The 71834-nt window shown below is 42.6% G+C and overlaps 1 protein-coding gene across 3 annotated transcripts; it reads left to right on the top strand.

Annotated features, from left to right (window-relative positions):
- Window positions 1–11863: 11863 nt before the first annotated feature.
- MORC4 (MORC family CW-type zinc finger 4) lies at window positions 11864–64208 on the top strand. 3 transcript variants are annotated; one of them, XM_045996497.1, is made up of 17 exons: window positions 11864–12207; window positions 12326–12398; window positions 18124–18256; window positions 23068–23285; window positions 23929–24076; window positions 26372–26504; window positions 26815–26943; window positions 31033–31152; window positions 32557–32657; window positions 42311–42409; window positions 45639–45767; window positions 48031–48099; window positions 48488–48539; window positions 49918–50093; window positions 61693–62386; window positions 62672–62955; window positions 63263–64208. In XM_045996497.1, the coding sequence occupies exons 1-17, from the start codon at window positions 12106–12108 to the stop codon at window positions 63414–63416; spliced, it is 2814 nt and encodes a 937-aa protein (XP_045852453.1). In that variant the 5' UTR covers window positions 11864–12105; the 3' UTR covers window positions 63417–64208. The 3 variants fall into 3 exon arrangements, with proteins under 3 accessions (XP_045852453.1, XP_045852454.1, XP_045852455.1); XM_045996498.1 differs by having other exon boundaries at window positions 62672–62917; window positions 63263–63462; XM_045996499.1 differs by lacking the exon at window positions 12326–12398.
- Window positions 64209–71834: the final 7626 nt, after the last annotated feature.

Here is a 71834-nt window from a genome sequence, read left to right as displayed (position 1 = left end):
GTTAAGCCCTCTGCCTTCGGCTCAGGTCATGATCTCACAGAGTCCTGGGATCGAGCCCTGCATCGGGCTCTCTGCTCAGCAGGGAGCCTACTTCCTCCTCTCTCTCTCTCTGCCTGCCTCTCTGACTACTTGTGATCTGTCTGTCAAATAAATAAATAAATAAAATTTACTGGATTTCTTAAAATGTCATGAGTAGTTCATGCCCATTGTAATAAGAATAACAAAAGTGTATAAGGAAATAATCTCATTTTTTCTGATTTCATCCACTTGGAAAAACCAGTATTAATCTGATGTGTCTCCTTACACACTTTTCTCTATGCTTATATAGTAATGTGCACACACACACACACACACACACACACCAAAAGACAGTTCCTCCTCCCTTTATGTTCTTTATAAAACTGGAGTGTTACTTTACACACAAAAGAATCTGGTCACAGAATTGCCTTGAGTGTTTGTTTTTTTAAAAATGCAGATTCCTGGGCCTCACCCTAGGCTAATTAGTTGGTGAGTTCTATAATCAGAAGAGCTTGATAAACGTTGCTCTCTGTATTATTCTACAGCTTGCTTTTATCTCTTAACAATACAATACAGGGCGCCTGGGTGGCTCAGTGGATTAAGCCCCTGCCTTCGGCTCAGGTCATGATCTCAGGGTCCTGGGATCGAGTCCCACATCAGGCTCTCTGTTCGGCAGGGACCCTGCTTCCTCCTCTCTCTCTGCCTACCTCTCTGCCTCCTTGTGATCTCTCTCTGTCAAATAAATAAATAAAATCTTTTTAAAAAAAAAGATTCTCTAAAACAATACAATACAACATGGTCATCCTTTCGGGTTAATGCCTATACATCGAAGTCACGATCTTTCATAGATGTAAAGAAAGATGAACAGATTTGATTATAAAAAGAAGCCAATTTTTTTGTTTTGCAAAAGACAATGTAGGCAATGTTAAATGATAAAAGACAGATGACGAAAAAAGAAATGCAGCACATATAACTGAGCATTAATATTCCTGATATACAAAGAGGTCTTACAAATCAAGAATTTTTTCTAAAGGGCACTGTTGTGGTAAGAAGTGGACTCAAAGATGGAGTGAGTAAGCAGGATGTTAATTAAGAAGTAAGCTTTGGGGGTGCCTGGGTGGCTCAGTGGGTTAAAGCCTCTGCCTTTGGCTCAGGTCATGATCCCAGGGTTCTGGGATGGAGCCCCGCATTGGGCTCTCTGCTCAGCAGGGAGCCTACTTCCCTCTCTCTCTCTCTCTGCCTGCCTCTCTGCCTACTTGTGATCTCTGTCTGTCAAATAAATAAATAAAATCTTTTAAAAAAATAAAAGAAGTAAGCTTTGGGGGCCCCTGGGTGGCTCAGTGGGTTAAAGCCTCTGCCTTTGGCCCAGATCATGATCTCAGGGTCCTAGGATCGAGCCCCACATTGGGCTCTCTGCTCAGTGGGGAGCCTGCTTCCTTCTCTCTCTCTGCCTGCCTCTTGGCCTACTTGTGATCTCTGTCTGTCAAATAAATAAATAAAATCTTTAAAAAGAAGTAAGCTTTGGATCAGTGGCTATGGAAGGGAGAGGAACGAAGCAGGAGTGGGTAGAGGGAGAAGTAGGGTTGTGATGCAGGCCCAAAGACCGTCTCAGCCCTGAAGAGTTACCCCTCATCACTTCCGTTCAAGGCCATCATGAGTTGAGCTGTAGTGTGTCTGTCACTCACTTTTAGCTTATACCCATGCACCATGGCAATCCACCCATGAACAAAGCTCGAGCTTTTCCCTCCATTGTCATCTGATCTTCAAGGATGGTCCCATATACTGTAAGTGTGAGCAGAGGAAGAGATGCCAGTGAGATAGTGGTGGAGAACATGGAGATCTAGTCTGCCCACTCATGTAGCTACTTGTGTCCTCTGGCCTACTTGTGCTGGCTTTATCACTTCCTTCTGAGAGCTTACTGTTAGGCCCAGTTGACCTTCAGATTTGGTGGGTCTAACAGAACCCAGTTCATGAGGAGTGGTTGTGGCCACATGCTCACTTGGTGTCCCATGACCAGCTTATTCCAATTCTACCAGTACCCAGTAGCCTGCTGGGAGTTGTTTGTCAAAGGCATATAATTCTCTAGAAATGTCACAGCTCTGTTCTGAACCTGGCATTGTGAGTACCCCATGGGCTTTGCCATGAACGCCACCTGGCATCTTTTTCCCACCACTGCTGCCTTTGATACTATAGGGTACTCTGGTCATATGGCCAAAACAGTAGGGCTTTTTGCACTATGGTGTAGACCTGTTACAGAGCTCTTCCTGGCCTTGAGTTCCACTCAAAGGTGTCAGTCTTCACATCATCTAATATGTGGGTCAGAGCAGAATTTCCACGGGAGGAATATATGGTCTGCATGGCCAGATGTTGTGCTACTAGACGTTGTGCTGCCCTTCCTTGTGCTGGGAGGTTCAAAGTGCGATCATGTGTCCTTTACCTCAGGTAGGATTACTCATTGTGCCCATAACCGATGGACACCTAAGAAATTTATTGTTATGCCAAGCCCCTAAAACTTCATAGGGTTTATCTCCTATGTTGTGAGTGCTTCTCTATCACCAAGGCCACCAAGATATAAGACACATTTTGCTCATCCAGGCTAATTAGCATTGTTTCTTTCACATAATGAATCATTGCGGTGTTCTGGAGGGCGTTGGAATCTCTTCAGACGGAAGGCAAGAGAGTTAATATAGACCTATAACAAAATTACAAATGTATGTTGTTGCTTTTTCCATATGACTTTGATCTTTTTTTCTAAATGGTATAGAAAAGAAGACATTCACCAACTTAATGGTAGTATACCATTTGCATGGGACTATATTTACATATTCTAGCAAATATTTCACATCTAACCCAGTGGCAGAGTTAGGATGCTACTTGGTTGAGTTTAGAACAGTCTGTTGTTTTCTAAGATCTGTCCATTTTTTTCCCAAGGGTTAGATTACTGAACTAAACATAGATATGACAAGACCTAACAGCCGTGCACGTGTAGATGTTACAAATGATATTAATTTCCATACCTCCCTGCTAAATGTGATATTATTTTCCCCAATTTTCCATTACAGAAGAATTTTAAACTTACACAAAGTTGAAAGTACTATACAGCTAATACCCATGTAGACACTAATTAGATTCTACATTTTACATTTTATTACATTTGGTTTATCCACTATTTATCTATTTTTTAATCTTTCCATCTCTCAAATTTTTCATATGCATTTCAAAGTAAGTCACAGACATCAGAACACTTCCCTTGAAAAAATTCAGCATATATATTAATGTTTGTTTACACTTCTTATTTTAGGTAAAATTTTCATATAACGAGAGGCACAAATCTTATGTACACCATTTGATAGCTTTTGACAAGTGCATATAACCCATGTATCATACCATTTATACACCTACCACCCCTCAAACATACACACATTTGGGACCAGCCCCACCTGGGTGAGCTAGTAAGCTACTCAGCTAGTCCTTTGTGCATAAATTAGACAAGTGCCTTCTTCTCTCTGAACCCCTCATACCCAGGGACTGCATCGCCTTGACTCATAGCTGGAGACTGGCCATGTGACATGCTAGCAGCAAGAGCACCTTCTCCGAGAGTCAGCCTGGGCTGAGCTAAGAGCACACTCCTGCCTCATCAGAGGGCACCTCCACCCCCACCAGGGGTTTTCCCATCCCATCCTTCCAGGGAGCTGAAGTTTCCCTCTCATTCTCCCTGAGGTCTCTGGGATTCTTGCCATGTGGGAGCCTGGAGGCAGCCGGCCTATGTTTGTCAGGAGGGGAACACGGAAATCACCGAGCACACGTGCTCTCTGCTGACCAAGGTGTCTAGGGAAGGTCCGATCAGGCTCCTGGTAAGACTCCAGGAAGAGAAAGAAGGAGAAAGTCAACGAAGTCCAGAAGGGAGAGCGGCTTTCTGTAAGAAGGCCTTGTGCCTGTCATGAGCTGTGGGAAAGCAGTCTTGTCCACTAACTGGGGGAAGGGACTAAGCCACATGGAGGCGTGGGGGCACTGGGAGGGAGGCAGGGGGCTCATTCCACACTTTGTCCTTGTCATCTCTCTCATACTGACAGGTACGCCAGGTGAGTGCTGACTCCTCTCAGTGAGCCTTTTATGGAGTCCTCTGCCTGGCTGGAGAGGGAAGTCCTTTGGTAATCCACACCCTGGGCCCTTGGGCCTGAGCGCCCCCCCCCTTTGCCCTCTGGGATTCTCCCACAGAGCTCCTTCTGGCCCCTGGTCTGTCCAGTCCAGGCCCTCAGCCAGCCCTGCCTTGCCCCCAGCCCCCTCCTTCCCTGGTGAGGGCTCCACAGCTTAACTACTTCCCCTTGCTATAAAACTGCCTGGCTAATTTAGCCCTCTGGCCTTGATCTTCCAGGTGGGGAGTATATCTCTCCCCCTCCCCCTGCCCTTCATTTTCTTTCTTTCTTTTCTGGAATCTGCCTTCCCTGAGTCTTCACAACTGGAACTGAAATCAGAGCTGTAGAACACACCAAGCCAGTGGTGTAATGAAACTAAATCTCTGCAAAATGCTTATTCATGTTGTATTCCAAATGCTGTTTTGTGTGCCGAAGCTTTTCCAGTAGCCACTGGAGAAACAAGTACTAAATGTAAATCAAGTTAGACCAGCCACAGGTCCCATTCTAAATGACCGGTCAAAAAGGGAAATCCAAACAGTAAAGTGGAAAGGGAGTTCCTTTGAACGAAGAAACTGGGCTTCACATATTCTCTCCATCAAAATGGTTTTATCTTTCTTTTTATCTTCTGTGTGGCAAGGAAGAAGTAACCAGAGAATGGGAAGGTTGTAAAAGCAAACTAAGTTAGGCTAGATTACAAAGTCTGGGTCAGTGATTCTCAAACTTCTACTTTAATGAAAATCACCTATAGTGGGCTGGGCTGGGCCTGTTGAACTTGCATCCTTAACGGGTTCCCTGTTGGTACGGCTGCTGTTACTCCGAGGACCGCACTTTGAGAACCACTGCTTAAGAGGCTGTGCTGAGTAGGCTTAAAGGTCAGGAGTCTCTGGTCCTGGGGGGACCTGTCCAGAGGCAGGGACTGTGCCATGTGACTTGGAGGAGTTTCTAGGTTGATGCGGCCAGGCCTTGGGCAGAGCTCAGCAACCTACTCCTGGACACCCTTGGTGGCTGAAGAGTATGAGTTACAGCTGGAACATCCTGTCAAAGGCTCTGTGTCTGCAGAAGTCCTCTAACACCTGCTGTCCTGCCTTTCTCTTCCTGGGCCGTGGAGGGAACTGACACACCAATAAACCCCAAGACATGTGGCCCATTACAAGCTGTGCTGTAGAGCAGGGGTGGCTCCCAAACTGAGCATGCGTCAGAGTCACTGGGAGAGGAGGGTACTTGGTAAACCTTCACTGCTGGGCGACGGTTCCAGCACTTCTTATCAGTAGGTCTGGGATAGTGGTGGCTGAGAATGTGTGTTTCCAGCAAGTCCCCAGGTGACACTGACTGACACCTCTCGGCCAAAGGGACAAAAAGGCATCCGTGTTCTTGTGCCTGAGGCAGAGAGGCCTTGGCCATGGAGAGAGATGCAGACCAAGGATCAGCCTGAACAGAGACTGGGGATTTATTTGGGCATTAGACTGAAAGTTCTGAGTGACTTGATTTTTTTTGAGTTAGGGATGAGTGAGAAAAATATGAAATTATTTACACCATTTGTACATTCTACCTATTTTTGGAGCTAATTATTGGATGATGTTGTTTAGGTGCAGCTATTTCACCAAAGGGAAGAGGGAAGAGAACGAACATTTATGAGTTATGTTAAGCTTTGCACTAGGCCTTTTTCATATGTTTCCTTATTTGCTTCTCGTAACAACCATATGAAAAGACGTTGATAAAAAGAAGACATTCCTGTTTTTCCAGAGGAGGAAACTGAGGCTCATCTGAAGAGCTTGGGTGACCTGTCTAAGGTCACACAGCTTAAAGAGTTGGGCTCAGGTCCCAGCTCTGGCTGCGTAGCCTTTTCAGTGGCTCTGCTCATGAATGCATAAAGGACACATCCTTACTCAAAGACCAGAGGCAAGGAGGAGACAGTGGGATGTTAAACTGGGTGTAGCTTAAGAGAATGGGAGGTAGTGGTGAGAGCCGAGGGGGTGGGTTGATGGAATCAGAGAACCCCAGAGCTGGAAGGCATCCTTAGCACCCATGTGACAGATGAGAAAACTGGAGCCCTAGGAACATGGCCTGTGACTCTTCCCCACGGTCACAGCCCCGTTCAGTGGAGTCAGGACAGGAACCTGTCCTTCTGCCTCTCGACCCTCTACCCCATCTTGCTGGCCTCCCACACTGATGCTTCTTAGGCTCCCTCCCCAGCACATCCTTCCAGGAACTTGGGGCAAGTGACCTTAGGGACTGAGTCACAGAGGCTAGGAGAAGCCTCTCCTCTCCCAGGAGCACCCTGCCTGGTAACAAGTACATGTGTGTGTCATACAAATCGAGCTACCTGTTCCAGGAGAATTAGCCAGGAGGAAATGCAAGGTGCCTTTCTAGTTCTCCCAGGGCTCCTTCATTTGCCTGCAACAACAGCTAGGGGAACTCAGCCTGGACTAGGCAGAAATAAAAAAGATCCAGGAGGGGTGCCTGGTTGGCTCAGTCATGAAGCATCTGCCTTTGGCTCAGGTCATGATCCGGGGCCCTGGGATCGAGTTAGGCTCCTTGCTCAGTGGGGAGCCTGCTTCTCCCTCTGCCTGCTGCTCCCCCCTGCTCGTGCTCGCTCTCTCTCTCTGAAAAATAAATAAATAAAATCTTTTAAAAATAAAAAAAAGATCAAGTAGATGGCTCAGGGCTTTAGACCATACGCCCTGGATTCGGGCGAGGCTGGCCCTGGATGGGGGTGAGACAGACAGGGGCAGGCTGGAGGTTGTCAGAGGGCCCCACCATACCTTGCTTGAGCATTTCCCTGCTCCTCATTTTGAGGCAAGACGCAGGGTTCCACAGCCGCCACCCATGCTCGGGCCCCTGACAGCATCTGTTCGCTGGAGTGCTCCCTTACAATGTGCCAGCTGCTGCTGCAGGCCTGTTGGGTGGCCAAGTATGTGGAACCTCGTGTTATGGCCTTTTTACTGCCCTGTGGAGCCACAGTGATGCGGTTTGTATGGATTCATTTGCTGCTTTTGTTTCTTGCTGTGCAGCGGCAGCAAGGCCCTGAGGGGGCCCAATCCCAAACTTCCAGAAGCTCCCTTGGCCACTGAAGACCATCCCTCTGTCTTGCAGAGCTGGGGAGGGGCTGAGAGGCAGCCTCTGACCCCACCTGCCAGTCAGGAGGCCAGACTCTTGGGAGGACACAACGGTTTTGTTTAAACATCAAATCCCCCAAGTAGTATACATACCAGTTCTTAGTGCAGCATTCCCAATGGCCATAGCAAACGGGAGACATGGACTGCACAGCTTAGAAGAAAGCAGTAAGGGGCGCCTGGGTGGCTCAGTCAGTTAAATGTCTGCCTTTGGCTCAGGTCATGATCCCAGGGTCCTGGGAATCCCTGCTCAACAGGAAGTCTGCTTCTCCCTCTGCCCCTCCCCCCTGGCTTGTGCTCTCACTGGCTTGCTCACTCTCTCTCAAACAAATAAATAAAATTTTTAAAAAGAAAGAAAGCAGTAAATGGGCATTTTTAGTAGTTCCAAGTCTTGAATCAAATAAAAGTGAGGGGCATATGAGGTTTTAAGAAACGGTAGTGGGTCACTTGACACGGAAAATTCTGAATGCTCCTTCTGGGTATAAGGGTTCTGGTCCGATCCTCACCAGAATGACCTTTATTGTCCCTGTCTATCTGTTCTGTCCCCCATGCTATATTCTATTTCATAACTGCACTTCTGGCTCCTCCTCCAAGCCTGCTGCTAATTACATTAATTGCACCCACCTGACTTCTTCTTTTTTTCTTTTTAAGATTTTATTTATTTATTTGAGAGAGAGCAATAGTGAGAGAGATCACAGAGGGATAGAGAGAAGTAGGCTCCCTGTGGAGCAGAGAGCTCCATGCTGGGCTCAATCCCAGGACCCTGGGATCATGACCTGAGCCATCAACCAGTTGAGCCACCCAGGTGCCTACCCACCTGGCTTCTGATGGTTGCTCTCAGCCAAGGCTCTCCATCGTGTCAGAGCTGCTCTGGAGAGCCTGGCTCCATAGTGTACATGCATGTACATACATGGTGTATCCTGCAGCCTTCGTTTGAGTTTTCCAGGCCTGATTAGTATATCCACTCGAGGACGCTTGCCTCTGATTCCTTTTATCCCTTCTTCCACGACTGCCCCAGCAATGCTGACCTGCCAACCTCACTTAGCATAGATCCTCACTCCTCCTGTACTTCTAGGAGCTACCCCAGCAGTGAGTTTGTATCATTTCTTGTGGTCCTTGTCAGGGTGTTAAATCCTATACTACAGGAGAGTGTTCCCACATTGAGAAACTCACTTGTATCCAACATTATAGTCTAGCTCCGTCAATCAGGCGAATCCAATTCCATGGGAGTTTTTCCAGCTCCTGCCAATCCATGCTAGCTAGATTTTGTGGCTTCCTGGGGGCATAGTCACTTTCCTCTCTCATCAGGCCTTGTTAGGCAAGCTCAGGTACTTCATTATAGGCCCAGTGGCCAGGAGGGAAAGTGAGTGCACACTTTACCTTGTGGAGGAGAAATTCTTCATCATCTCCAAGCAAGAGGTAAGGAGGTTATCAGTAGGGAAGTCAGATGAGTTCTGTAGGCAAATCTGGGGATTCAAGGTTTTGGTGGCATCCATCTAGATAGCCCCAAACCATGTGTCAGGGTCCTGTTCTTTCCCAGGAAACATTCTGAATTTGGCATTAGCAAACCTGTCTCAAGGGGGAGTTTAAGCTTCTTGAGAGCTCAATAACCACCGCATTCTACTGGTCTTAGAGCTACTATTTCCCCTCTATTGCTCAAACAGTCGGTATATATCACACCAGAGCCTATGTTCCCTTCTACGGATATACCATTCCAGCTCACCACCTCGTGAAGATCTTAACAATAATAGGACTGCCACCTTGTGGCAGGGGACTATCTGTGATGTGGTCCTAATTGCCAATTGGGCTGTGAGTGACCCAGCTCCCAAGTCACATCTACGTGCCAATTTCTTAGCTAAGTCTCTGTGTCAAGCATCATCATTTGAGTTCCCCAAGAAATGGACTGCAAGATAGATTGTAGCATGCAGGATGCTTCCTTAATAAGAGGTGTCGTTCGGGGGAAAAACAAGAAAGGAAAAGAGGTGTCTTTTGGATTAGCAGCTGTGGAAGGAAGCTGGGAAGGGCAGAGGGGGAGTGGAGGGGCGTTGCAGGCCCACCAGCAGCCTCAGGCAACCACACAGAGAGATCTAGAGTTAGAAAGACCCTTCGGAATCTTCCCAAGTCTGACTGACATGGTCAAGGCTTTCCTACTCCTTTTTTGGTCCAACACTGCGGCCGCCTCAGAAAACTTGGTGAGCTTGAGTGAAGCAAGTCTCTGTACCTGGGTAATCCCGGAAGGGACTAACAGCTCTAGTCAGCTTGCTAACAGTATTCTCAGCAGCTCAGCCCCAAAGTCCTTTATCGAAATGGGAGATGGGCCAGCGTATCACAGCATCCACCACAGGCACCAGCTTCTTCATCCTAAAAATTGTCAATGAAAAGGAAAGAATTGGACATTGATCCTCCTTCCTACAGTGATTATATTTCAGAGCAACCAACCAAACAGCCTAAGTTCCCAAGAACTTAGGGGATTAGATAATCATGGTTTTGCAACCCCAATAAAATTTTTTTTTCAGACAACGAACATTGATGAGACCATAAAGTGAAAGGCTGATGGGGAACTTTATAGCAGAATATTAAGGCTGCCTCCACCTGAACCCACTGATCAATCTGAATATCATTAAGTGTTGGATCATATGTACTTCCTGATGTGATGCAATAGGAAGCCTGTAGCACCATCTACAAGTATTCCTGCTTTCAGAAAACCTTCGTAATAGAATCTAATGAAGGCTTTAGAGCCAACTCATGATTTCTAGTTAAGTTACACTTATTGCTCTAACAAGAAGAGCAAGCTGAATGGTAATTATGAAGAAGCAAACAGACAAATGAGAACATAGGGATTTAACAATACAAGGGACTGGGTTTCTTCAGCGACTCAAAAGCATGAAGTAAAAGAGGGGAGACTGTTTTAAATTAAAGCAAGTTCAAGACAAATACCCCGTGCAGTGTGTGCATCTTGTTTGGATCTAGGTTTAAGTAAACCAAATGTAAAAAGGCATAGCTTTGAGACAGTTCAGGAGATTAGAATATGTACTGGAGGACATCAAAAATTGTTATGAATTTTGTTTAGGGTGAAAATGGCATCGTGGTTATGTTTTTTAGAAAAGTGTCCATATTTTTAGAGGACATGGACATATGTAGGGTAAAATGCTATGATGCTTGAGATTTGCTCTAAAATGCTTACAAAAATGAAAAAAAAAGAAGAAAAGAATATATAAAGCAGATCTGGCAAGGTCGATAATTTTTGAATCTGAGTAATAAGTATATGGGGATTTGTTATATCATTTTCTGTACTTTTGTGTATTTAAAAAAAATTAGGATACCAAAAAAAGGGACAAATGCAAAGAACCCAATGGAAGGAAAATGATGCTCAAAGAATATAAACAGGCACTTACAGAAAAGGAGATTCAAATGTACAACAAACATTTCAGCTTCACTGGTAGTTGGGGAAATGCAAATTAAAACAATAAAGAGATCCTATCTTTTATTCAGAAGATCCTCAAGAAGTTAAAAGAGTAGGACTAGATATCTAGCGCTATAAGCATGGCAAAATAGCTGACTTGCTGAGGGCAAATTGCTTCTATCTTACAATATTTATTAAGAGTAAACTATGCATATACTATTAGACAGCAATATTCTGTAGAAATTATAGTACCAGAAATTAATGATCTATACATGAGCATGCCTGAGGCAGCACTTTCTGTGTTGTCAAAAAAAAAAAGTTGAGAACAACCTGAGTTGTCTTAGAAGGATGGTCAAATAAATTGTTTCTTCCATACCAGAAAATGTTGTATTTTTTAAAATTAATTTTTTTCTATAATCAAAGAGTATAGGTGTAATAGCACAAAAATTGGAAAATACAAATAAGAAAAATAAGAAACAAATGTATAGTTCCAGACCTGGAGATATCCTGGAATACATCATGTCAAGTGTTTCTCATTGTGTGTGTGTATATGCATGCATATGTATTATGTATGTGTGAATATATCACGTTACACATATTGTAACTTCTTGTTTCTTTAATTCCTTCATGAATATTTTCCACATCAATAAATATTCATCTACAAACATGGCCTTTAAGATCTGCATAGTATTCCATTTCATGGATACTCCATAACTTAACCAATCCCGCATTAGGGGGCATGTAAGTGCGTTCCAGTGTTTTCTTTCATAAACAGCCTCATGTACACCAGTAAAACTTTGAAGATGATTTCCCAATTGCCTTCCAGAAAGTTCTGGGTACTTCTGGAGACACTGGAGTCAGCATAGTCAGAATGCTTTCCCATCACGCAAGACTGCTATCTTCCCAGATAGCAAAACTGTAGTCTTTCGAACTTGTAAGACTTGTTTTATCCTGCCCGTTAGTCATGCAGCCATACTGAGACTCCGTTCCAGAAATCCCTACACCCTCTCCCTCCTCTAGCCTCATTCCCGCCCCTCCCCACACACCCGCCCCCCCCGCCCCCCCCCCGCGCTTTCCCGCTCGGCGGCCTGGCCTATGGCAAACACCAAGAATTAATTAGGGGCGGGGATCAAGGAGCGGCTGTCAGGAGGTCGCCATATTTCTGTACGGCCCTGAGGCCGCCCGGGCAGGCAGTCGGTGGGTCGGGAGAGGTGCTGACAGGGCGGGGCCGCCGCTCTGCTCTGCCGGCCTCACCCCTCCCGCCCGGGACAGGTGGCTGGAGCGCGCCCCGCCCCCGCCAGCTGCGGGTGGGAGCGAGGGAGGGCCAGCCCCGGAGTGCCGCCGCCAGCTGCGAGGGAGAGCGAGCGAGGGCCAGTCCGGGACGGCCGGGCGAGGAGTCCGGCGGCAGCAAGCGAGTATCGTGGCGGCCAAAAAAATGCTCCTGTATCGAGGGGCCCCCGCTGGCCCTGGCACGCCGGGCAGCGGGCTGGCTCGGCCCGGCGGCGGCCCACAGGCCTTTGGGATCCGCCTAAGCACGGTAGGTCGGGGGCCCGAGGGGGCGGACGCGCGCGCGGGCTCCGGGGCTGTGGGGGGCGCGCGGGGAGGGCCTGGCAGGCCGAGGCCTCACGCGGGACGGGACCTTCTCTCGCCCCCAGATGAGCCCCCGCTACCTCCAGAGCAACTCCAGCAGCCACACGCGACCCTTCAGTGCCATCGCGGAGCTGCTAGGTGAGTGGCGAGGGCGGGCTTGGCTGCGATCGCCCAAGGCAGTGGTGCCAACGTGGTGCCGCGGACGCGAGAGGAATGCGCCGAGCCTCGCGGGCGGGCCGGGGCTGGGGTGGGGGCGTCGGGACCGGCCCCGGCTCCGCAGGCGGAGGAGGGGGACTGCTCTCCCGCCAAGGGGGATGAGGTCCCGCGGACAAAGCTGAGGAAACAAGTTGTGTCCGAAGAGTTAGGACGCCCATGTGGTTTTTCTCTCTGGATCGTGATGTTCTGGGCACTTTAGGATAGCTGAGTTAATAATCAAAAGGAGATGCATAAAAATATCGGGGCCCGAGGCAGCTGGGCTCCGCAGGGACTGGCGACCGAAGGAGGGCGCCAAGTTAGCAGAGGGGCATTATGGAGGACCCGGAAGGGTCCTCAGGAAAGGTCTGGAAAACGGAGTTCTTAACTTTTGGGACCAGAGAGTCTGGGAATGATGGGACATCTTTTAAGAGATGACACGAGTGCATTTGGCTCCCTGCGACCGCGGAGGGCTGGGTCCGTGGTCCACGAGCGCCCTCACACCGCTGGAATGAATACTGAGCACTTAACCTCTCCCTCCACCGATGTTTGCTTTTAAAGCGTTTTCAGTTGATCCCTTGAAGCCAAGTACACCAGCTTTTGCAGTAGTGTGCTAAATACTGTGTGGAAAGCAAAGAAGAAAGGCATTCCCGGACAAAATGCAACACAGAGAGCACATTGTAAATGTTTCGGACATGGAAAGAAGGGAGAGACGGTTACAGGACGAGGTAGCAGCAAACAAAATCTTGAAGAGTGGTTTCCAAGCTCGCCAGATGAGCCCCAGCCCCGACTGAAGCAATTCAGTGTGAGTTGCCTGGAGCACGAAGTCAGCGGGCAGCAGGAGGGTCAGAAGAGTTATTGGGAAGGGTGATAGAGAACTTTGATGATTAGATTGACTATTACAAGAATGCTTACATCGTGTATGACTGTTCTTTTGAAGGTGCAAGAAAGAAAAAAGTGACTTCGACACACTTTGAGTCCTAGAGAACAAGGACTGTATCTTTAAGGGTTTGCACCATCCTTTGAGAGAAACTCTGCAGGGTGGAACCAGACCTCTGTATGGGTAACTCACCAAAAAGAAAAAAAAAAGAGGGAAAAATAACAATTTACTTAGGGGGAAATGGGAGAAGTTTTGTGTTACTGCCTCACAGCTGCACTGTGCATACTAAACTTTAGAGGCAACTTGAAGTGTCCTCTGTTTGTAATTTTGACTATATTATTTTTGTCCCAAGCATTAAAGCCTTAAGCTGGGCCCAAGGTGACTCCTATGAGTGCAAGTGTGTGTATTATTTATGTAGACAGACATGCCTACACACATGCATAGAGAAACACAGATTTTAAAAACAAATCACAGCTATTTGTGGTAATATTAACAGTAGGAAGAAAAGGAGAGCAAAGGGTTAACTGGTAACCCACAGTTTTCATTTTAGGTTTTTCCTCGATTTTTTTTTCTCCTCCATTTACACAATAATTTTGTAGTGAATCATTCATTCAGTGAGTATTTATGGAGCGTTCACTGTGGGCAAGCCCACCATGGTAGGAATAAAAATGAAAACAACATAGACTCGCTTTTCTAGTTGGGGGGAGAAAAAACTCGTACAGAAGGTTTATGCTTTGTATAACAGCAAAATGAAAAGTGGTATATCAGCAAAGATTTACATATTGAGTGCTGTGGGAGTTCAGAGGAAGGAGGGATGACTTCCAGCTTACCAGGAAGAGGAGGGTTAGGAAAGGCTTTGTAGAGGAGGTGACATTTGAGCTGAGATTTGAAGGATTGGGACATGTGGATGCGGGTGTGGGGAGGGGAGGGCATTCCAGGCAAAAGAAACAACTGCATGAACAAAGGCATGAAGAGTGGAGTCGAAGAGTTTCATTAGGGTGTGGAGTTTACAAAATAGTTACAACTGTAGGTCCTTAGAGAGTTTATAAAGTGCCATCACAAGTACATTTTTAACTTTACCCTTTGAGGTATTATTGTATAGCATTATTATAATTAATATTACTATTGTCATTATTATTCTCATCCTGCAGATCAAGATATGGAGGCTCAAGGAATTTAACTGACTTTTCCAAGATTACATGTTTAGTAAGTGGCAGGTCTAGGGCTCAGGCATGGGTCTTTTTAATCCCAAGTACCAAGTAGGTCTTGAGGTTAGAAAGGCAGCCTGGGACCAGGATGTGACTAGGAGGCCCAGTTATTTGGTCTTTTAGTCTGAAGTTTTCTGAGCGGGGAAAAGTCCTGATCAGAGCTGGGCTTCAAGAGAGTTAATCTTGTAGCTGTGTAAAAGATGGATTGGAAAAAAGAGACAGCCATGATTTTGAAAGACTGGTTCAGAGGTTAATTGATAATCCAGATGAGAGGGAATAAATTCTGTAAACTAAGAAAGTGACGGAGTAGAAAAAGCTGGATGTGAGAGAGCTTAGGGATGCATAGGGTAAGAGAGAGTGAGGGATAAAAAATGATTTTTGAATTTCAAACTTCTGGTCATTTGAATGCTAGCACGGGGGGGGGTGGGGTGAGGGACAGACAGGAGGAAAGATTGGCTTGTGTTGGAAGGTGATGATGTAATTTTAGACAAGAATGCTTTTAGTTACCTGCAGGATGTCTTTGGGGCAGCAGCTTGGCCCTGGCAGCCTTGCAGGAATCCACACAGGCTGTCTTCCTGGAACAGGAAAGGATGGGGGGCTTGTAAAGTGCTACCTCAAAGCTGCCTCCCACTTGCTGTCCTGCTTGTCCAGGGAGGCTGTCATGGGACAGTTTCTCATTGCGGCTCAGGCTCTGATGAGCTCTGAGGCTTCATTCAGTTAGAATGCTTTCTTAGAAGATCAGGGGTTAGGTGGACCAGGCCAAGGGATAAGATAGATTCCCTGGGATCTGGTTTCTCATGTTCTTGCCTAAGTCAGGGTGAGGGGGGCAGGGAGTAAGGGGAGGCAGAGATAGGGTCTTCCCACTCCAGGTAGCGTGGGCCGATTTAGGAGAGAGAAGACTCCTTGGTAGGGGGCCTGGGTGGCTCAGTCTTTAAGTGTCTGCCTTCTGCTCAGGTCATGCTCTTGGTCCTGGGATTGAGCCCCACATTGGGCTCCCTGCTCAGTGCAAAGCCTACTTCTGCCTCTCTGGCTTCCCCTGCTTGTGTTCCCTCTCTCGCTGTCTCTCTCTCTCTGTCAAATAAATAAAATCCTTAAAAAAAAAAAAAGACTCCTTGGGATCTGGTAGCACGTTAGATTGTGTAGGCCAGGTTAGGAAGATAAAGACATCCCAGGATGTGGTAGTGCAGCTCTGGCCCAAAAGGTGGGCAAGGGGGAGAGGAACAGGGGTTCTCCAGGGTTCTTTGCCTGTCCTACCTGTTTGTAGGCTCGGTGGGCTGGGATAGCATGTGTTACATGTTGATACAATTTTGGAAGGTTAAGCAGCAATAGAGAGGATCAAAACCAGCCGCCAGATTGGGGCCTTATTATTATATGTTCATTTGTGGAGGCTGACCTTGATATTATTATAATTTCATTTGTTGAGGCCAAGGGAAAAGCCACTTCAAACTGAAAATAAGTGTAAAGCTGGGCTCGCTGCTGCTGGCTGCTGTCTCATTCCATGCTGCTCCAGCTGACCCTGGCCACTGAGGTGCTCCCCTCCCCCCACTGGACTCTAGCAGCCTCTAGCCAAGGAGATAAAATGCCTAGCTGCTTCTTTGCAGCTACCTTGTAACTCCAGGAGTGCCTGTGTTAAAACTCTCTGGTATGTTTCCTTTAAAAAAAAAGCATCTAGTAACATTTGGGCAAAATTTGCAGTAAACAAAAAAGAATGAAAAGTGATTTTGTGAGGGGTGCGCACTGATTCATTGACTGCATTGTTACATACACTTAGAATTGCGATGGACGTGTGTGATGTGCTTGAGTTGGGAATGTTCATAAAATGTTAGAAGGACTTCCTCCTGTGTTCAAAGTTTTCAAAACAGAATTGAGAAGGTAAAGGTATCAGTCTCAATGTCCCTAGCTTTCTGCCAGCAAGAGTGACTGATAAGTCCTTAAACAATTCAGGGCCTGCTTGCCAAGTGGTTTCTTGAAACAATGTAGGCAGCTTCACAGTGCTGAATCCTTCTGTCAGTTGGAGGAAAAAAAAAACTGCCTCTCACACAAAGTAAAAGACTGTATTTGTGATAAAGCCTCTATTGCATGTCAAACTTATAATTCCTGCCAAAAAAGTTGGCCCACTTGATTTACCACGTGACACAGGGCTTTGGCCCCACCTAGTCCTTAAAGATCGACCCTCTCAGACCTCTTAACTCCCTTTTGGGGCTCTTGGTAACGGTTTACTGCTGTTAAGACTTGTTTAGCTTACAGTCAGTGAGGATTTTATCAATGGACACAGACAGCACCACTATGGCCCTTGAAATCAATCCATGTCTTATTTCCATTGCTGGACATTCCACACATTCAAGTAGTTGTAACTGAAACTGCGGATTATATTTTGAATGTGAGTAATATTTCTCTTGCTTGTAAGGGGTGTTCCCAGTGGAGAAATGCCTGATTTGAACAGTGGCTGCAGGACAAGTACACAGCCAGGACCCCACCTCGTGCTCTCTCAGCCCAGCCATGTGGTATCAGTAAGGTAGTCTAGGATGCCAAGGGAAGGGAAAGGGAGTGGAAGGGAAGGTCTCTGTCTTGATTAAAGAGCTAGTAGGGACAGGAGTACTCAGGGAACCCATCTGACATGTGATTCAAACTGCCCTCTCACTCGGGCCAACAAGTCCTGATGAGGCAGTTGCAGTCTGTATGTCCATGACTGACACTTGGGTGACCTCGAGTCTGGAGCACAAAGATGTGGCTACTAGACATTGGCGCCCCCGGATGGTTGTGAGCTTTGCCCGGATGTTAGAATGTGGTTCTATCTGGTGACTTCAGAGTGATGAAGCCCATTATAAAGACGGAACACAGGAGGAATCATGTAACTTTACCTACAGGTTTTTTTCTTTTTCTGCTTTGATTCCACCTTCTTTACTTAATGAGGGGGGACGGTGTCACCTTTAAGACTATGACAGTGTACTTAGGTAGAATCCTGCCCTCTCTGTAAGCATGCTTATTAGCATTCACTGGGACCCCCCCACGACCACCAATTAAATGTTTCGGTTTGAACTGCTAACTCAGTGCCTCTTAGGCCACAAACAGGGATGGTGATAATATCTGTGTTCTTTAACAGAGGAGGTGATGTAAAAGAAAAAAAGAAAAGAAAATGTTTATAGATGCACTGTGATGTGTGCAGTGTGCACCAAAATTGCAGATTTAACTCTTCTCCATAGCCCCCCTCTACTGTATGTGTTCGTGAGCAGTGAAGTGGCTGAAAGACCAGAAAGAAGTAATAAGATGAAAATGGAGCAAAATGCTTTGTGTAGAGGAGTTATTTTTCCCACAGACCCTGAAATGTGAAGGGAGAAAGGCAGGTTGCAGCTCAGTCATTATATAAAATCTAGAAATCAGCTTTATAACCCCATCTGCCATCATTACCTATTGTTCCCAATAACCCAGTAAGTGCACTACCATCAAAGCTCCCCACCCACCTTTGGGGACATCCACATGAAGGGAATAAAGGCCAGTTTCTTTGTCTTGGGGCACTGAACTAGAGTTTTTACTGAAATAAGAGAAAAGGGGATCTAAAAACACAGATTTCTACCTTTTGCAGATAATGCTGTAGATCCAGATGTATCTGCCAGAACGGTCTTTATAGATGTTGAGGAGGTCAAGAATAAATCTTGTTTGACCTTTACTGATGATGGATGTGGGATGACACCTCATAAACTACACCGAATGCTCAGGTAAAAATGTCTTCATTCTTGTTTTCTTGTCTTGAGTTCACGAACTCTACCTAGGGCTTCATAATTTTCTTTAATATTTCCCTTTCCCTTTATTCATTCAGCAAATATTTATTGAGCATATATTATGTGTCAGGGCACTGGTGATGCAGTAGACACTCTTCTTGCCCTTATAGAACTTACAATTTAGTTGGCAAGTCTGACAGTGAGCAGTAATAATAAAAAATGGTAAGCACACTGGAAAAGCATGGGATGTAATGGGATAGACCAGCAGGGGAACTAAATCTGATCCAGGAAGTCAGTCAAAGCCTCTTAGAGGAAGTGATACTTAAACAGTTATCTGAGGGTGAGTAGTAGAATTTAAAGATGTAAAGGAGCATGGGGCAAGGGGTTCAGAGTTCAGGCAGAGAATAACAAGTGTAAAGACCTGAAGGTCTTCACTGGCCTGAGACCACCTCCAGATTTTATTAGCCTGAACTCATTCTTAGATCAGAAGTATTGCAGTTGGGATGATTTGTGCATTAGGACCATGAATATGCCTGGGTATAATCAGGCCCATGAAAGATAAATAAAAGGCATTCATACACATAATCTTTGAAATCTTTTGCAGTAGGATGGCAAAATTCAGGAATTTTCTCTTCTAACTGCTGAAGCTGGTGATAGGATTTCTTTTGCCACTCTCAGTTCATTTAATTACTTTAAAAACGTTTGTAGTTGAGAATGTAAGTTTGTACATGATTATCTTCACATATCACTCAATAAAAGAGGAGTGCTTCCTCAAGTCCTTCTCTCTTCTTTTTTTAGCAGATGAGGTTAATTCTCTCCATGTGGCTTCCTGAACTAGTGTGTGAAGTATGAGTAACAATGGAAGAGGGGTTCTGTGGAGGAGGAAGAGGGTTCCAAACTATAAAAATGGAAAAAATTCATTTGGTTGTTAGTTCTCTTTCAAGGTATTCTAATTCTATAACCCTGTTTATAGGGAAATCCATTTGATCCATCAAAGAAAAGAAATGAAATTTGGGCATTAACCAATGAAATTGTGATGTTTTACCATTCAGCAGTCTGTGTACCTTGTGTCTCAGACCCTCATAATTAGAAGAATTGTTTGAGGAAATCTTCTAGAGGTGAGATAGAGATGTGGCCAGTATGTTGGTGAAGGTATAGAATTGGCCCTATCTTTTAACTTATAGCATTATTTTTAGCTCTTCACGTTGGTGTTTTATATTAAAAAATAAAATTTTAGATGGAACCAAAATATTGGTATGTCTAATTAGGTATATATTCATTTTTCCCCTAAAATCATTTATTTCTTTAGTAAATCCTTCCCACCACACTTTATCCCAGTGATATGGGTGTCTGATAGTGGGCCCAGCCAATCTTAGTGCCTTCCATTTGTTCTGTGGAACTACATCCTTGAAAGTTGGTGCTTATAGTTATAAGGCAGGAGAAAGGAGGAGGATTGTTTCAAAATAATCACAACAGTTTTTGTTCCAGATTCATTCAAGAAATTTTTACTGAGCACCTATGTGACAGTCACTGGAGATAAAGTGGTAAACCAGATAGAGATCCCTGCTCTCAAGGGGCTGACAGTTTAGTGAGAAGGACAGAATAGAATTGACTAGTAATACAACTAAATAGGTTATCTCATTTAGTGGTAAGTGCTATGAAGGAAGACACTTTCTATGAGAGTATATAGTGGAGGGATCTAACCTAGTCTAGGGAGTCAAAAAAAAGATCCCCTGAAGACGGGGCATTTGAATTGAAATACAAAGGATGAGTATCATCTGTTTGTAATTTAGTTCCCTCCCCAAAGAACAAAATAGCCAAACCAGGCAGAAACTTACTTAGCCGTAGTGTTTTTTGGCATTATCATACCAAGTATCTTTCCCACTAATTTGAGCTGGGCAATTGTTATTCATGCTGCAAAATTAATTTTAGAGAATTTTTAATGAGTCCTGGATTAATGTATAGTATATATACCAGATTTTATTTATGGTCATATCTTAAAACAAATTTGAATGAGCTAGAAGGTCCCATTTATTTAAAAGTTCATTTAGTCCAATCCTAACTCCTGACCATGGATTCCAGTTACCACAATTTCATTATAAATAATTGAACTTTAGCGGTAGCGTTGAAAATTAAGTATGTTCATTTTTCTGGATTTGGTTAGGGAAGTATTACTTTTGTATAATTATAGAGGTAATTATGCAAAATGACTAAGCCCATTGAAATTCTACTTGACCAAAAAAATTTATAGTAACCCTATCCACATTTCCCAACCTTTCATGCTATTCTTCCTATTTCCCAATTTAAATTGATCTCCTTAGATTCTAGAATCTTGACATTTTAAGGACCTCGGGAGCAAGCTGCTGTCTCCGCACATTCCACTCAGAGAGTTGGCATTCAGCCCTCCTCCCCCTGGGTGTAAAGACTACTGTCTCTTACACGAAAGGATAGAACAGGATTTAACTTAGGGAAGCCACCTGTCGAAGCCAAGAGATCTCTGGAAAATAGTGAACTACAGAAAACTATATAAAATGCATCCATACAATTCTGTTCTTCATTGTGAGGGCTTTTATACTCAGTAGTTGTTTGATTGGGATCTGGCATCCGTTCCACAGTTTTCAGTTAAATGGAATACCTAACACGGGAATGTAGATGGAATAAAAGAACACATGGATGTGATAGGTTAACTGGAACATAACAACAACAACAACAAAATCCAGAGCTTCTGGCTCCCCCCTTCTTATTTTTCTTACCCTTTTTCATTTCTGGTTCTGACCCTGAGCTATTACCTGTCTTATCAGCCTAATATAGTCACCACGTCTCTCCAAACTAAGTAACACCAGGAGGATTTATACTTCTTATAAAGGGAAAAAGTGGGGTTAGATGGCAGGAGAGTCAGGAATGGCTGGGAACTTAAGGGGACTGAATAGATTCTCCCTATTTTCACCACTTTCCCTTAAGCACCAAACTGAAGCTTGTGTGGCACTAGAGATGGTTTAAGTCCACATAACCATATAGATTCATTTCTTGTGGAGAAAGGCAACTGGACATTTAGACTAGCTGCCTCACACTGTCCCCAAAAGCTAAATAAAATTCATTGTGGACTTTAAAGGAATTTAATGGTAGGCTTTTCCTTCTTAATTTTGTTTTCATTGGATTTCTGTATTTATGGGATTACTGTTTATGAGGAGCTCTGAATTTTAGATATAGCATTTGGTCTGAAGTAGAGGGAAAGAAAAGCCCAGGATAGTTCTCAGAATGACTTCTAGAGTTAGTTTAAAATTAAGGTTTAAATGCTACTTTATAATTTAAAATATACTGTTCAGACAGTATATAATTTAATCCTCCTAATGACTCCATCTTTTTTAGGCACTTCTTACACAAGAGGATTAGGAATGCCTGAATTTCACCAGCTTCCATAAGTTTATTTCCCAGGTTACTGAGGCCCATAGATGGCAGAAACTCAATGATCTTTTGGTATTTTCCAAGGAACTGCTGCCCTAGAAATTACCTTTTACTGTGGTTAGACTTATTTAGGATGTACAGAACTCCTAGGAAGTATCTAGAAGGACATAATGGTTTTATTGTGTAACACTTTTAATGGAAAATTTAAAGGTGGTCCCTTTTTCTTAGGGAGTAAGCACAATCCACAGCCTTCAGGAAGTAGAAACCAGGCATCTCAGACCTTCTCCAAAGAGCCGAGGCCAAGCCACTCAGCTGTGCCAGATAGACTGTCTGTTTTATTGATATTGGAGAAGCACCTAATCTGTAATACATGAAATTCTCCCCTAAGTTGTAAACCATGAAGGCAAGAATCACATCTTTTCTGTTGTTATTAACAGTTGTGTCTCCAGTGCTGAGTACAATGCACAGCACATAGTAGAGACTCAGTAAATATTTATTGAACAAGTAATAGTGTATGGCATTGTACACTTTGTTTGGAGAGAAGCAGTCCTTAAAATTAGTTTTATTTGTGTTGAGAGAAGACTGTGAGGAAGTCAATCATTATTTTCTGGATTTCGTTTTGTTCATTTTTTCTTTTCTTTTTTTTTTGGTTCTGTTATTCTGCTGTGTGTTTGAATGGGGTCTCTAGACAAGGGAAAGGATCTGGCTGCAAACATTGTTGAGATGACACAGTGTAAGTCCCTAATAAAACGAGACAGACCTCATTCTGCAGCTGCCTGCTGATACTCAGTGGCGGGCCTACCTATTTTTATCCCTTGGCCACATTCCAATGAACTGTCCCAGCAGATGGAGCAGAGGTTAAGAATTGGAAGGGTTATCCTTTGGGTGGAGGGTTGAAATTGTTAAGATATATAGCCTCTGGCTTTTCAGATTTCTAGAGGGTGATCTAGATCTCATACTTCTGACCAGCACTGCTATCGGTTCCTTTTGTGACCTGCACTTGGGCACACTCTAAGCTAACCACCCTTTTCACCCTACCCTAACTCCGCTATTAGCAGTCAGAACCATTGTATCTAGATAAGAAAGGCAACTGCCCACCGCCTCTTCCAGTTCTTCCTGTTAGTGAGAAGAGGTCATCTTGACATTCGTCAAGTATGACTGTGTGTACACACACCAGTTACACAGGAGAATCCGGGCCATTACATCATAGTAATTTCCTATGGTTTTCGCTTAATAGTTTTGCCCAGAGGTACCAAAAGGAAAAAAGAAGGAGTGACTTTTTATAAGTGCATTTTATTCGTAAGCCATTCTGCCTGTCTGCCTGTCTGCCTGTCTTAGGATGCTTTTTACCTTTCTGGTTTCTTTTTTTTTTTCTGATTTCTTTTTTTCTTGTTTAATTGCAGCTTTGGCTTTACAGATAAAGTAATAAAGAAGAGCCAGTGTCCCATCGGGGTCTTTGGTAATGGTTTCAAGTCAGGCTCCATGCGGCTAGGAAAGGATGCTCTCGTCTTCACCAAGAATGGGGGTACTCTCACTGTTGGACTCCTGTCACAGACCTATCTGGAATGTGTCCAGGCCCAGGCAGTTATTGTACCAATTGTTCCATTCAACCAGCAAAACAATATCCTTTCTGGAAATGGTGAATGTTGGTTAAAATGGGCCTGATATGACTATTATGATAGAAAGCTCTTGTCTTTAGCTCAAATCCAGCTATCAAAAGTTTTCATATTTAAAGAGTTATTCAAGGGTCTTAAATTTACCTGGAATTTCACCGTATGAAATACTTTTAAAAATAAATGTACCATTGACAGAAGCTTAGATGTGTTTTTTATTGTATTGAAATGTCCGTTGTTTTGAGATACATACTGTTCACCAGCTTATCTGATGGAAGAATGGCTTGTTTCCCTACACCTAAGGCAAGCTGTTGTTTCTGTTAAACCACAGGTTGTCTTGACCGAAGCAGCACAGTAGCCAAGTTTGAACTCATTGCTTCCAAAGAGGCTAAAAATTCAGGCTTTGATCTGTTTCTTAAATAGCCTTTGTTTACACTGTATCTTTGAAGCTGTAGTCTACAGGGGTAACTGATTTTGGTGTTTTGTCTCTGCAACCTTTCTCCATTTTCCCCTTCCTTCTGTAGCAATAATGCCCGTGCTTCTTACTGTGTGTCTGTATTTTGTCTAAGCATACAACCCAAAAGGCAGATCTTACTAATTGATAGCATCCTTTTAAGATACTAATTTTTCTTTGACTGCATTTGGTTTTACAAAAAATGATTATTACTGAGGATTCCTTGCCCAGCCTAGAAGCCATCTTGAACTATTCAATTTTCAACAGTGAAAATGACCTGCTTTCCCAGTTTGATGCCATCCCAGGCAAAAAAGGCACTCGTGTTCTCATTTGGAACATCCGCAGGTATAGTATCTCAAGGATAATAGATTCAAGTAAGCAAAAGTAGTACAATGAAGGACATTTTCAGATATCTCTTAAGAAAAGCAGAGTGGATAAATTTGATACATATTTGTGTCTCATTTCATAGCTTTCCTTAACTTCCTTGGAACCACAGCTCCCGTTTGAGAAAGTGGTTCTTACTGGTAAAATGTGGAGCTTGAAGAAATAGAGACATGTGTATCCTGAGGCTGTTGCCACAAATAATCAAGACAGTTTGACATTATTCTAAGATCTTCAGAATCCATTAGGAATATCTTATATTCATGGAGATAAGATAATGATAGTTATTTTACGTATTTGACAATGGAGATGAAGTATGAGAAAGACAGATTAGAATAACAAAGCACAACATGATCTTTAAAATAAGGACTTCTTAGTTGTGCTTTCAGAGTAGCTAGATTAGAAGTGTGAAAATCTTTGAAGCACATAAATTTGAACTATAATGAGGCTGGCTTCACATCATTCGTTTAGAACTAATAAAACCGTCTAGAAATACTCTAGGATATGTCATCACTTGTTTAATCTGTGTCAAGTGAAATACATTTTAACAGTGTCCACAAAAATCTAGAGACCTTTTATATAAAAAAGGAGATAACAGTATCTTTAGTAGAACAGGGTATCAGATATATTCATTTTTTTTCTCCTTAGGTAAAGTGTTTTGCCTCATTTCTTAGCTGGGTAAAACTATATAAAAACTTTGCTGGTTTATACAGAGTACTTCGAGTTAAAAAGAAGAACATAAGGAGATTTTTTTCTTAAATGACTCTTTGTTTTTTGTTTTACACATAGGTAATTTAGATCCTTCTGTGTCCTACTGGGAAAAATCTCAAGTAATATAATTTATATTATAAAGGATCATTTTCCTGTGGTGTTTCCAGTGACTCAAACATATTAGGCAGAATTTTTTCTTTGTACATTGTTTTTAAGTTATATGGTATTAGGTGTTATGTGAATAAAAGTTTCCATGGTCAAATAACAGAGGAAAGCTGGCTTAAACAAAATTTACCATGTTGCTTTATTGCAGGACTTCTCAGAGGCTTTCATATGCTAATGTTATTTCAATCTGCATTGAAAATGTTTAAGAGAGCAATATAGAATGTGGTATTCCCCAGTTAAAAAAAATAGTTTCTCCAGACTCCTTTTCCTTGAATGATGAATGGTGAGGAACAGGGAGGACAGGAAACCTCCGCAAAGTATGTGTGGGAGTGGAGTGAGGTAGCAAGAATCAGGAATATCCTGGAAAATTCAGAATATACTATTATAGTGAGATGGGCTTCATATAGACCATAACGGCTCTGGTCCAGCCCTGAAGAAGGAGCTACATTTTCAACACCACAGCTCTGAGCCTTTGGAGCCTGGAGTGTGGAGGGGGGTGGGTATCGGTAGAGCTTGAGGTGGCCCTGAGGGCCAGGAATTGTTTCTCAATTTTATTCATACAACCCTTATTACTTATTTCTTATTTAAGAGTATTTGGGGGGAACTATGATTCCATGGAACAAACTTGGGGAACTGATATATATGTTTACTCTGTAGTCCATCATTTGTTTTGCATTTTTCCCAGGAACAAACATGGGTCTTGCCTTCTTACCCTGGCAGTTGTTTGTGATCTAATGCAGGGTCTTGGAGTGGATCAAAGCTAAATGGCCCAAAAAGATTATGAGAAGAAGAAAGACCCTTATGAAAGGAATATGAGTACTTTTATAGTTAAATGATAATTCCATAAATGATATTCCAGAGGACTAGCAGATATATGCTATTTCTATAGCAACCTTTTTTTCCCCTCGAAGAAATAGGATTAGATCTGGGGAATCTTGATATTTCATTAGTCCTTATACCATTGCTGAAATCAGAAGAGGTTTTGATTCATTCCTCTATTTATTCGGTTGGAGAAGATGCTGCTGAATGACCTACCCAGCAATACCCAGAAAGTTGGGATCTATTTTAAGATCCCATTGTGAGGGTAGCTGACATCCATTTATCAGATCAGATATTTCCACCTTCCCCCTTTTTTCTCCTTTTCTTCTGTACCTGGCATCACTACTTCTATGAAACATAGTCAATTTGTTTAGACTGGGAATACCTCTAAATAGTGTGTGATCTTCAAACCAAGTAATTTATAGTTCCTTTGCACTGATAGTCAGGGAAAGAAATAGGTGTCTGAGTTTTGGCTCATATTGTTTCTTTTCTCTTGGGTTCCTAGTGCATTTTTGTCCTTTGGAGCCAGTATTTGTTAGATTGGTACTTGTCTCTTTTACCCAGAAATAAAGATGGAAAGTCTGAGTTGGACTTTGATACAGATCAATATGATATCCTGGTATCAGACTTTGGCACAGAAGAAAAAGAGACTGGTGGTGTTACCTATGAGCTGCCAGAAACAGAGTATTCTTTACGGGTGAGTAAGAGTGATTTTTCTTCAACAATGAGAGGTAAGATGTCTTGTACCATGAAAATATTGTAGAACAAGGTCTCACTTTAGTTAGATAAAGATGACAAACTTTTAGCCCTGTGCTAGGATTCCTTTTCACTTTCTCCACTAGAGCTGTTGTAGTCACTAGCACTTTCATGCAGTAGTTGACATAACAAGGTATAGAAACCAAGCCAGATCTTTGCCCGGAATAGATCTCAGTCACTAGTAGTGTTCTATGAGGATGTCAATAGAACTGACAATGTCATATAATAATTTTCCCTTCACTGTTCCATAGGCATTTTGTGGCATTCTGTATATGAAGCCACGAATGAAAATTTTTCTACGTCAAAAGAAGGTGACCACCCAGATGATTGCCAAGAGCCTGGCCAATGTAGGATATGATTTATATAAACCTACCTTCACAGTATCCTTACAACTACATGAAGCTGACCTCTTCATTCCAGGATTAGATTTCTAAGTTGGCATAAGAAAACAAAAAACTTTTTTTTTCCAGTTGAAAAATGTGTGTTATAATACAAACCCTATTACAGTATGTTCTATTTTTTTTTTAGAGAGAGAGAGAGGGAGAGAGAGCAGGGAGGAGGGGCAGAGGGAGAGGGAAAGAGAGAACCTTAAGCAGGCTCCACATGGAACCCAACTTGGGGCTCCATCTCATGATCCTGAGATCATGACCTGAAGCGAAATCAAGAGCTGGATGCTTAACTGGCTAAGCCACCCAGGCGTCCCTACAGTATATTCTTTGAGAAGGTATTTCTTTTGTTGTTGTTGTTGAAAATATTTCTCAAAGCCAGTCGATGTATCAGTTTCATCAGAAATCACTTGGAAATTGTTAAAATCATACAGCATCCTGAAATTTTGGCGCTTCTGTTTCAGTAGATTCTGAAATCTCTTTTTTTAATGGGAAATATTTATTTTTAGATTGTCGTCTAACTCTAATGAGTAGCCAGGTTTGAGAACCTCTGCAGTAAGGAATGATCTATGCTGTTTGGTTTGTACTGGAATTTTGTTACATATTACATTGATTGAAATAAGCAAATATGGACTAGAACTTGTTAATCTTTTGGGCATGGTATGATTGTTGTTGTAACAAGTCCAGACTTACATTGATGGAAGTTAGGAGAGTGGAAATTAAAAGCTGATTTTCTAAGGTGAGGTCAGCCTTCAGCAGGTTTGACATGGATTTCCTGGTACTTGTCATAATGGCAGCCACTCAAAGGAGTAATTACTGATTTTCACTTCTACCCCCATTGCAGTGAGAATGGATTTCAGACGCTTGAGAAAAATCTTAAGTTGTACTATAGAAGTGAGGTCCCTCTCTGTTGATGGCTTTTGGGGCAAAATAAAGCCTTTGAAAGGGTGGGAACTCCTAAGTGGTTGTGAAGAGTTGCTTTTATACTTTATTTTCTAGTAATTACGCACAGCTCCTGGCCCAAGAAACATGTTCACACTGGATTTGCTTTATCAAAGGCATTATCTAGTTTGCTTTGTCCTTCCCCGACCAAAAATTAGAAATTGTCGTTCCCTTTTAAAAAAGCTGTGTAAGTCCTTACTCCTAGGTCAATTGATTTTCTCCTGTTTTGGGAGCACATAAATTCTCTACTACAAAAGTCCATGTTAACAAATCCAGAGCTAGCATTGTTACATGTGTAGGTAAATTAGTTGTAATATCACTGTATGTAGGCTAGGATCTGAGTGTCCTAGGTTTCAGAGAGCCGGTTTTAAAGAAGTGCTTTCTTTCTTTTTTTTTTTTAATATTTTATTTATTTGACAGAGATCACAAGTAGGCAGAGAGGCAGGCAGAGAGAGAGGGGGAAACAGGCTCTCCGCCGAGCAGAGCGCCCAACGTGGGGCTCGATCCCAGGACCCTGAGATCATGACCCGAGCTGAAGGCAGAGGCTTTAACCCACTGAGCCACCCAGGCGCCCCAAAGAAGTGCTTTCTAACTGCTGTTTCAGGGGATACCACATTTCTGCCTCCAGCTTCTTTCTTTTGTGGGTTTCTATCAGAGCAACTCTTATGCATTGCTCAAAAACAAAATTCTCCTGAGTAAATTTGAAGATCTAATTGGCTTTATTAAGTGATTAGTGATTAGGGCAGTATCCCATCTAGCAATTAAGAGATGTTCCCAGAAGCTGTACAAAATGAAAGGTATTTATAGGGTGGGGCAAAGAGTTGGTAGCAAAAGAAAAGAAAGGATTGTTTTAGGCCAGGTTGGCATCTTTTTGTGAAAGAAGGAATAGCTGTACATAGTGCTGATCAGGAAATTTCAGGTTGACTATTGAAAGGTCATACTCCTGGGATTGGTTGGAACCATAACTAAGTCTTGGTTTGTCTTGGGCTGGGGGTGGGGGGCGCCAGATGATTCCAATTTGGGGTTGTTTTTGTTTTCTTCTTATTTTTTAAAGATTTATTTATTTGAGAGAGAGAGACACACGCACACATGGATGGTGGGGGAGAGAGAGAATCTCAAGCAGACTCCCTACTGAGTAGGAATCCCCAAGCACGCTCAGTCTTATAACCCATGAGATCATGGCCTGGGCTGAAATCACAAGTCAGAGGCTTAACGGATTGAGCCCCCCAGGCACCCCATTTTTTTCTTTTTTTAACAGCAGTGCATTTGATAAGTACTTCAACCCTCCTTCCTATTAGACTAGCTACCTTCCCTTACTAGAATTTGGGTTAAATGAATTCACTATAGGCATGAGTGAAATGAAACTCCTGATAAAATTTCTCCCAAGGTCACTGAGGGATGAGATCACTGATGTTGACTTATTTATTCCTTAGTTATCAAAGTCCTCTTTTGTCTTCTTGTCCTTTTTCCTTATACTAATTTGGGGTAGGGAACCTCCTACCCCAATGTACTCCCACCATGATTTAGGATTTTAAAAGCCTGCAACAGAAGAATTTGTCATATCTCTAAAAATGTTGATTTTATGGTAAAGAGTTTTGGTTTGTCTGTTTTGGGGAGTTTGTCCTGCTTTTTCATTGGAATAGGGTCTTATCTGAGGTTTGATTGGAACTTCTGGAGCCCAGAACATATTTTCTGAGCCAAACATTACTGTGTTGTATAACCACTTGTATGATGCCTTTGTATCATACCTGACACATTCGTTCCATGGATTTGATGCAAGTAGCTTATTATGTAGAGGGGACAATGGAGATCATTTTTTGAGTCAGTAACAAATAATTTTTAACTCATCTGGATGTGAAGGTTTCTTTATATTTGTTTTAATGAAAATTTCAGTTTCTCTGTCTCCCCCTTTGTCTTTCTCCCTCTCTTACCTTGCTTTTTAAATCAAATAGGGCTTGCTAAAAACACATCATATTCATTTTTACGTATCATAATTCGCTCTATTTCATCTGTCCAAGCTTGTTCACTTCTTCCCATGAGACCTATTGCAACAGGACGATTCATTGACCTTTTAACTCTAAAACTGATTTTTGTTCTTGGTGCTTTTGCTTTCATTGTGTTTTGTATGATTAGCAGGGCTTACCTTATTCCTTATACAGTTGATTCTTGAACAGTGCGGAGGCAGGGGTGGTTAGGGGCACCTACCCCCTACATAGTCGAAGTCTGGTATAACTTTTGACTCCCCAAAAGCTTAACTACTGATAGCCTACTGGTGGTTGGAGGCCTTAACTGATACCATAGACAGTTGACATACATTTTATATGATATTAAATACTGCATTCTTAGAATAATAACTTTTTCTTATTTTATTTGGTACTTCTGGGCTACACAGTTTGTGAGTCTTTAAAAGTTGTCACAAATCTCTAAAAACTTTTCTGATGTATATATTGAAAAACATCCATGCAAAAAAAAAAAGAAAGAAAGAAAAAAGAAAAACATCCATGAGCAGGTAGATCTGTGTAGTTCAAACCCATGCTGCTCAAGTGTCAACTGGAATCATGTGGATTTGTGTTGTACTAGTTCTGACTCTTGTCTTAAACAACAGCAAACTGAGCAACTTAGCAAGGGTTAAGGAATGTTTTGTGATTGTTAATGAATTTTAAACCATTGATGGTATTTTGATGTATTTTCCTACACTCTTTTCTATGCATGTATTTATATATACATATTTTTAGATAATGCTCATTGTTATGTTCTGAACATTTCCTAATGGTCCCAAATATTTTTCAAGGACACAATTTTAAGAGGTACATAATAGACCATCTGACTATACCAATATTTTTTTAGGTCATTCCCTCATTGTCAGACATTTGAATTATTTGTTTTTATGTCATAACTAATTGATAAATCTCTAACTCATTAATCTTTATGGACTTTCCTGACTGTTTCTCTAGGATAAATTCCTGGAAAGAGAATTACTTGGTCACAGATTAAAACTACTGCTACATATTTTTTAATGTCCCCTAGAAAGGTCATACCAATTTCTGTCCCATGGTATTATATAGTTTTTGCTACAGCATAGTACAGAATGTTGTCTGCTAAATCCCCTGGCATTTGTCTCCTTAATGATTTTCTTCTCAGAATAAGCAGGTGAAAATAACTTTTGGGTTCTCTTGCAAGAATAATAACCAGTTTGGAATGATGATGTATCATAACAACCGACTCATAAAGTCTTTTGAGAAGGTGGGATGCCAGGTGAAGGTGAGTAGTTAATGTTTCTTTGCCATAAAAGGCTGAAAAGAGGAGGAAGAGGATTTAAAATTTGCAAAGGGAACAGACTCGTGAATGGCTTTTACTGCCATCTTAATGATAGTTGTTAAATCTGATCCTGGAACTCTGTGTTACCAGTGAGCTGTGTTTTGTTGAAAAGCTCTTTCTACTTCTCGTTCTTCACAGAAGTTGATCAATCCAGGAGCTTTACTCAATGCATTTTCTAGGTAGCTGTAGAGAAGAGATAGTATTAGAACACCAGTAACTTTGCAGTGTGTATCAGTTTATTAGTGTTTTAGGTAGCTCTTTCTAATTATTAGGAGACTGTAAAGCATAGGAGAAGAAGCATAAAATTTAGTTGTTAATGACCAGGATTCGAGTTCTGACTTTTCCATGTAGAAGCTGTGTAACTTTCACTTCATTGTTTGATTTCTCTGAGGATCCCTTTCCTTCCCTGTAAAATAGAAACAACAGTAATAATTGTTCCTGCTTTGCCTATACTACAGCTTACAGGGTTGAGAGACTTAAATGGAATAAAGTATGTGAAAATACTTTATAAGCTGAACTGTATAAATATCATCATCTTTAACGTTTTAATGGCAATTTAAAGTAGTAATATCCACAAGTATCCTATTCATTCCTGTTTTACAGGTAAGATTTCTAAAGCACGAAGAATGATAAAACACTTTGTATTACACAGTAGGACAAAGTTATAGAAGACTCAGGACAGCTAGTTTACAGCCTGTGCTGCTTTTCCTTGTTCTAGCATCTTTATATGTTCAACTCATATTTGTATGCCAGTCTAATTACACCCTGACTTTGTAAATCCAAAAATCTCTTGTATCAGCTTCCCATTAAAAACCATTGCAAGTCAGACTCCCTTTGGTAACTATTTGGTAGCCTACGTATATAAAAATTACTTCTTTTAATAGAGTGTCATGTTCCCACAGCATCCTTAAAGTCGTTTTTCACATGAAGTTTGGTTTCCATTCCCTAGAACAGTAGTACGTGGCCTTGATTTTGTTTTGTTTTGTTCTGTTTTTTAGCATTGTCATTCTTTGTTCAAAGGAAATCTTATGGCCATCCCATAATATAAAATGGATGAAGGTAGAAGTAGTGTGTATTAAGTGGAGATGGGCAATTAATCCCTGGAAAATCCTAGAGATTCTATGGATCATAGTTTGAAAATCTTTGCCTTAGAATTGGTCGGAGGTGCCAGTTCAGTTTAATACTTGCAGTCTGTTGAAGTACATTCTGAGTATTTCTCTAGATGTTGCTGTACTTTCCTTGCCTTTGAATGTTATGTAACCTTCCTATTACTGCCTAAAATCAAAAGGAAATGTCTCCAGACCATCAACAGTAATGTCAGTGTTGAAATTAATATTTTTTTCGAAGCCAACTCATGGAGAAGGTGTGGGAGTAATTGGAGTCATCGAGTGCAATTTCTTAAAACCCGCCTACAACAAACAGGACTTTGAGTACACCAAAGAGTACCGGTGAGTCACTCCCCAGCCTGACATGTTTCTGATAGTTTCTTCAGATACAATTTTCTTCTGTTCTCTGAAACCTCTAAAATCATCTCTAAAAGCCAGCAAGCTGAGTTAACTGAGAACTCCTTCAAATCTCTCTTCCAAGATTAGAGATAAAATGATTTGACTTTTCAATTAAAACTTACTGATACCTGATAGAGAGAGCCCACTAGAGATAAACCTTACCTTTAAAAAGTATGGAGAGAATATGGGAGTCATTTCCTAAAATACTTGTGGTGAAACAAAGAGTTGGGATTGATCTTAATGAAAAGGGATGAAAGGATCTGCAGGTATCGAATATGTTGGGGGGGGAAAAGCCACAGTTTGAAATTTGTTCCAAAAGAGTTTCTTGAAGCCAGTGAACAGATTGAGAGGAAAGCAGTGGGAAAGACGTGTGTTTTCATAGACACATCTAGATTTCATAGGTGAGACGAGAAAAGAATCAAAAAGGAACTTGATATTGAGGCTGAAGCAGCAAGGATATTTTTAGAAGACAAAAAAGGAATCAATAAATCCAGGATAAAATAGTTTGTTGTAAAACTTTTCAGGAGGGATGGGTCATTCATTCCTTTTTCACCAAGTATGAGATATCTCCTATGTGCTAGGTACTGGTACTAGGGACAGAAGAATGAAAGGTAAGAATCCTTGATGTCTGTCAACAAATGGGATGAAATATATGCAAATAAGAAACTCACATACCTATAAAATAATTGCTTCAATGGAGGATACATGCAAAATGGGAAGAGCCTTTAAATACACCTAAAGGACTCACTCAAGGCTTCACAAAGCAGATCCTTTCTGAGCTTAAACTTGAGGGAGAAATTGGAGTTGGCTAGGTGGACAAATAGGGCAAGGACATTCTAAGGACCAGGAAGAATAGGCACGAAGGGGCAAGTGGTGTTCTGGGAATGAGGAAAGAGAAGGTATGAGGACATTTGGTGTTGCTTTCCTTGAAGCCTCAGTAGCAAATTTTAGAGTGGGGGGAAAGTATTCCCCCAAATCTCTTTTGGCATATACACAAAAGAAATGTAATAAAATTAGCTAACTCTTCTGCCTCAATTTATCAGAAACCATAGGAATTTTAGGTTTAGTGCTTGAAAAAGAGACAGCTGTTTGGATGGAAACCCTAAATTAATTTCAGGGCAATTGGTTCTTGATCACTAGGGCTACTCAGTGGGTATGGTAACTACCTGCCCTTCATTTAAGTAAAATGGCCTTTTGAATGCAAGTCTGGTCCAGAACAGAGATCTTTGAGTAGAACTTGACTCTTGAGAGTGAAAGTTTAGAAATGACATCAGTTTGACAAGTCTCAGAGCTAAGTCATTCTATTTCTCTTGAGTGAAAGAAACAGTAAATTTCTAGTGATTAACCAAATAATTAAGATTTGTGACATCCAAGTATTAGATACTAAACATCACTTAACATTCTCTTATATCCTCTCTGTCACACACCCCCATCTACCTTTAAAATTTTAGAGATATTAGACCTTGGCTCGTGATGTTTCATTTCAGCATGATGAGCTTGAGGTGGTTGCAGGGGATTCAAATAGAGATAGTCTATAGACAGTAGGTTTATTTGGCTATGAACATCTAGGATTTTTGCCTCAAGTAGCTTAATATCTGCTACACATTTTATTAAAAACAGGAAACTAGTATACTATCCTATATACAGTCTTTTGAGGATAATAAATTTGCTTTACTTTTATTCCAGTTCTGGCATCATGATTCTTCTTTACTGTATTTTATATAAAAGAAAAGGTGTTTAGTTAAAAAAAAATTAGGGGACTTGGAGAAGGGGATTAGAGAAAGCCGTCTGCTATCAGAAATTCATCCTAAGAGTATTATAGATATCAAAACTGCAAATGCATGACATTTGAGGATATTTGAATAGAGACAAGCTCTGTGATAATATTAAAGAATAATTATAAATTAAAAACCTGCAAATGCTAAAAGAGATACCAGCCATCAGAGTGCTGGAATGTCTAAAATAAATTATCTGTTATATCACTCTTAATAGTTGTGGATATCAGATTTCAGTTGCAACTACCAGGGCTCAAACTGACAACATTTTTAGAATGAGTTTCAGCTTAAGAAATAAATGGACAGGGGCGCGTGGGTGGCTCAGTGGGTTAAAGCCTCTGCCTTTGGCTCAGGTCATGATCCCAGGGTCCAGGGATCGAGCCCTACATCGGGCTCTCTGCTCAACAGGGAGCCTGCTTCCCTTCCTCTCTCTCTGCCTGCCTCTCTGCCTGCTTGTAATCTCTGTCTGTCAAATAAAAAAAAAGAAAGAAAGAAATGGATACCACTGAACACCTCCCCGGTGCATGGCACAGCGGCTGGGCTTTGTGGAATTTTACAGAGAAATTCAAGACATGGTTGCTGTCTTTGAGGAGCTTACAGTCGATTTATAATGATGAATTTTCGGGGGTGGGAGGTTGAGTGAGCCTGGTGTTGGGTATTGTGAAGGGCATGAATTGCATGAAGCACTGGGTGTGATGCATAAACAGTAAATTCTGGAACACCGAAAAGAAATTAAAAAATAGATAAAAAATTTTAAAAAATGAATTGTCACATACATGAAACAATTTGGAGAGCAATAAAATGGCTGTATCATCAGCCAAAACCTAATATGGTATGGGAAAAAAATGCCCTGATAGAGCAGATAGGGAAGGTTTTAGGTGGAAGGTGTGACTTGAGATTTGTCTGAAAGGATATAGTACTTAGAAACAGGAGGGAAGGGAATTCCAGGATGGAGCTATAGCATGATCTCAAGTAATGACAGGAACTTAGAGTGGTGAGAGTATAGGGAGTGGGGGTAAGAGGAGACAGCTAGAGCGAAGGAAAATAGTCGACTAGATAAGAGTAGAGCTGTCTTCCTAGAGCAGGAGTTGACACCCTTTTCCTGTGAAGGGCCAGGAAATAAGTATTTTAGGGTTTGTGGGCCATATGGTCTCTGTCACAACTGCTCAGGTCTGCTGTCCTTTAAAAGCAGCCCTAGACAAGAAGTAAAGGAATGAACTGTGTCCAGTACAGGTTTTTTTGTTTTTGTTTCTGTTTTTTTTTTAAGATTTTATTTATTTATTTGACAGAGAGAAATCACAAGCAGGCAGAGAGGCAGGCAGAGAGAGAGGAAGGGAAGCAGGCTCCCCGCTGAGCAGAGAACCCGATGTGGGGTTTGATCCCAGGACCCTGAGATCATGACCTGAGCCGAAGGCAGAGACTTAACCCACTGAGCCACCCAGGCACCCCTGTTTCTGTTTTTTTTACAAAAGCAGGCTACAGCCTGAATTTGGCCCACAGGCTGTATGCTGAGCCCTGTCCTAGAGCCACAGTTCCCAAACGACGTGTCAAGCTGCACCTAACGAACTCACAGAGGAGTCATAGGATATTTGATATTTTTGAGGGAAATACAGTGATACTTGACTTCTGCCTATAAATCCTAGAAGTTGTTTTCTCTTCCTGCTAGAACAAATCACTACTCACTTCACCGCTTAAGACAATGCTCATTTATTGTCTTTGAGTTCTGTAGTTTAGAAGTCCGATGCAAATCTCACTAGGCTAAACTTAAGGTGTTAGCAGGGCTACATTCCTTTCTGGGGGCTCAAAGGGAGAATCCATTCCCTTGCCGTTTCCAACTTCAAGAGGGCAGGCATTCCTTGGCCTGTATGTGGCCCTCTTCCTGCATCTTCAGAGCCATCAGTGGTGGGTGGAGTCCTTCTCACGTCACATCACTCCCATGACCTTGCTTCTGTCTGTCACCACATCTGCTCCTCTGCTTCTGACTCTTCTACCTTCACTCTTCTCCTTTTAAGGCCACTTGTGATTACATTGGATAATTCAGGATAATCCCCCCTCTCTTTTTTTAAAAAGATTTATTTATTTATTTGGCAAAGAGAGAGATCATAAGTAGGCAGAGAAGCAGGCAGAGAGAGGAGGAAGCAGGCTCCCTGCTGAGCAGAGAGCCTGATGCGGGTCCCAGGTCCTGGCAGAGGCTTTAACCCACTGAACCACCCAGGCGCCCCATAATCCCCCTCTCTTAAGGTCAACTGGTAAGTAAGTAACCTTAATTCCCCTTTGCCAGGTAACCTGATACAGTCACAGGTTCCAGGGACTAGGACATACGCGTCTTTGGAGGACCATCATTCCACCTACCACAGCCTGCCCCCTGGCCTCCAAAGATCCACTTATACCTCACCTGCAGAATATATTTGCCCCATCCCAACATCGCCAAACTCTCAACTGTTACAGCGACTCAAGTCTAAACCCTCATCTTAATGTCAGCAGCTCACAATCCCCAAATCTCATCATCTAAATCAGGTGTGGGTCTGATGCATCCTGGGGCAAAATTCCTCTCCCTCTGCAGCCGTGTCCTTTATTTATTTGTTTTTTTTTATTTCACTCTAAAATATAATGGTGATACAGGCATAGGATACCAGTTACAGATATTCCAGTTCAAACAGGGAGGAAAATGGAAGGAAAACGGAGCCACAGGTCTCACGCCACTTCAAAGTCCAGCCAAACTAAGGCCATTGAATTTCAAGTCCTGCAACAAAGCTACGGCTTGCAGCTTCATCCTGCAGACCTCATGCTCTACCCTCTGGGCTCATGGCTGCATCCTCAGAGTCCTCTTACCTTTTTCAGGAAAGGGAGCATGTCTGTGCAGCTCAGGAGCCTCATCAGCCTGTTTCCTGACTCTGGAGTTTTGGAGGTCCACCAGGCTTCTTTCGGTGTTATATTCTCTCCATCCCTTCAGTGCAGTGAGGCAGTGCGTGTGCCAGTATGCCAACCGCAAGACCCTTGTGGGTCTCCCATGTATGACATGGATATTCATTCAGTCAGACAAGAAGCTCTTGACGGGTCTTTCCTAGATAATCCTATTTCTATTCTTGGCTTCTGCTGAGATGGCTGTGAAGATCTGAGTCACATGTTTAAGCTTTTCAAAGAGCTTTTTGTGTGACTGAATACACTGACCTTTTGATCTGAGATATTAGCAAAAGGTTTTCTAGACACAACCTTGGCTTTTTCTCTAGAGAAGGCTTTCCTGACAGTGAATGTCTCAATTTTAGCATCTTCTTCAGTCTGGCTAGGCTGAGGATTTCCAAAATCATGAAGTCCTGGTTCCTTTTGTCCAATCATTCTCTCTCAATTTATTTGTTTCCTCCCCCACCTTTTTATGTAAGCAGCAAGAAGACATTAGGCCACACTTTCAACACTTTGCTTGGAAATCTCCTCAGCTAAATGTACAGTGTCATCATTTACGAGTTCTGCTTCCCACAGGACTGTAGGACACAGTTCTGCTGAGCTCTCTGCAGCGATGTAGCAAGGATCACGTTCCCTCAAATTTCCCAGTAGCGTGTTCCTCATTTCCTCCTGGGCCTTCAGCAGCAGCACTTAAGTTATCATCCGTGATTCTGCTAACAGTCCGTTCCCAGTAATGAAGGTATTCTGAGGAAATTTGCATTTTCTCCACCATGCCCCTCACTTCCTTCTGAGCCCTCACCAGGGGGCTGTTTAACATCCATATTTCTACTAACCATCTGCTCAATCTAGAATCTAGGTTACAGTCTCAGCCATTTCGGTCAGGGTCCTCAAATTCTTCCATCCTCTGCCTACTGCTCAGATCTAAAGCTGCTTCCACATTTGTGGGTATTTGTTACAGCAGCACCCCATTGCCAGATAAAAAAATCTGTTGCACTCCTTTTGATTACATCATATCTTTGCAAGTCTGGGTGTTTAGTGGTTGCTGTGATAAAAAGCAATACAGGAAAGTCAACATTGAAGAAGAAGTGAGGGAAGCCGTGTCCAGTTTCATTCCAAGGTTTGAGTAGTGGTACACTGCCCAACAGGCATGCATACATATCCATCCCAATAGTAATTGTGGCTGTTTAAGAATGAAATAAAAATTTCCTTTTCAATTTCTATGTATTATTTTCTCAAATAGATATTAAATTTTAGTACATAAATACTGATTAAATTGCTTGGACCTGTTTAGTAACTGGAGCTGGTACATATTGCTTTTGACCTGAGGGTGCCATGAAAAACTTGAGACACAAAGGGTGCCACAAACTGAGAAGGTTTGAGAACTTTTGTCTTACAGGAATGTTGGGTAGAGTAGTTGATACCTTAGACAGTAAGACTCCATTGTGTATTCTTGAATGGCAGAGTGACTTGAAACCCTTCTATCTTAAGGATATACTGTGTTATAACTATATACTGCTTTATGGTTTTTAAGGTGCTTTACATGAATTAGGTCAGCTGATAAATCAGGAAACAGGGCCCAGGATGGATTGAAGGAAGGATTAAAGACTCTTGGAGTAACGTAGATCTGAGATGAATGTCTGAAATAAGAGTAGCTATGAAGAAAAGTATAGGACAGATGTGAAGAAAAGTTCAAGTGATTTTGGTGACGTACTATATAAGACACATAAAGGAGAGGAAAGAGTCCAAGATCATTGCAAAGATTCGAATTGAGTACACTGAGACATTGGCAGGATCATTGGTAGATTGATGACTCTACTTGGGGAAAAGGAACAGTCTTGTGGAGTGGCGATGATGGAAACTAGACCGTAGGGGGTTAAGACAGGAGAATGAAGAGGGGGTAGTGGGTGTAGGCCACATATACCAGGATTGGGGAAGTAAAAGGATGAAGATGAATAGAACCATAGAGTCAAGCCAGGGTTTTTTGAGAAGAAATGGGATTTTAGAATACATGGTAACAGTATCTTGGTTGAGATGGCGGTTACCTGACTGTATACGTTTGTCAAAACTGTTAGAATTACACCCTTAACAAGATTAATTTTACTCTGTGTAAATTTTACCTGAATACATGAGAACAGACTTTTATTTTTCATTTTGGTAAAGGTATAATTCACATACTATAAATGTCACCATTATTAAGTGAACACTATAGTGGTTTTAGTATATTCACAACCTGTGCAATCACCACCATTGAACTCCAGAACATTTCTACCACCCCAAAAAGTGACCTCTTGTCCATTAGCAGTCACCCCAATCCCTGGCAACCACATAATCTTTTCCCTTTTTTCCTCCAGTTTTTTTTTATTGTGGTAAAATACATGTACCATAAAATTTACCATCCTAACCATTTTTAAGTGTATTGTTAAGTGGCATTAAGAACATTCACACTGTTGTACAAACATCACCCCCATCCAGCCCCAGAACTCTTGACATCTTGCAAAATGGAAACTCTGCTATTAAACAATAAGTCCCATTCCACTTCCCTCAGCCCCGGACGGCTCCCATTCTCCTTTCTGTCTCTATGATTTTGACTACTCTGACTACCTCATTTAAGTGAAATCATATAGTAATTTGTCTTTTTGAGACTGGCTTCTTTTAGCACAGTGTCCTCAAGCTTCATGCCCATTGTAGCATGTGTCAGAATTTCCTCTTTTTAAGGACGTATAATGGCCTAGTGTTTTGTGTGTGTGTGTGTATCTATACGTATACAATACATTTTGTTTATCCATTCATCCATTGGCAAACATTTGGGTTGCTTCCACATTTTAGCTCTTGTGACTTAGAGTCTGTTTCATTGGACATTAGTATAGCCACCATTTTCTCTTTTGGTTAGTATTTACACAGAACATCCTTTCCCATCCTTTCACTTTCAATCTTTTTGTGTCTTTTTTAATGTAAAGTTCATCTCCTGTGGGCAGCATATATTTACATCATGTCTTTTTTTGTGTTTGTTTTTTAACCCATTCCACCACTCTCTGTTTTTGATTGGAGAGTTTAAACCATTTACATTTAAAGCACTTAGGGATAAGGAGGGACTTCTTTCATTTTGCTCTGTTTTCTGTATGGCTTAGAAGATTTTCTTTTTGTCCTTCATTTCCTGTATTACTGTCTTATTTTGTGTTCAGTTGATTTTTTGTAGTGAAAATTTATTTCTCATTTCTTTTTGTGTATATTTTATAGCTGTTTTCTTTGTGGCAACCATGGGATTATATGATCTGTGATCAGGAGCAGCGAACAGCTATCAGAGTCCAGATTCCCAATATTTGGAGGGCAGTCTGTTTTTGCCCATCCTGGATCCTGCAGGTTGCTCCTAAAATGTGTGCACAGCTGCCTGCCATGGGTCTGTGGATGGGAGATGGTAGCTATTCTTGTTCTAAGAGCTGACATTTGCCCATGTACCATTCAAGCTTTCTCCCGAAAGTTGCAAGCCATCAGTAGACTCTAGAGTTCCAAATAGTTCAGAGAGTTCTGCTAGTGCAGTGGCTGTCTAGGTAGGGGGATAGATTCCTGGTGCTTCCTACTCCATCATCTTTCCAGAATCCCATCTAATCTTCTTTTAAAAATAGTTTTAAGGGACACCTGGGTGGCTCAGTCAGTTAAGCATCTGCCTTCAGCTCAGGTCATGATCCCTGGGTCCTGGGATCGAGACCCACGGCGGGCTCACTGTTCAGTGGGGAGCCTGCTTCTCTCTCTCCCTCTGCTGCTTCTTCCTCTGCCTCCTGCCCCTTCTGCTTATGCACGTGTGCAATCTCTCTCTCTCTCTCTGACAAATAAAATCTTTTAAAAATAGTTTTAAAATAGAATTGTAAGAGAAAACAAGGAATAAATCTTCATCTTTGACTTGAAGGAAAGATACAAACATAGAAGTGTGAATGTTAGTAGCTTGGAGGGGAGTAAGTGTTTATAGGGGAGCTCACGAATGATTACTCTTCTCTGTGTAGTCAGAATCTAACTTAATATTAGTAAGGTGGAGGTAAGGAAGAATACCTCTTAAGGAGAGAAGAGGTCTACAATACCTTTGGGAATGATGCATGGAGTCCAGAAATTTTTTAAAAATACTAAATTTGTAGTATTTCAGATGTGTACAGCTCTACAGTAAGGTGTAACACTAGGTTATAGAATTAAATATAGAGCAGTCATTTGAAATTGGCAGTTTTTAAAAGTAAAATTCAGGTTTTGACTTATACACATAACATCATTTGACCCTAGGTTTACTGTTGTTCATTGGGGAGGAGGGATAAAGGATAAAGAGCCAGAGCCAGAACTGGGGTCCAACCTCCACTAACAAATGCGCAGTGGAGGGTTGAAGGGGGCTTTGTTGTCCATTGGTGCCCTAACTTCTGTGATCAACATTTGAGTGAAGAGCTATATAGACATTTTTAAGTTAGGATTGGATTGATTTGTAATAAGTAGGGTGTAGTATTTGATATGTGATCCTCTGACTTTCAAATGGGTCCTAAATTGTTTACCTGGAGTCATCTGACAGTCAGAGCAGCTCCCCATCAACTTATCAGTATGGCTCTGTCCTTGCTCTGCAATTTAGTCTCCCATCATTGTCAATTATGTCAGCTCTCCCACCTCATGATTCTCAAAACCTTGAATATTTGGAGAACACAGTACTTTCTGGGACTTGTGGCCATTTTACCTTTGCAACCAACGTGACCACTCAACATGATGACTGTCATTTTATACATGTAATTTGCAAAGGCCGTGGATTCCCATCCTAGTTTCTGGAAGTGTAGTTCAAACTTAGACTGAATAGTCTACATTGTCAGCTTCTCTTAAATGGGAGCATCTCAAAGATCATGATATTGTTTGACAGACCCTCAGCATTGATGTGCTTCTTCTTGCTTTTTCTTTCAGGCTGACAATAAATGCCCTTGCCCAGAAGCTCAATGCTTATTGGAAGGAAAAGACATCCCAAGAGAATTTTGAGACCTCAGCCATCACCAGGCCAATACTGTGAGTAGTAAAAAAGAATATAAAAAGTATTAGAGGTGATGTCCATAGAGCGAGTGGAAGGGACAAGGGTAAGATGGTGCTTTTCACATACGCAACTTTAATGAACAAATAATAGGAAATCACGGGTACTAATTCCATCATTCTCTAGACCTCTTCATTCTGGTTGAACACATGTGTGGTTTGGCTCATTAATGTGAAGAGTTTAGGACTGTGAGTTTATCCTACAGGCAGTGTGATATAGTGGAAGATGTAGCCATTTAAATGAGACACTTGTGGGTTGGAAATCTGGATCTGGTTCTTAACGGTTTGGTGAGTTTGGGTAAGTAAGTCACTTCACCTCCGTGAGAATGTGAAATTAAGGAGCATAACATTTTTAGCATAGTACCTGGCATATATTATACGTGTTCAGAAGTGTTAGCAAACTTCCTTTCTCTTTAATCTTAGGGAACATTGTTGGGCCTGTACCAAGGAATTTGAGGGTAGAAGTAAAGAACCCAGCATACCAGGAAAAAGGTAGAACTTATTGAATCAAAGGTAGGGAGTTACAGAACTGTGGATCAGGATGACATGCCTCAGTGAGCCAGGATGGGAGCATAAAACAGAGGATAGAATGTGTAACAACATGTACATAATCAGTTACACCACCATCATGACAAAGATTAGAGTGTTAAGAAGTTCATTTTGGGGATTATCACCGGTGGGGGGTTTTTAAATGGAAGTTATCAGGTAAATGTATGATACAGAATTTCCTTTCAAAGGCAACATGATTGGCTGTTGTGTGAATCACTCTCTTATTCTGAAGATCTCTGCTCATGTCCAACCTCTGTGGTTTTCAAAGAAATGCCAACCTAAAAGAGATGCCTTTTTTTTTTTTTTGCCTTTCAAATAAGTGGTGATTAATGCAATGAAGCAGATGTTCATATATTGCTGGAGTGTGTGTGTATGTGTTACACAACCTTTCTGGAGGCAGAATTGTAATAATTACTATTATTTATTGAGTACTTATATGCCAGGCCCTGGTCTAAGTTCTTTACATATAGTTACATTTATTTGGTCATTACAACAACCCTATGAGGGAGACAGAATCGTATTTTTACCTGTTTACTAATGCAGACACTGGTACACTGAGAGCTTAAGTAACTTGCTCAAGATGAAACAAGTAGAAAGTGGTAGATACAAGGTTCAAATATAGGTAGTCAGCCCCCCAAACCCAAGTTTTTAGCCATGACACTCTTCTGGAAGGATGCAGTGAGGGAAATACGGTCTAACCCCTTCAACTACCTGTTTATTGCAAGCACGAGCTAAATGCCTCTCCTGTCTGCCTGGGTGGAAGGATCTACCATGGTTTGATATAACCTGAGGCAAGGAGTTGCTGTCTCTAATGCTTCTCTCCAAGGCAGTAATATTGGCATGCTTCTGCAGGCAGCTCTTCTGTGCACCTCCATGTAAAACCAAAGCTAATAGGACCTTTCCTCTGCCCACCACTCCTGCTAGAAGTGCTTTTTGCAGAACAGTGGCTGTATGGAAATATATGGACACCAGAGGTCAGGCCTGAGCTTAGAGCTCAGAGGTTACAAGGCTGGAGCAGCCTGGAACCAGGAGATAGGAAGCTGTATATCCAGAAATGTGTATGAATTCTCTTTGTTAAAACAGAGTTTTAAACAAGAAGAGGACATTGTCTTTGAGTGGTAGAAGTATGAGTGTCTTTTCTTTTTTATATCTTTCTGTATTTTCCAGTTTTTCTATCTTGTATTTTTATAGCTAGAAAAAAAAGCATCATTTAAAAAGAGAAGGAAGGGGCACCTGGGTGGCTCATTCGGTTAAGCATCTGACTCTCGATTTCAGCTCAGGTCATGAGCTCAGGGTTGTGAGATCGAGCCCCACATCAGGCTCTGCCCTGGGCATGGAGCCTGCTTAAGATTCTCTCCCTCTGCCTCTGCCCCTTCCCCTCCCTGCCACCTCCTGCTTGCATGTATACATGTGCATGCGCACTCTCCCTCTTAAAAAAAAAAAGAAGATAAGGAGAACATTGAACTAATACATAAAAGAACCATATCACTCTGTTGAAATGGCTATTAGAAGAATAGTTTAAGTGTAATATACACACGTTTCTCAAATCACGTATATGATTTGTATATGATAATATACACTTACATGTTTCTCAAATCAGCCCTTGGTGCCCCTCTGCCCTCTTTCTGCTTCTTTTCTCCAGCCATCTCCCTCTACTCTGCTTTACATTCCTTGGATGCTGACTGCTCCTGTACACACACCACCCCCTTTCACAGAGAAACACGTTCACACTGCGATGTAGCTCACTGGGTTACACTTCCTGGAGGGGATGGGAGTGGCTTTGTGTACAACTCTGGAAGGATTTTACCTTAATTTAACCAGTTGTTGGACAGGAGCCGCCATATCTAGTTAGGAAATTTAATCACATTTATAGGGTGTTTTTAAGATGAATGTTGGGAATACCAACCTAATAAAGTTGGTATAAACAAAGGTATAAACAAAGACTTTTGAACAGAAAAAAGAGAGAACTAGGGAGTCTGTAGGGAAATGGGGATTTTGTGATGATGATGCTTCCGTGACTCCTGCAAATGCACTTTAAACCTGTTGCACAGTTGGATAAAAGCAAATAAAATGATTTCTGTGGGTTTTGGTTCTTGGTAATATTGTTAAAAATACATATTTATATATTGATGTGTATATAGATTTTTTCCTAATAAGTTTAGAGTTAAAATTATCATCTTGTTTGTTTAAAACAAGTGATTCTGGATAAATATTATTTATTTCCATAAATAATGGTAGCTTACTGTCTTAATACTTGTTATAATTTTTCATCTCCATATCTGGTGTAGTTCTATTATTATTTTATTTGTGAAGTTCAAGATGCATTTTTTTTAAGATTTTATTTATTTAACAGAAAGAGAGAGATAACAAGCAGGCAGAGAGAGGGCGGGGAGCAGGCTCCCTGCTGAGCAGAGAGCCCAATGGGGGGGCTCCATCCCAGGACCCTGAGATCATGACCTGAGCTGAAGGCAGAGGCTTAACCCTCTGAGTCACCCAGGCTCCCCCAAGATGCATATTTTAGACACCTTGACCATAACATAACAGTTCTAACACATTTCCTATATAAAATTTTGTTCTTTCATTTTTGGGGTGTGACTTTCTAACGTAAGGGCACATAGCTAGGATATATGCAGTCATACTTCTGTTTTCCTTCTTGCAGAAAGATTCCTGACCAGACATGGGTACAGTGTGATGAGTGTCTTAAGTGGAGGAAGCTTCCTGGCAAGGTTGATCCGTCTACATTACCTGCAAGATGGTTTTGTTACTATAATTCCCATCCAAAGTACAGGTAAGGTTGGGACCCAGTACTGTGTTATGGAACATTTTTGTCTCTATATTCTAAAACACTTCTTTAAAAAGTTTTTTTGAGTATAGTTGATCTATAACGTTACATTGGTTTCAGATGTCTGACACAAGCCTAGTAATTCAACAAGTCTATCCCTTCTGCTGTCACAAGTGTGGCTCCCATTTGTCCCCATACAGCACTGTGACAGTACCAGTGACCATATTCCCCTTGCTGTAGCTTTCATTCCCAGGACTTACTTCATAACCAGAACCCCACTCCCTTACGTTCATTTTGCCCACTTAAAACACTTTATCTCAAGTCTACACTCTGCAGCCTGGCATCCGAGCCCCTTGCTAACTGATCCCACCTTACCTAGCCAGACTTAGTTTTCACTGTAGCTTAACACAAATCGTATGCTCTCGCCAGGCCTGTGGCACCAGTGTTCCCTGCACGCGCCATACTTGTTCCCTCCTCCATGACTTGAGAGTGTCATTCTCCTTGCTTACAGTGTGTTTCTGCATTCCATCTGCCTGTCCAAATCGTATCCATCTGGGAAGCTGAAGTATTCTTGTGTGGTACTTCTCCTGTTGACAATAGTTTACAGTGATTTTATGCTGGCTTCCTGCGGTGTTTAATTCTTGACATTTGTTCGCATACTGTTTTGTATTCTTTAGATTGTTTTCATATGTATATACTTTGGCTCTCCAAATGATTGTAAACTACTTAAGAACAAGGGCTTTACATTTCAGGTGGAGTTGATGATTTTCTTCATATGCTTCCCTTCCTCTGCCTAAATCTATCGTGGTACCTACCTGTTGTGCATTTAATGCCGTCTGTGCACATGTCCCTTGCAGCATCTAACATCTGGATACTGCCTGGCATATCTGTGAGCATTCATTTCAGTTTAACAGATATTTCCGATTTGACTCAGTAGTCACACAGGTTTAAAGTAATAATAATACGGTTTGCTTCACTTCAGCTCTTTCTTAATATTTTTTCCCCCTGTGGGATAAATGCTGATAGAAAAAAAAGGTACTAAAACAGGGTATGCGTTTTAGGAAAAATGTTTAAAATGGAGGAAATTAAGTAAGTGAGGTCTAGGTCTGGGATGAGTAAGCATTCCCCCATCATCTCCAGATGTACCTAAGCCCCTCTCCCTGGAGAGTAACCGGGACGGTGGGACTAGAACGTGGGACTAAGTGCTCAGGAGTCTCATTTTTGAAGCCTGGATCTTCTGTCAGTTTACACTTTAGTTCAGGAGACATAACCTTCTAGGAAATGGCTCCTTATAAAATGGGTATAACATAGGGTTTCCAGTCATTATGAATTTCTGTTTATTTGTTCTAGGATTGCTTTAGATCACTGAATATATTTTCTAGTACTCCTTTTTGTGTTTACTCCTAAGATTCTCTTCTTGTGCTCTACATATAACAGATGTATTTCCATTTATAGAATCCTCTTTTCTCTCTTCTTTGCTCTAGTCTCCACTATTTTGTTTTTACAACGTAAGTTCCTAATCCCTTATTGCTTCCCTCTGTCATCGCCTCTGATTTTCTTCTTCAGGCGTTATCACTTAGTTTAGGGATTCTCATGCTTCTAGACTGCACCTTGGGAATTACTTTCTTCATAAACATGAGGCATATAACCGAGGTTCTGGTCTCAGCAATCATCTCTGTGTGTGGAACCTCAGGCAGGTCTCTCTCATCCTTGAAATCCACTGTGTAAAAATAGAGATTATGCTTCTTGCCCTGCACCATCATAGGAATTTTGTAGCTGTCAAGTACTTTGTATGTCTTGGGGGAAAGGTGATATATGCACCAAAAATTAAATGATGGTATGCCTTGAGGTAAGAATTGCTACATGTTGGACATCTAGGTGCCCTCAGTCGGTAAAGCATCTGCATTTGGCTCAGGTCATGATCCCAGGGTCTTGGGATTGAGTCCTGCATCTGGCTTCCTGCTCAGCAGGGAGTCTGCTTCTCCCTCTGCCTGTGCCCCCTTCCCCTGCTTGTGCTCCTGCTCATATGCACTCTCTCTCCCTCTCACTTTTTCTCAAATAAATAAAATCTTTAAAAACAACAGCGAAAAAGAATTGTTGCATGGTAACATGGCACACAGGTTTTGTAATGTGGGTGGAATCTGAACTCTGTAGTGCCAAAGTGTTGTTAACCTCTATGACCTGCCTCATTATAGTTGTAAGGAAAGCAAAGGGTAAAACCAAAGGGCACATTTTGTTTCCCAAAGATGATTTCTTCTCTGTACTGCAGGAGATGCTCTGTTCCAGAGGAACAAGAACTCATTGATGAAGACCTGTACTTGAACAAAGCTAAAAAACAGTTGAGTATACCTAAGGTTTTAGATCATACAGTAGAGGGGCCTTGACCCTTCCCACCAGGACAGGGGGAGTTTTAAGAAAAGAGATGACTTTTCTTTCTTTTTTGGCTTTGAATGATTTCCCTCTCACTTCTGTTCTCCTAATTCTTTCCTCCTTCTAATCATCTCCTGAGTGTCTAACACATGATTGTCTTCTGTCTCTCACCTTTCCTTCCCCCTCTCTCTCTTTTGATGGGGCATTTGACCTCTCTCTTCAGTGGCAGAGTTTAGGAAGGCACCCTCAGTTACTCAACTTGGAAGGAACCTTATAACCTAAACCTACAATTGGTAATCCATTTCAGATGAAGAAATTTCATGAGTGAACTAAATAACACTTTTATCTTCTCCTAGGGATCAAGTGGTTGAGAAGAAGAAGCTGCCACTGGACAGTGAGAACCACCAGGTGAGAGACAGTCCGCCATCTTTGTTTTCTCACACGAAATTTTCCCCAACAGAGGACATAGGTTGAAGAAAGCAGCAGTCTTGAAAGCTGCATAGAAATAACAAACCATTTCTTCTGTTGGTCTTTTTTTCCATTGGATCTTTTCTGATTTTGCCTTGATCTGCTGTTACTGATGTTCAGATCACCAAAAATAGAAGAGCCAAATCTTTTATTTCCCAGATTTGGATTTCATACTGATTCTGGACAATGTGAATGTCACGTTCAGTGTCCCAGAATATTCAAGGTTGTGTTCCATCCTCATACAGGCTGCTCCTATAGTGTCTGGTTTTTTCTCAGTCTCCTTTCTTCCAGGATTCAGGGGTGATTCCTTCCTCCTTCCTCTTGGGAAGAAGGGGTGGTTCTCTGTGCCCCTCCCCTATCCCTGCTTTCAGGCTGGCTGGCTTTATAAAGACTCTGCTGTTTTGAATTTTCAGGAGCACTGTCTCTCGGACATGGTTGCCCAGCTCCGGACGCTGAAGGGTGCAATAAGGTTGGCCGTCCTCTCAGGGACACTCCTTTCCTGACAGCCACCATAGCACCCATGTATCTTCCCCACTCAACCTTGCCTTTCTGCATGATCTTCCTCTTGACCCTCTCTCCCAGAGATAACTGCTAGTAGCATGTTAGATTCTCCTTCTCCCCTCCCAATCAGGGTAGGTCAGACTGTTGAGGATAGAGGCAATTCGATACTAATTCTTCTGACATCCTACTGAGACCCAGGCATATGAATACCCAGGTTTCATAACCTAATGTCTTGGCTTAATCATCTGATCTAGAGATTGGGAGATGTCCTGGGACCGCCCTGTCCTCATTCAGTTTACCTCCCCTTTATATTCCTCTACCTTCATCGTTTCTACTCTCTTCCTCAGCTGGCTCTCCCACGAGATCTTAGATGCATGTCTCTGTGTGTGTGCACTGGGAATATGCGTTCGTCTCTTGCATGCATTTCTCCAAAACCAGCCCTGACATTTGCTGCGATGCTTACTCCCTCCACCCCTCCCCGCATCACAGATCTCAGAGGAGTGACCCCCCAGCCCTCATCTGGGTCACAGGAGAGAATTAGATGGTGATTCGGGGGCCTGGGTGTGTGTTGTGGGTGGGGTGACTCTAGGAGCCAATAAGTGAGTTGGGGAGGTCTGTTGGTGTCCAGCCGATAAGGTTATAACTGAACTAGGTTCAGTGGTCTAGTGTACATTACTGCGCGCTGTTTGTTTCGTGTAGGAAACCAGTTTCTTTTTATTTGGCCAAGTGTTTTCTCCTAGCATCAGAAGGATTTGACTCATCCTTTTGGTATTTTATTGAAATTGGGATTTTTATGAATCGCTTCTTTCTTTGCTAGGTATTTGCCAATCCACTGAAGATCCCTGCTAGTCGAGATATGGATGAATTGAACCATAAGACAATTGGATATGACGGAATGGATAGTCCTAGCCGGCCTCCATCTGTTGGAGAAGAAAGCAGGACATCTTCTCTTCAGCTTAAGCCTCTGGATTCCAGTGCTTTTCAGTTTTCCAGGTGGGTAGGCAATATAGTCTGCCTTCAGTAGTAAGCCTCGGGGTCCATTTTCCTGTGAAGTAAGTCGGGGTGGTTATCGTATTTATGCTTCTCCTAAGGCCTAACATGGACTTCAGTTGGAGAAACATGATTCGGGGGTTATGGAATTATATGTTGCATATACTTGCAATTTTTCAGCATTACAACTGCTGTGTCAAGTATGTCTGTCTCTCTTTTGAGGCAGTCATCTGACAAATACTTTTATGTATTTTGTATTCCCATTATGTTGGGAACTGTGTTAAGTGAAATAATGGATATGAAAACTCTTTGAAAAGCATAATGTGCAATCCAAATGTAAGGTAATGTGACAGAGGTAAGTGTTACTTCTTTCCTTAACCTTAGGAATATTGAGGTCCTGTGGGGCCCCATAGGTCTAGCACATGCTGGCCACATACAAAAAAACAACAAGCCTTCTCATCCATTGTCTCCTAGAGTCAGTTTTGAGTATGAGTGTAGTTTTGGGCTTCACTTGTCCATCTCCTAGCACCTCATCGGTATGATTTTGTTAGTCTTTCTTTTTTTTTAAATTTATTTATTTGACAGAGAGAGATCACAAGTAGGCAGAGAGGTAGGCAGAGAGAGAGGGGGGAAGCAGGCTCCCTGCTGAGCAGAGAGCCCGATGTGGGGCTTGATCCCAGGACCCTGGGATCATGACCTGAGCCGAAGGCAGAGGCTTCAACCCACTGACCACCCAGGTGCCCCTGATTTTGTTAGTCTTTATAACAGGAAGGAGCATACCTTTTCTTTTTCTGAAATAGCAGGAGTATTTGAAGTGCCGAGAGATATGACTGCCCCTCCACTACCATGAGACTGGAACTCAGGACTCCTAATTAGGACTTGCCTACTCCTATCGCTATACTTCTCCCTTCTGGCAAGGCCAAACCATAGGCAGGTACAGGGTTGCCCTTTAAAAGTAGAAACTTCTGGGGCGCCTGGGTGGCTCAGTGGGTTAAGCCGCTGCCTTCGGCTCAGGTCATGATCTCAGGGTCCTGGGATCGAGTCCCGCATAGGGCTCTCTGCTCAGCAGGGAGCCTGCTTCCCTCTCTCTCTCTCTCTCTCTCTCTGCCTGCCTCTCTGTCTACTTGTGATCTCTCTCTGTCAAATAAATAAATAAAATCTTAAAAAAAAAAAAAAAAATAAAAGTAGAAACTTCTGCAGTCATCAGTAATGTGACTGTTTTATCATGGGTTGTGAACTTGTCATTGACCCTCTTCATTTGGGGTGTCTTCTTAATATATTCTAGGTTAGAAGCAATGGTATATACATAACAGGGTAAAAAAAAAAAAGAAACAAAAACAACTCTTGGCTTTTCCCCCTAATGGTACTGAGTCTTTTCCTTGTGTCTTGCTTCGTAGGTGGGTCTTTTCAGCTTCTCATCTAGGCAAACATCTCCATATGTGTCCAAGTCCCTTCTTCTGTGATTCTTCCACAAATAAGCCCTGTAGATATTGGAAGAACCCCATGACCCCCCTGAACGTGAACAGAAGGTCTCGAGAGGAAATAAGCTATTTTAGGAGTGACACTATTAAAACTCTAAAGGAATTAAATGAGAATCGGTAGATCACCTAGAATAGTGCCTTGGGAGCTAGGAGGCCCTGAGTAACTAATGTACAATCAGAGCCCTGTGACAGGAGCCATTTCTAAGATTGAACTGTGTAGCAAAATAGAGTCCAGTCCGTCTCGTGGCCTTGAGTCTCATTTGACTCTGTTCCCACCCGTAGTTTTCCAACTCCCATTGTAGGTGAGGAGGGACATACAGTAAAGCGCTGCATAATTTTTAAGCGCATTTTGCCTCTCTGCTTTGATCTCCTTGAGGTGGCCACACATCCAAATTGCCATTGGCATTTCAAGGTGTCGTAGCTCTTGAAGGCTATCCTTTCCCTGCTGCAACCACTGCCTTTTCCTTTTTCTGCAGTGTTTCTTTTGTTACCCTAGAGTGGTTTCCGGTCCCTGGAAGGAAGTTATAGACACTGGTACCATGTGTGTGTATTTAATGAGTGCAGTGTGGCAGTACGGCCATTGGGTGGCGCGCTTCATCAGGCTTTAATGAGGTTGTATGAACTATTTATAGAACAGCCCTTTCCAGGTTTGGGTTTTGGCTATAGAGGACAGGCAAAGTACGTCATTCATGTGTAATTTTAATTTGAGAATACTATTCTTTCAAGTGAAAACGATAACGTGATCAGTGATGTTGCCAATGTCCTGTTTTATATAGGGTCAGTAAGCTGAGGGTGTCATTTTAAGCGACGTGGATTAGGGGATTCAAATTGAGTGCAAAGAGTCTGCCTTTTTATAGGGAAAAGTGAAGATATGCAGGGGTTTGGTAAAATATACATGGCTTTCTTGGTAAACAATGTTAATGAGATAATAGGTTTAGTCAGCAGTTACAAAGGTCTCCTTTGTTATTTATCAAAACCTGAAGCTAATAAGGGTCCTTGGGTCATGCAGTACAACTTTCCAACACTAGATAAAATAAAGCCCATACTATCCAAGAGAATTTTTTAAAAAGATTTTATTTATTTATTTGACAGACAGAGATCACAAGTAGGCAGAGAAGCAGGCGGCGGGGGGGGTGGGGGGGAGCAGGCTCCCTGCTAAGCAGAGAGCCGGAAGCGGGGCTTGATCCCAGGACTCTGGGATCATGACCTGAGCTGAAGGCAGAGGCTTTAACCCACTGAGCCACCCAGGCGCCGCTCCAAGAGAATTTTTTTTAAGGTTTTAGTGGAATAAGTTATATGATCTAGAGGGCCCGAGGGGTCCTTGGAAATAGCTTTGTGAGTTTCACAAACTAGCCAAGGGGATGGGAGGACACGCAGTGAGGAATAGGTTCAGCCAGGATGCAAATGGGCATAATCATTTAGCTTATTTCTGTTAAAGGAAATAGTCCTTTTTCTTCATTTGTTCTGCATATATTTGAGTGCTTGCTGTATGAAAGGCAATGTTCTAAGGCAGTGATGGACTCAAAAATGAAGAATTTTATGGCAGTCAGAGTTCCCTATGTAAGTATCCCCAATACATGCTAGGTTTCGTATGTGCAGTTACAAACTTAAGATCCAAAGTATCCATTAGCATATGGACACAAGAGGGAATTAGTAGCTACAATTTATTTAGATGTTTAGAGACCCCTTGAATAAACTGTATGTCAAAGGCTGATTATAAATAGTTCATGATTTAAAAGGATAACAAAAAGAGACCATCCAAATTACACTGTAATAGTTGAAGGAGAGGAAGACAGACATTCTGATATGTTTAAAGGAATATTTGAAACAACAAACACAAGGTAGAAAGAGAAGAACAATTTTATAAGTGAATAAGATGGATTCAGCAGCCAGTATTAACATTTTAATGAGAGAGACTTCCAGAATGGAGAAATGAGGAGTGTGATAGACTCTTTCACCAACAAATAACCTAATTAACTGGAAAATATTATTAAACAAAACAAAACAAGCATTTGAAGTTCCTGGAAATTGTCCTAGGGGCATATAGCAAATAAATATTCATTGAAGAAAATCTATGAAATCTCAGAGACCACTGCAAGGGTCTTCAGCCTTCAGCTTTGCTCCCATCCCCCTTCAAGCTGTATTTTACAAAAACTTCTCAGGGAGTTCCAATCCAAGTAGGTGTGGTCAAGAAGCTGGGGGCTCCTTCTTTCCCTAGCTCCCAGTGTAGAGCTGTGGTCTCACCTGGGTTGGAGAGGCCTCTGACATTTCTCAAGTGTCCTAGTTCTGTCTTGCAAAAACTATTCCAGGCCAACCTGGAGTACTAGGTCTCTCTTCTCCCACCCAGCCCCCACTCAGAGTGGAGCCCTCTCCTCAGGACAGCGTGCTGACAGTATTGGACTCCTGCTGCTCCAGCCCCAGCTTGCTTACAAGGCAGAGGTTCATGCCTAAAGTAGCAAGCCCCCCAAAACATCCTGGCATCCACATTCATAAAGAAAATTTTCTTTTATGCCACTTTTGGACAGTGGCACCAAGGTTCTGCTTAGGTCAAGGGGCCTGAAAGATGAAGAACTCCTTCGCTCTACCGGAAGGACCTGGCTTTTATGCGGAACAGATCATGGAGAATTCCATTTGTAAAAACACTGTCAAAAATACTGGAAATCTTGGTAAGCAGTAATTAAGAGACACTCATAGCTCTGTGATACACTTTGCAACAAGCGAAATGGCTGAGCAGTCAGAAGTTTGGTAACAGAACCAAGGAGAAAGACAGTCAAGAAAGACCTCTCCTGGGGCGCCTGGGTGGCTCAGTGGATTAAGCCGCTGCCTTCGGCTCAGGTCATGATCTCAGGGTCCTGGGATCGAGCCCCGCATCAGGCTCTCTGCTCCACGGGGAGCCTGCTTCCTCCTCTCTCTCTGCCTGCCTCTCTGCCTACTTGTGATCTCTCTCTCTGTCAAATAAATAAATAAATAAAATCTTTAAAAAAAAAAAAAAAGAAAGACCTCTCCTGGCATTATAGTCAGCCCTGGGATTAGGAAGGCTGCACATAGGCACGAGGCTCCATTTCCCCGGGAGCAGTCAGGCTAGGACAAGAGGTGAACTTTAAGGCAGCCCTCGAGCCTCACGCAGATCAAGCAACAAAAGAACAGGGCCCTCAGTGGCACTAGGGACTTAAGCACAGCCTCTGACTAACCACTGACCAATTAATAAGCTTTTCTGACCCAGGGGCAATTCCTAGGAAACCAGGCTTAAAAAGAAATCACACGTATCCTGGTAGACTGGAAGACTGTGTGCATGCTCAAAGTCGTGCCCTCTCAGAGGTGATTTGAGAGGGAAAATCCAAGCTGCTACTACCAGGCCGGATGTGGGGCCAAAACAGATCCCTTGAACTGTGATAGTAGCCTCCACGCCACAAATACACCCAATGGGAGAGGGTAAAAAGCTAACTGGATGAGAGGGCTTAAGCACAATCTGTGACCAATAACTGGCCTGTGCTTGACACAGGGGTGACTCCTACATGGCCAGGTAAGAGAAAAACCAAGAAGAAATCAATTTGCTCTACAGTATACAGCCTCTGATACTTCTGCTCAGATTTCTTCTGCTCAGATTTCTTCAGCCAAGTCACTAAACAACCAAGCAGACAACAACATCAACCACTCATGCATATGGGAGCAGTGTCCAGAGTTGCTGTTCTGTGTTATTAAAAATACCCAATTCTCAGGGCACCTAGCTGGCTCGGTTGGTGGAGCATGTGACTTGATCTCACAGTTGTCAGTTTAAGCCCTCCGTTGGCTGTAGAGATTACTTGAAAATTAAAAAAAAATCTTTAAAAATGAAAATAGCCAATTGTCAGGAAAAAATCATGAGGCATGAAAAGAAATAAGAAATAGGAAAGTGTGACCTGAAGCAGATAATAGAAAGTGCTCTTGAAGAGACCCAGACGTTGGATTTAGTAGACACAGACTTCAAGGCAGCCATTTTAAGGAAGGCATACCCGGGTGATGGGCATGAAGGAGGGCACGTGATGGAATGATGAATCACTAAACTCTACCTCGGAAACTACAACCAGCCAACCAACCAACCAACAAAAATAATGGAGACCACAGGGCAGTCAGATCACATATTCATGGTAGTAAAAGAAGAAAGAGTGTCAAGCAAGAATCTTAAATCCAGTAAAACTATCTTTAGAAAATGTAGGTGAAATAATACATTTCCCAGATAAACAAAAGCAGATGGAATTTGTTTCTAGTAAAAATCCCTTTCAAGAAATACTGAAGGGGGGCGCCTGGTTGGCTCAGTCATTAATTGTCTGCCTTCGGCTCAGGTCATTATCCCAGGGTCCTGGGATCGAGCCCTGCATTGTGCTCCCTGCTCAGTGGGGAGCCTGTTTCTCTCTCTCCCACTTCCCCTGTTTGTGTTCCTTGTCTTGCCATCTCTCTCTCTGTCAATTAAATAAATAAAATCTTAAAAAAAAAAAAAGGAATCCTGAAAGGAGTTCTTTAGGATGAGCGCAAGTGATACCAGATAGTAACTCAAATTCACATGAAAAATAAGAGTACTGGCAATGATAACTAATTCATTATAAAAGAATATAATGTAATAGCTTTTCCCCCCTGTTTCTATTTATTCATTCATTCATTCATTTAGTCATTCATTTATTCATTTATGTATTTGAGAGAGAAAGAGCCTGAGCAGGGGAAGGGGCAGAGGGAGAAGCAGACTCCCTGCTGAGCAGGGAGCGCAAGGTGAGGTCGATCCTAGGACCTCGGGATGATGACCTGAGCCAAAGGCAGGTGCTTAACTGACTGAGCCACCTAGGCACCCTTACTGTTTTATTCTTAACTAAGTTAATTTAAAGAATAATTTCATAAAATAAAGTATATGTATGTATATAATTTTATATATGTGTATAACTTCATTGTTGGGCTCATCCACAGATGTGAAATGTTTGACAATTAACAGCACAAAGGAGGTGAGTGGAAGCAAAGCAGTACTGGAGTAAAGAGATAACACCATAGTAAGAAATGAAGAAAATTTCAAGTGGAAAATAAGGTTGATTAGCAGACTCTATAAACATTATAAATATGCAGTTGCTCTGCTTTCTTCTCTCAGCTTCCTCAAAAGGCATAACATTACATAAAGTAATCATTATAGCAGTGTGTTGTTAGATTTATAAGTGTTAAACCAGAAAATATCCATATAACGTGAAAAAGGAATAGTAGAAGAAGAAAGGAACAAAGAAGGCATGGCACATATAGAACACAGCAAGCTAAATAGCAGATATAAATTCTGTCATTTCCATAATAACATTAAATATGACTAGTTCAAACTATCTGATCAAAAAATATCAGATGGATTTTTTAAAAAATACCCAAATATACAGGAGAAACATTTTAGAGTCAGAGATAAAAATAGGTTGAAAATAAAAGAATGGAAGCAGATATACCATGCAAAAGCAACCATAAGAGTGCTGGAGTAGACTTTAAACAAAAAGATGTTACTAGATATTAGGAGGGATATTTCATGACAGAGTTCATCAGGAAGATGTAGTAATTATACCTATATGTGGACCTAATAACAGAGCCCCCCCCCAAATATATAAAGCAAAAGCAGACAGAATCGAAGGAAGAAATGGATATCAGTAATACTTGAAAACTTCAATGGCCCACCTTCCATTATGGGTAGAGGATCAGCAAGGAAACAGAAGAGTTGAAGAATGCCATAAACCAACTGGACCTGACAGAAATGTATAGAACACTTTATATTCTTCTGAAGTGTACATGGAGTATTATTCAAGATAGACCCTATGTTAGACCAGAAAACAAGCCTCAGTAAATTGAAAGGATTGATAACATGCAAAAAATGTAGTCCAATCCCAATGGAATTCCGGTAGAATTCAACAACAGAAGAAAATATGGGAAATTCACAAATATGTGGAAATTAAATAACAGACTAAAAAGCTTTTGCATAGTGAAGGAAACCATCGACAAAAAAACAAAGTAACCCACTGAATGGGAGAAGATGTTTGCCAATTTTATATCCAATAAGGGCTTTATATCCAAAATATATAAAGAACTTAACATCAAAAAACCCCACAAAAAATTTGGCTAAAAGATGGGCAAAGGGCCTGAACAGACATTTCTCAAGAAGACATGCAAATGGCCAGGAGACATATGAAAATATGTTCAAAATCACTCATATCAGTAAAAAAAAAACCAAATCAAAACCATAATGAGCGATCACCTCACACCAACCATAACGGCTAAAATCAACAACACAAGAAACAACAGGTGTTGGGGAGGATGTGAAGAAAGGGGAACCTCTTGTATTGTTGGTGGGAATACAAACTGGTGTAGCCACTCTGGAAAACAGTAGGGAGGTTCCTCAAAATGTTAGAAATAGAATGACCATTTGATCCAGTAATTCCACTGCTGGTATTTATCCAAAGGAAATGAAAACACTAATTTGAATAGGTCATAAGCAGCCCTGTGTTCATTGCAATGTTATTTATAATAGCCAAGACATGGAAGCAGCCCAGGTGTTTGTTGGTAGATGACCAGATAAAGAAGATGGGGTACACACACACACACACACTGGAATATTACTCACCATAAAAAATGAGATGTTGCCATTTGCAACAGGATAGGGTGTAATGCTAAGTGAAATAAGTCAGATAAAAAAAGACAAATACTGTGGGATTTCACTCCTATGTGAAATTTAAGAAACAATACAAACAAACAAAAAGCAAGCAGAGGGAAAAAAGAATCATAAATGATAAAATGGACTCTTAAATACAAAGAACAAACTGGTGGTTGCCAGATGGGTGATGGGGGGGGGGAATGGGTGAAATAGATAAAGGGGATTAAGAGCACACTTATCTGGAGGAGCACTGAGTACTGTATGGAATTGCTGCATCACTATATTGTACACCTGAAACTAACATAACACTGTATGCTAACTACTTCAAATACATAAGTAACTACTAAAAATTTTAAGAAAACAGTAAAGTGATTTCATTTACAGTGGCTTCAAAAATAGTCTTTAGGAATAAATTCAACGGAAGTGCAAGTAAGCCTTATAAACTGAGAACTACAAAATATTTTTGAATGAGATTAAAGAAGACCTGAATAAATGGAAAGACATGTCATGTTTATGGATTAGAAGGTTTACTGTTGTTAAGATGGCCATATTTCCCAAATTGAGCTACAGATTTGATGCAGTCCCCTATCAAAATATCAGCTGGCTCCTCTGCAGACAGACAGTTGAGAAGTACTGCAAAAAAAGAGAAGAAAATGAGAAGATGGGGCGCCTGGCTGGCTCAGTTGGTTAAGCGTCTGCCTTCAGCTCAGGTTGTGATCCTAGAGTTCCGGGATGGAGCCCTGCATCGGCATGGGGCTCCCTGCTCAGCAGGGAGCCTGCTTCTCTCTCTCCCACTGCAACTTTCCCTGCTTGTGCTCTCTCTCTCACTATCTCTCTCTCAAATAAATAAATAAAATCTTAAGAAAAAGAAAAGAAAATGAGAAGAAACTAGCTATGTAGTTTGAAAAGAATTCCTGGTGTATAAACCCTCAATTAGTCCTTACTAAATGAGTGAATACAGGTCTGGAATAAGTATCAGACCCTACGGAGAAGATCAGACCTTTACTTACAGAACTGCTAAGTACTTCTAGAACCACTAAGTAAAATCCACTTCTTTTTCTCTCACATAATAGTTTCATTTTTATTTCCTTTTATGTGCCAAGTTTTGTCCCTTCCTTCCCATCTAGCACAGCTAGTTAAGCTCTCTTCTGTCAAGGAGCTTTTATTTAGTACTTTAGTAGGGAATTTACAAGACACACACACAACACACACACACACAGTAAAAAAGAGATAATATGTTATAACTGAGTGCTAAGGTGCTGTAGGAATTCAGAGGTAGTATTTGAGCCAGGCTTAGACGTGCAGTATGGGTAGGAGAAGGGCATTCCAATCAAAAGAAGCAGCATGAGAAATCATGGGCATTTCTTTTGGCTGGTGTTTTTGAAGGGAAGTAATGAGAGAGAAAGCTGGGGCCAAGTGATGTCCCAGCCCTGTCCCTGACTAGCTACATGACCCTGACAAAGTTAACTTCTCTACATCTGAGCATCCTCTTTAACCAGTGCAGATATACATACCACTTACCTCAGGGTTGTTGGGAAAACTGAATGAGACCATGCACATTAAGCACTTACCATACTGTCTGGCACAGAGTAAGAGCTCAATAAAGGTTTCTTAGGTTTTGGAATGGAATACCAAACTAAGGCATTTGAACTTTTATGTTGTGGGTAGCAATAAATAAAGATTTCAAATAAGGGTGTAACATAAGCAGGCAGCACCTCAGGAAGATTAGCAGCTTGGCAGCAGGTGGTCTGGCAATGAGAGAAGGGGAGACTGGAGGAAGCCATTACAGTAGCTCAGGACAGGGAATGTGAGCTCGAACCTGAGTATTGATAGTAGTAGAACTATATAAAATTACTGAGAGTTTGCTGGTGTCATAACACAAATCAGACATAGGAAAGGGAATGGGTTTTCTCTTGACAACAGAAGGCCAGTTTTCTACATCCTGAGACACCAGTGGGACAGGCAGGAAGGGGTGTGCTGGGTGATTGGAAATTCCATACTAGAGATCAGGGCTGGGGGAATGACCAGAGGTTATAGCCCAGAGGTGGTATGAGATTACCAAAGAAAAGAAATACAGGGAGAGAGATAAGGATAGAACCCTTGGAGGCAGCAAAAGGAAGAGAAGGCATATCATTTGACCAATTGCCTTTCGTAGAAGTGTAGAAGTTCGGTCTTGCTATCTGGGATCGTGTACCCTTCCTTGCTACCTTCGAACTGACTGACTGACTCTTCCTCCCTACCACAGCTAAATGGGCCCTCTGCAGTGGCCCTTTATGCAGATTCTAGATGAATGCATTTGGTCTCACATTGCCCCTAAATATTTTTGCTTTCCCCCTAAGGTTGACACAGCAAGACCTATTAAGAGGCAGACCAGTTTTCTTTGTGGGTGAACAGTAGTTTCAAAGAATGTTCAGGGCGCTGTGAGAAGCTAAGGTTTGAGATGTCTTACAAATGTTCTCAGAACTTGCAGAGAAAAGTGGGCCGCCTTGAAACAGTGTAAGGTGGCTGATGACATGCCTGACTCTTTCTTATTGAAAATTTGAAATTTGATATTTACTTTGAAATTTCTGCATTTTCTGCAGGGAGGACAAAATAGTTATGGGGTAAAAATGAGCTGGCGTGCTGGGGGTGGGGGAGGTGTCCTGTCCTACTGCAGGATTTTAAATTGCCTGTGGATTTCATGGGTGCCAGTCATTTCCTTAGTTCCTTCACCACTTAGTGCAAATAGAAGCCAGAAATGGAAGGCGATGTGCGATTACTCTTCTGCACTTTCCTGAAGAAATGAGGGAGTGCCTCTTTGCCCTGACAGAGGGCAGTTCTTTTACCCGAAGAGGGAAATGATTTGAAGTGGCCGATTCGACTTGTTTGTTTCTGACTAGGGCCCTGTGTTTTAATTAACTTTTATAAGTGAATAATGGGATATAGCCACAATCCAGGTGGCTGGCAAAGGAACTGCATGGTGTTCTGTTGCAATATAAAAAATGTGCCTAAGTCTTTGATACTGGGAGGTTTTTGTGACACTTTAAAATTAACGAGCTGGCTCAGCTTTCCTCCACATACTCTACTAGGCTTTTTATGACCTTTTTTTCCATTCTTGTGTTAGGGGATTTTGCGCGCGCGCGCGCGCGCGTGTGTGTGTGTTTCTCCCTTTCCTTGCATTTTGGAAACTTCCGAGTCAGGCTGGTTTCAATCCTATTTTCAGAATTCTTACCAAGTTCAACTTGGTCTTGTTATATCCAGATACTGACTCTCATACTTTTTGATTTCACCTCTCCATTCAGACTGGTTGCTAGCTTAGCAAGGTGCATGAGTGAAGGGTTTGGAGTTCGAGGATAGAGTTGTATTTTCCTAACCTGAAATGATCTGTGGATAACAGCTAAAATCAGTTCTAATGTGGGAAGTTTGGAGAGAGGCTCCATGGGATAAGAATACACCTAGCTTGTACTTTGACAGCTTAACATTTAATTCCCTCTTCTTCTTGCAGTAAGTACAAATGGATCCTGGGAGAGGAGCCGGTGGAGAAACGAAGAAGGCTCCAGAATGAGATGACAACACCTCCTTTAGATTATTCCATGCCTGGCCCTTATAAGAGGGTGGAGGCAGCTGTCTCCTACCCAGAAGGGGAGAACAGCCATGATAAATCCAGTTCGGAGAGAAGCACTCCACCGTACCTTTCTCCAGAATACCCAGATGCAAACAAGAATACCAGTCAGAGTAGGGAGGTGTCAGTCCTGTATTCAGGGGCCCAAGACCAACACCAGGGGTCTCTGCTCCCTGAAGAATTGGAAGATCAGATGCCGAGATTGGTAGCAGAAGAATCTAACAGAAGCAGCACAAATGTAAACAAAGAGGAAGTAAACAAGGGACCTTTTGTAGCTGTTGTCGGTGTTGCAAAAGGTGTTAGAGATTCAGGAGCTCCCATTCAACTGATCCCTTTCAACAGAGAAGAGCTGGCTGAGAGGAGAAAAGCAGTGGAATCCTGGAGCCCAGTGCCTTACCCCTCCGTGGCCTCTGGTCCCACCCCTGCCGCAGCCGCTGTGGAGAAGGGCCGAGGTTCTGAGGAGGGCGGAGGTCGCAGTTCGCCAAAGATGAAGAACCAAAGAGAGCTGGAAGAACTGAAAAGAACCACAGAAAAACTGGAGCGTGTTTTGGCTGAGCGGAACTTGTTCCAGCAAAAGGTTAGGGCATCACCTTCCCACTAGGAATAAGAGATCCTTGTAACCAAGAGACCAGAGAGTCGCGGCTCTTGACGATTTCCCGTTCTGAGGCCTTTCCACAACAGAAGCCATCGACTCATTCTGTGCGGTGTCTCAGATTGAATGAACCCGAGTGGGCTTCCCGCCCCTATCTGGGGATTGAGAAGGTCCCTCAGTGGAACATGTATGGAGGAATGTATTAGGGACACATTTTGGTGCACTCCTAGCATGTGGGGGGTCATTGAATTTCTGTTTCTTGGACTGCAGGTGGAGGAGCTGGAACAGGAGAGGAATTACTGGCATTCTGAATTCAAGAAAGTCCAGAGTGAATTGGTAACCTACACCACCCAGGAGACGGAAGGCTTGTATTGGAGCAAGAAACACATGGGCTATCGCCAAGCTGAATTCCAAATTCTGAAAGCTGAGCTGGAGAGAACCAAGGAAGAAAAGCAGGAACTCAAAGAGAAACTGAAGGAGACAGAGATGCACCTGGAAGTGCTGCAGAAGGCTCAGGTCTCCTACCGGACCCCAGAGGGAGATGACCTAGAAAGGTTAATTACTAGGGTTTAGTTATCAGCTTGTGAGTGCTAACGGGAAGCATTCCTTAGGACCCCCAGTTATTGGCCATAGCTAAGGGAGGAAGCCTTAATTAATTTATAGGCCACCAAGGAGCGAGGAATTACTTAGAGAGCTGCAGTCAGTCTCCCTGTGTTTGGTGGCACCGTGCTTTCTTCTTTCTGTCTAGCTAATGGACACATCATTGTTGAGAGATATAGGCCCATTTTTAAGGAGCTTCATTTTGTTCTGTTGGCTAATGACTTCATGTCATCTCTTCTGCCCCCTCACTCCATCATACAGGGCTTTGGCAAAGCTTACGCGGCTGCGTATCCACGTCAGCTATCTCCTTACTTCTGTCCTCCCTCACTTGGAGCTTCGTGAGATCGGGTTTGACTCAGAGCAAGTGGATGGGATCCTGTATACGGTGCTGGAGGCAAATCACATACTGGATTGAGCACCGGACTATATACTCTATATACCCTTCTGTACCCTACCCTACTCTACCCTACCCTACCCTACTCTACCCCACTCTACTCTTCTCTTGTCTTGTCTTCTCTTTTCTTCTCTTCTCCGTTCCCTTCTTCCTCCTCCTTCCCTCTCCTCCTCTCTCTCCCGCTCTCCCCCCCCCCACCTTTTTATGCCTTATATAGAGAATCTTTGAGTAAATCCTGGCTGTCACTCATTCTGCTTCTTATTCAGTTTTGGTGTGGAGAAAGAGGCTAATTAATAGGCTTTCAGGAGTTCCAGGAACAGAAAAGCAGTAATCATCAAGCCAGGTGACCTGAAAGCTTTAATTTTCATGATGTAGATACTTGGCCTGTTTTATATCCTTTCTGAAATGGTTTGTATTCATTTAGGTTAAATCAGCCAGCAAATACTGGGTCCAATGTAGTAGGTGTTTGGGGATAAATTAAGAAGTAGAATTCATGGCTGCAGCCTTCGAGCATCCAACAACCTAGTTGGAAGTGCAGGACACACGCCAGGTTCACTAACTGGTACAAGTGAGGGGTACAAACGTGATAGAGAAGTTCTAGGGGAGGAAGATGAAGGAAGGCATCACATCAGAAATGGGACATAAACTAAGATTTGTTTAAAGAATGAGCATGACCACACTGTCAACAATGGCAACAATGGTTGTTCTCTAGGGGTAGGACTATGGTTGATATTTTTTTTCTTCTTGCTATCTTCCTGCTTTTTTCAAATTTTCTATATAAACCCATTATTCTTCTTACATTGGAAACAATAAATTGTTTTAAAAAAGAATGAGTAGGTTTGGATTTAGATATCAGATGAGAGACTCTGTTGAATGTATAAGGTGATTTTAGATTTACAGTTCATGTCATATTTAGCATTACCTCTGGAAGAATAGCATGAACAAAAGCTGGAATGTGAAAAGGACATGTGGTAAAAGTGATGGGTTAATGTGAACGGAACTAAGGTTAAATCGTGACCCACCTACTCACCCTCATGTCGTATTTACACATCAATACGTGCTCAGATTAAAAAAATATGTGCCACCTAACTGGGATTTCAGGAAGTGGGGAAGCCCTTTTAGAGCAGGGAGGTCTGTCTGCTACCCCTCAGAATTCACCACCCACCTGCTCCTCAGCCTAGTGCTGAGTAAGGGGCTGGTCTCATATTATCAGAAATAGTAAAACCTACACTCTTGTAAAAGTAGCCATTTTGTTTATCCATTGCTTTATTGTATTTATATAGCGCCTACTCTCCAAAGAGTTCAAGGTACTCTTCACAAGACATTCATTGAACAATGAACACTTAAACTATGCCAGCAGTGAAAACAAGTAAAGGAGAAGGAACCGAAGGGGATGGTGGAGTGGGCTCAAGCCATCGCAGTAAGGATTAGGAGGTGCAGAGGGATGGTTGGGGTATTTGTTCTGGTTTCCCTGCAGAGTGACTTCGGAAGTCTCTCCCAAGCTTATTTTGCCTCCTTGGCGAGGAGGCCCATCACAGGTACTGCAGGGAGACCAGAAGGCCTGGCGGGGAGGCCCGAGCCAGGCTTCAGCATCAGAAGGAGTGCTGACAGTCTCACACTTGCGTGCGCACGGGCATGCACACACACACACACACACCCGGCCCCAGGCCCTCACCACACCACACCTCTAGCCTGCAGCCTGGTTGGTTTTCATGGAGATATTAGGACTAGGCTATTGAAGGCCCCCATTGTCTAAATAAATGTAAATATTACTGAGAAGTGGGGCTGGGGGCGCATTTTTAGCTATCCTCTTAGTGATACTTATTCTTTGGGGGGGGCTGTAAAAAGCTGGGACTTGGTACAGATATGGACAATACGGATGGAAGGTGGTGTCAGAAAAAAAATTCAGAGCATTGAAGGTTCAGCCTGTTGGGAGGAGAGTGAGGTTGTGTGAGTGGTGTGTGTGCATGTGTGAAGGGCAAAGTAGGAAAGAATATGGGCAATTGAGCTTTAAAAAGAAAAAAGTTGGGGGGAAAAGTTGGAAAATGTAATTCCTCTTTACTAGTGCTTCCTCTGCACCCATTTCCTAGACCCAACCCCATACTGCTTCTTCCAGCAACAATTAGGTGTGTGAGTCTGTCTACTATGATGCCAGAGCTGCCCCTTTATTAACTGTTTGCAGTGAGACCACACCAGCGTGAGGCCCCTTGAGCCAATGTTAAAAGCCACAGTGGAGAGATTCGAAAGTGTCCCCCAGCCTTACCAGAGCGCATATAGCGTGGAGGTAAAAGACATTGGAAGAAAAAAGTGGGTGCCCTCTCCTGGTTGTCCTGTTGGACTAACAAGATCATAACTCCTTTCAAATGTCCCTCCTATTTACCCTTTAACTTTTCATTTCCACAATCAACATTTAGGCCCTTATTATCTCATGCCTGGAAAATTGAAATCAGCTCTTAACTGGCTTCCTTTTCCTCCTGTTCTCACTCCTTCCATCCACTCTACTCACTGTCACGAAATTGCGTTGAATGACTTCCTCGGGTTATGCCTCTGCTCAAAGACCCACTAGTGCTCCCAGTTGCCGAGCAAGTACAGTACAGAAGCCCCCATGGCCATTCCTGTGCTCTCCAGACTCCTCTAACATTCCAAACACAAACGTCGTTCCATTCAAGCTGAACTGTTTTTCAGTTTCCAAACCTGCCTGGAGGTTTTCTCTTGCACTTTTACTGTTCCGTTCCCTTTACCTGGAACGTCCTCCCTCATCATCTTTCCTTTGGCTCAAATGTCAGCCTCACCCCCCCAACCCCCACCCCACCCCAAATTCCCCCAGTTAACCCAGGCAAGGCATAATGTTTTCTTTGAACACGTAAGTTTTGTGTCACAAGGCTTATCACAAACTTCCTTGTCCTGTCTTCCTATTAACCCTAGATTCAAATATACAGCTGCCTACTTGGCATTTACATTTACATGTCTCACAGGCATTTCCAATAAAATGTGTTAAAAATAAACAGTGACATACACACCCTGGGACTGTTCCTTCCCCCAGTTTTCTCATTTTAGAAAATGGCACCTCCACCCACCCAGTCACATAAGCTAGAAACCTGGAAGTCATCCTTAATTTTCCTCTTTTGTAGTCCCCCACATCCAGTCTGTCAGAAAGTCTGTCAGTTCTTTCACCAAAGTATATCTTGACTTCACTGACTTTTACCACAGCCTCCTTAGTCTAAAGAACCATCAACTCCCATAGACATTTTTGCAACTCCTGACTGGTGTCCTTGCTTCCACTCTCATTCCCACAACTGTCTTATCATGTCAGCCAGATTTAAAAAGAAAAAAATACAAGTCAGATTACATAACTCCTTGCTTAAACCCCTTCCATGACTTCTCATTGCACTTAGAATAAAGTCCATCCTCCCTACTTCATCTGCTTTGTATCTTGCAATTTTTCATCATATTTCACTTTTCCCCTCGCTCACTGTGGTCTTCCCACAGAAACATGTCATGCTCTCCCTTCCCTCCGAGCCTTTACATATACTGTTCTCCCCTTCTAGAATGATCATACCTCCAGTTTGGGCATGGCTGCCTAGTCCTCATCCTTCAGGTGTCTGTGTAAGTCTCAACTTTCTCAGAAAGGCCTTCCATGCAGCCTTTCTTCTCCCTCTACCCTATTCTGCCATCATTTCCGTTTTCAATTCCTGGCACTTCTCACAATTTGCTATAAAGTATTCGGCTGTTGACTTGCACTCTTTTAGCAAATACTCACCGGCTACCTACTGTGTGCTGTGATAGACAGTAGGGAGCACAACCTGCTTGTTGTCTGTCTGCCTCTTTCCCTAACAAGTTTCCATGAGGGTAAGGGCCATGCCCGTGATGGCCAATCCCTTTATCCCGCAGCTTATCGTAGTACCTGGTATATAGTAGGCAATCAATCAATAATTCTTACTGAATGAGTCAATGATGGGAAATTGTATTTCCATCTCTCTCAAGAGCCTATAGTAGTGCCTCATTCGTGGAAGGGGCTGGCTAGATCAGTCTGAGTAAGGGAAACAACAGTGCTGGCATTAAAAAGAGTCTAAGAATGCCAAGCCGACCATAAGTCCTTCAGGTTGCGGGGGGGAGGGGGAGAGGCAGTGTGAGCTGGGGTGACCCAACGTTTCTCTGTACCTGAATTTTCACTTGAATAATTGGAGAGGCTACCAAGGAGGGAAAAATAATATGGGTGTTCTTTCCCACAGACTCCAAATGTTATCAAAAGGAAGTTCCCTAGCATGCAATTTTAAAATACTGAGAATTACAGAATACAATCAGAAGCCTAGAGAACAGATGTTGCATGTGAAAACTAAAAGGAGGAAAAAAAACATTTCTGAGGGGTCTCCTGTTCCCTTTTGCCAAGAGCAGTGATTGAATCTTTCAGAAGAAGAAACAGGGACGCCTGTGTGGCCCAGTCAGTTGAGCGTCTGACTCACAGTTTCTGCTCAGGCCATGATCTCAGGGTCTCAGGGTCTCAGGATCAAGCCCCACATTAGGCTCCATGCTTGATGTGGAGTGTGCTTGAGATTCTCCCTCTCCCTCTGCCTCTCCTGCTCATGCTCGCTCTCTCTCTCTCTCTCTCTCTAAACAAATAAATCTTTAAATAAATAATTTTTAAAATTAAAAAAAAAAACAAAAGAGAAGGGAGATATCCATAAACAGAGTAGACAGAGCAAGCCTCAAGAAAATAAGTTCCTGGCACATGTGAGGAAGTCAGTGCTGTGGGATGAACAAATGGACTCCTAGCAGAGGACCAAGTTGGAGACTTGGTGGTCCCAGGGGGGAGCAGAAAGATGTAGTTGTCCACATCCAGTGATTGCAGATGATCTGGGGCAATAATTTAAAAGCAAAGGCCTAATTGGCAGGTTCTCTGTTCCCAAAGAACAATCCCCAGATAGAGCATGTTTTGGAGTTCTGTACTATGAATTAAAAGCTCTTTCTGTAGTATGGGGTTAGGAGTGAAGCATGAGGGTATGTTCAGGAAAGCCAGGGGTGAGCTCAGGCCCAGTCAAGGGTAATTTCCCCAAAAGAATCCTTGTTCTTGATGACAAGGACATCCCTAACTTAAGACTTCTCTTAGAGAGGAAATTCAGGAACCATACTTGTGAATTCAGTCAGGGCACATGGTTGGGTAATACATGAGACAATTGGAAAGAACTGACCTAGATCGTCTTGGGTAGATTGAAGCCTTAGTCATGGAGACATGCAGCATTCATTTTTCGCAGAAGGAATGTGTTTTGTTACTTGCTTCCATCCCCAAGTCCAAAGTCTTGATGTGAGTCATCAGAAAACCCAACCCCCTTTTAGAGGAGATTAGTCCACATGTTTTGGGGGCCTTCTACTCACCAAACACATGTGTCTGACCATTGAGTCCTCAGGGACAGAGGCAAGATGACTTTAGGCAGAGGCTCAGGAAGGTGTTACCCCAAAGTCCTGATTTTCCAGAAGGCTTTGGAAACTGGTAATGATCGGAAAGGTGAAGGTGTGTGGAGAGGGTTTTCCAGGTGGTAGGGAAGAGTGTAAGTAAAGTCACAAGACTATGTGGGAGGAGGGGTTGTGAATAATGGAACACCCAAGTGTGTTCGAGGAATATTGAATTATTTAACTTGAAGCATAAGGAACAGAAGGGACCAAGGGCTGGAGAATACCAGCAAGACCGGGGCTATGCTAAATCTGCCTACCAATGGCTCCCTTGTAGGTTACAAACTAGGAAAGTGGTTGTTGTATTTCTCCAGTTGTCCCGGCAGTTGGTGGAATTAATCTTAGTTTGCAGTTCCCCTGGACTAAGATTTTCTCTAGAAGTAGGACCTTATTGATCATGGTTTTGTTCCTCCACAGATTTTCACAGATCTGGATAAAGGGCAAAGAGCCAATACCCTTCCTTTCTTCTCCAGCTTCTCAAGTCTGCTTTTCCTCTGGCCTCTATTAATAGAATCTGAATGATTCCTGTGAATCCTATGAATCTAGACTTTGGGGAAGAATCTAGAGAAGTTTTGACCTGGGCAAGAATATCCCTTGATGTAGATTCAGATCCGTAGTGGGAAACAGACTTTGTCATCTGCCCCCCACTCCCCACAGACACACATTTTGGTGTGACTTTGACACTACCCTTTGGGTCACCAATATGCTTAGAACACAGTTAACCCCTTGTTGAGGACCTACCATATGCCATGACCACACTAAGAGGCAGGTATCATTTCCATCTGACATATGTAGGAATTAAAGTATAGAGAATTTAAGTGCCCCTCCCCGGCCACACAGCTAGAGAGCATGCAGAGGCCAAACCAAACCCAAGTTTGTCTGACTCCAAAGCCTAGGCTCTTTGTCCACAGCACCGTATGGCCTGTCTTAAAAACGATGTCTTGTCTTCTTCCTTTTGATAAGAAAAAGATAAAGCCAGCCCACACTAATAGGAATTTCCAAGGAAGAAAGTTCCACAATCCCACACAATGTTTAACTGCCCTCATGATCAGGAAATCGTTCACTTATGTAACGAATATCCCTCCAAACAATGTGGAAATTCATTTCCTCTTGACTGAGTTTTTCACGCAGGGCTGTCACTTGGCAGCTTTCCTGATATCAAAACAGCCATCAAGATCTTATTCTTACACTCCAGGAGGTCTTGGACTTGTTGGCCTCTGCCTGTGAGGGTTCTCACTGGCTCCTTGGTACCCCACCCCCACCCCAGACAGTGCTGAGGTGGGCAAGTTTCTCCGGGAGTGAGAAAGTGACTCTTGAGAACATGCTGGTTTATTATTACACGCAGAAGAGTAAAATTAACCACAGGAGGTGCCTCTGGAATTGCTGAGAAAAAGATGGCACCACCTTTCTCATCTTGTCTGCCTCTTTCTTGATTTCTACTTCATCTCCATCGAAGCCTATTGAATCATTTAGTTGAAGAGTGCACGCGTTACTTAGAGAAGGCCCCTGCTTCCCATGATTCCAGCGTCCACTGCCTCTGAATTGATGTTCTATTTTCTCTTAAGCCCACTGGACTTGTCTTCTCATTGTGGCTCTTTAAAAAAAAAAAAAGCGCTAAACTGAGAAACTAGTGCAAATTCTGACGTCAGTGGCTAATCTATGACTGAATGTGTTTCTCTTGCTAGAAAAATATACATGCTTTTTTTTTCCTGACATCAAGGCACTTAGTGCCTTTAAACCAAGGGAGCAGAGTCTTCACAATGTCAGCAGATAGCCTTTGTGGGGGATGCTGATCCACCTTCTTGCCTCCCGTTGGGTGATTCTACAAAAAAGTAAACAAAGAGGCTGCTTGTAATTTTGGTGGGAGTGACCTTTCTCCTGAGCAACCCACACGAACTTTGTCAAATGTCACAGGCTCTCGAAGTGCTGTTGGAGGAAAGGGGCTCCTGCTGAAACTTGGGGTTGCCTGCCACGCTATGAGATTCATTGAGCACCTTGTTTCCCATTGCATTGTACGTATCTGTCTGAAAGCGTGTGAGCTTTCTCAGTGTTCCCTCTGCGAGGCCGTGTTTGCAAAAAGAAAGTTCTTCGAAGCCCTCCTCAGAGGTGACCTTGTGAAGCAGCAAGGGAGCCCTTCTGGAGGATTGGGACTTCAGGAATAATGGGGAAGTGCAACCTGATGGTCTGCACTTGTGGAGTGACCTCCTGCTTTGTTAAGCCCAACACCGCCGCCACCTGTTTTGTGGAGAAATGAGGCCCAGAGCAGGGAACTGTAGGCAAGAGCGAGGAATTCCTGAGCAGCCAGTCTCAGGAAAGTGGTAGCTTGTGGGAGGCAGAGGGGTGGTCCCATTACAGCTTCCCCAGTGCCAGGCCTGATAACAACCTGTTAATATTTTATCAGCGATCACATCGCAGCGTGGAGGAGCCACCACTTAGGGCAAAAGAGAGAGATAACCTGCTGGACTTCCCGTTTGAGGTTTTCTCTCTCAGGGAGATAACAGGAGTTCTCATCAAAGTCAGCAGCCGCTGGGGCAGGGAGACCAGGCTGGGCAAAGGCCAGGCTTCAGCCAGCGGAGCAGCACATGCGCTTCTCTGCCTGGGGCCTCTGTGTCCCAGAGTGGGCAGCGACAGGCACAGAAGAATCTCCTGTCCATGGACCCAGGGCTGAGTGGGAGGGAACAGTTGACTCTGCCCAGGCCCCATCTGCCCGCCTTTAGCGCCGTGCCCTTCTCCGTCCTCTCTCCCTTCTCCCACAGCTGTTTCTCCTCTGGTCCGGGGCCAAAAGGCCTCAGGTTGTCCGGATGGGCACTGCCTCCACTGCCCCCACCAATTTCCAGAAAGCTGCCCAAGAGAAGCAGATGAGGGAGAAGGGACCTGGAGAAGGGGCACTCTTTCCACTGGAGCCACTCAGGAGGCCTGTGAGGCAAACTCAGAGGGGTTCTGGATGAGCTGTGCGGTATAACTGTTTCCTCCTCAGCGCTGCTGTCCACC

This window comes from Meles meles, chromosome X, assembly GCF_922984935.1.
Source record: "Meles meles chromosome X, mMelMel3.1 paternal haplotype, whole genome shotgun sequence".
In the NCBI taxonomy this organism is placed as follows: domain Eukaryota; kingdom Metazoa; phylum Chordata; class Mammalia; order Carnivora; family Mustelidae; genus Meles; species Meles meles.
This window is presented reverse-complemented; position numbering and strand designations above follow the sequence as displayed.

What these genes read in the sequence shown, in the direction of transcription:
- MORC4 (XM_045996497.1), top strand. Translation starts at nt 12,106, where the DNA reads ATGCTCCTGTATCGAGGGGCCCCCGCTGGCCCTGGCACGCCGGGCAGC. An exon ending in TCCATTCAACCAGCAAAACA is followed by an intron (nt 23,286 to 23,928) that starts ATATCCTTTCTG and finishes ATTTGGTTTTAC; the next exon opens with AAAAAATGATTATTACTGAG. An exon ending in GAGGGAGATGACCTAGAAAG is followed by an intron (nt 62,956 to 63,262) that starts GTTAATTACTAG and finishes TCCATCATACAG; the next exon opens with GGCTTTGGCAAAGCTTACGC.